This window comes from Microplitis mediator, chromosome 3, assembly GCF_029852145.1.
Source record: "Microplitis mediator isolate UGA2020A chromosome 3, iyMicMedi2.1, whole genome shotgun sequence".
NCBI lineage: Eukaryota > Metazoa > Arthropoda > Insecta > Hymenoptera > Braconidae > Microplitis > Microplitis mediator.
In genome coordinates this window covers 24,995,087-25,053,974 of record NC_079971.1, presented here as the reverse complement: position 1 = coordinate 25,053,974, position 58,888 = coordinate 24,995,087, and the positions used below count along the sequence as shown (strand labels likewise).

The following is a 58,888-nucleotide window of genomic DNA, read 5'->3' as shown; positions in this document are numbered from 1 at the left end:
CCGCGAATAATTTTGTATTTTAAAATAAAAAATAATAATGAGAAATTTTCCGAGTCCCATCAGAGAAGAGATGAATTTAGATGATTGTAATGATGATAACTTTGTCTCAGATCTCATCTTGAGAGTAAATCCCCCGTAAACAGCTGGACCAAGGCGTAACAAGTGTTTGTTTGACGTCACCGCGCTCTGGAGGCGGAGCTTGTTTGTAGGTTGGACTCGGAACAAACGCCCGCGACTATATTCACTCAGAGTCCCTCCCCCTCCCCCCTTTATTCTCATAAATTTCAACATCTTTCAGTTATAATCTTCATCATCATCATCATCATTATTTACATCTAGACACTTGGCCCGATTACAAACACTCAGTTTTTAATTTAAATTTTTTTTTTTTTTTTTACATCAAAACTGAAAAAAATTACGATTTCAAATTCCAGTTTTCGAGGAGTCGAATGTGCAAAAAAAATTTCCTTCATTTCTTGGGTTCTGAGCCTAAAAAAATTCAAAGCTAAAAAGGGCGCGAAAAATTCAAAAATTCAAAATTTGAATTTGGCGGTTAATGGAATTTATTCAAAATTGGAGATTAGTTTAAAATTTTGAATTTTTTTCGGATTCTTGTGTATTTATATAAATGTGGATTTGGACGGGGGCATTGTGGTCAAGCATAATGTGAGCAATTGAGAATTCATGTGGTTTGAACATTAATTTTAAAAACCGATAACGTCTGTTATTAACCCGAAAGTTATAAAAGGGTTTAATAAGTCAACTTTTTTTGAAAAGTTTAAATATATATAATATATATAAAGGAAGAAGGGAAGGGGTAGAGGAAGACGTGCGACAGAATGGGGTTCCTTAATAACTATGAATTTTATTTTTCAGAGTTCAAAATGTCATGTTTATTAAATATATAAACGTACTGGATGTAATAAGAGTTAATTTGAACGTGTTAATGTTTTAATTTTCAATTGATTAAATAAAGTTTTATCAAATTTACAGCGAAAATGAGTCATTAATTTTGGGTGTGTAATATATTTGGGTAAAACCAAAGTCATGAGTTGATGAGTAACATTCAAAATAATAGAACACAGTCTGTTCTAATTCAATTTCATATATATATATAAATACATATATATTAGGGTGGTCGTTGAAAATTAAATTTTCTCAGGCGCCCCATAAAAAGCTTCTTTTCAGTAAAAAAATACGTGGGGAATTTGGTTTTTTCATTTCAAGTAAAAAGAACACGTGCCTCAGGACGATCAGTTCATTTTTCGATACAATCGCGGTTTTTTTTAAATATCTCATGAAATATGCAGATTAAAGGAAAAAGTCATAAGAACAGTTTTGTAGGAAATTAAATTCTTGATAAAAAAGGTCTGGTTCATTTTTTCAATAAAACGTGTATTTATGAAGATATTTTAAAAAAAAATTTTTTAGATCTGATGAATTGAGCGTTTTGATAAGATCTAGAAAAGTTTTTTTAAAATATCTTCATAAATACACGTTTTATAAAAAAAATGAACATGACCTTTTTTGTCAAGAATTTAATTTCCTACAAAACTGTTCTTATGACTTTTTCCTTTAATCTGCATATTTCATGAGATATTTAAAAAAAACCGCGATTGTATCGAAAAATGAACTTTGATTCTGCGGCACGTGTTCTTTTTACTTAAAACGAAAAAACCAAATTTCCCACGTATTTTTTCACTAAAAAGAAGCTTTTTATGGGGCGCCTGAGAAAATTTAATTTTCAACTACCACCCTAATATATATATATATATATATTTATAGAGGAAAGTGTTAGGAAGGAGGAGAGGGGGGAAAGTGAGAAATTACATCTTAAGAAAAGTGTTCATAAGTTTAAAAAATAGTGTTCCATTTTACCCCACTTTCTTTTATACAGACAAAATGCGAGAAAAATGAGTCAAAATTTATTGAAATCGTATGAAGTTTCATAAATTATAGAAATTTTTTTTAATAGTGTGAAATTTTGTAAAATTTTATAAAAAGACTTAAATTTTGATTTTCTTTATTTCTTCCTAAAAAGTATTTTCTATTGATCGTGAAGTCAAATTTATGAAATTTTAATAATTTCATATTTCATAAATTTAAGAAAAATTTCGGGAAAATAAAAAAAAATGTAGAAATTAATTCTGGACTAATTTTTAAAAATCCAATTGTTAGGCTTTCAGGATATATATATACATATAAGGGAATAGCGGGCATAACGGACCACCTTAAAAAAAATTTTCTCCGAAATTGTTACTAATCGTCAGTACTGACTTATCATCAACTTTGTACAGCTTTGAGAGTTCAAAATTGTCTTTTACGAATTTTTCAATACGCCCGGGAAAAATTTTCTCTACGGCAACTGGAAATTTGGATAAAAAAAACTTTAAATGGCAGTAAAAGAAAAAAAAAATACCCGTTTTCCCATCCACAAAAATTCATTAATTTCTTAGCGGTCCGCCCTACCCCTTATATACAGAGTCCTGTAGTACTGACCCATAATCCTTGACCCTTCTAATTAAAATCCTGTCTTAAGCTTCTAGGGTAAAGGACTAAAGACCTTTTAATTAACTCCCTTCAGTTCATTAAGAAAATTAATGAACTAATTTTTTTAAAATTCAAAAAAAAAATTATCCCGCCAATAAATAATTAGAGAAATTTTTAAATTAATGGTAACAATAATAATTGTAATAATGACCGTTGCGAAAGACGATATATATATATATATATATATGTATTTATAAAATATTTTTGTTTTCGTGCCGCATGGCATCGTGGCGAGTAATCCGAAGTCAAAAGAGAAATAGAAGAACATAAAAAATAAAAAAATTAATAAATAGGGAAAGAGATGAAAGGAAGTGAAAAAATAATAAATATGAGGGAGAGGTAAAAGTAAAAAATAAAATAAATATTTCCGTCGATTTGGCATTATACTTCCGTTAATCCTCGTTGGTTATTCCGCGTGCAGTTAATAATCCGTGGGGGTTGAAAAAAGAGGGTACGGGACACGCGATTCAAGAGGGAAGTTTTGTAAAACCTCCAAACCTCTAAATATATATATATAGAGTATATATTTGTATAAGTATGAACAGAAATAAATAAATAAAATTATTAAGATAATTAATGATATTTTAATTATTATTATTATTCATAAAAATAACTTCTACTTACCCTGTAAATATATACAATATATATACTCATATATATTATATATAATCAGGACATTTGTATACTTTTTTTAAAAAATGTTTTTTTATAAATTTTTATCTCTAAGAATTTTTTTTTTTTTTTTTTATTTACCTTTGAGTTGCGATAACTCGTAAACTATTGAGAATATGGAAAAATATAAGGGAACATTTTTTGTAGGAAATTTAATTCTCTACAAATTTGTACTAATTTATTTTTTTCGTATCTGTTATAGTTTAGCTGAAATATAATTTTGAAGACGAAATATTTAAAATGGGAAAAAAAATTAGGTGAAAAAATTTTTTGAACTTCAACTGCAGATTCTGGACAAACTATCAAAGATATGAGAAAAATGGTGAGATGTAATTTTGTAGGAAATTAAATTTCCTACGAAAAAGATTTCATTTAATTTTTTGATAAGTCTAGTAGTTGAGGCACAATTTTAATTTTAAGTCAACTTGGAGTTTTCAATATTTTTTTGTGACTCAAAATTAATGTGAATTATATAAAAATATATGAATACAAGCTCATTAGGGAAATATATAAAACAAAATAATATAAAATTATAAAATAAGAGTTTATCCCTTGATGTAGAAATCGCTCTGAACTAAATATATTTACGTGTGGGTTGGAAATGCGGGAACTTAAGCTCCGGTACTCAGTTAAGGATCGGCTTTAGTGAGTTAACATCAAAAGGATTATGATCCGAAACTAAAAGCACTAAAATTCATGTCCTTTATTAAATACATACCATATATAGACATTAATAAACTCTGTTTAGTAAGAGAGATTTTCTATAAATACGAATTTGTCGTATATTTAAGCGACATTGAATTATAAATTTTAAAACGGCTTAAAATTTTTGAAAATCTAAAAATAATGAACTTGAGGGAAAACCAAATAAAAATTGCTGTCAAAATTACCCATAAATTATTGGCAATTTTTTTTTTTTGCGTAATTTGAAAAAAAATTTTTTCCAGTTCGAATTTAAAATTTTCATTTCTGCCCTGGTAACCAAATTGACGGTAACTTGGCGTCAATTTGCTGCCGCATTTCATCGCCGTTAGTGTAACGTAAAAAGTAGATAATTGACATCCTGATAGTAATTTTAGCAGCAAATTGTCATCAACTTAAAAACTCAACTTGACTGACATCTGCGGGCAGAATCGGATGCTAAATTGCCAGCAAAAGGTTAAAAGCAATTTTCGCGGTGTACCTTCGGTCAACTTGCACTCATATCATAGTCAGAAAAGTGAACGACAGTAGTCGATGTATATTTGCTGTCTTATTGGAGGGACAGCCGATGCAACCTTAAAATTCAATTCGCTCGAAATCTACGACCACTATCGGATGGTGAAGTGAATAAAGTAAAGTGTCTATGAGCTTCAAAAATATCTATGAGATTTAAAAAAATTCTCATATGAATTTTCATGAGAATCTATGAGTCAAAGCTTTTGATGTTTTCCTATCATGATTTCCGTACTAGATTTTTAAAAGAATGAGTAAGATTTTTCAATTTATGAGATTTTGTGACTCGAATTCCGCCAACGATTATGAGATTGAATAAGTACTTTCACTTCTATAAGATTGTTACAGTTTATTCTAATGTATTTTCAATAAGAATTGATCAGGCGAATTCCGATGTTATAATACTTACAAAATCTCAATAGGATTATTTTTTTATACGAAATTTTCAGAATTTATAAGTTTTAGTAAGAGTTATCCTAGGAGATAATATCTTATTGAATATCATAAAATATTTGTCATATTTTATGAGAAAATATTTAACATGTATTTCTTCGAAATTTTATGAGACTGAATCAGGAATCACTTGGACAAATGCAGACCTTTTTCTCATAAAAATTTTATGAGAATTAGTAAGAAAATCTATAATCGAATTAACTTGTAAAAACTTAAAAGATTTAATTTTAATTTAAAAGCTATGTGATTTCTGAGTTTTTGTAAGTTTTAGTTAGAAGGCTATTACTTATAAAATATTATGGAGTACTTATGAGATTTTATAAATAATTTCCATTCACATAAAATATTAATTTTATCAGATTCATTCAAAAATAATTGCTTAACTTCATTTTTTTTTTTATAAGAATTTACACCAAAAATACTAATATTATCACTTTTTCTTGTACTTTGAATATTTTAACTGTTCGGAGATGAGTGAAAATATAAGTTTTTATGTGATTTTTTACAAACCCAGTAATGTATCTTGCCCCATTTTTTTTTTTTTTTTTGGTGCAAGATACATTATTTTTTTGTAGCGATATTGCATTTTTTTGGTTAAACAGAATAAAATTTCTCGGAACAAGTACTATTCTTTTCACGCAAGTATTTTTGTATTCTCCGACCAAAATAACAAAAGTTGCTTAAGCCAAGAGAAAAAATTTCTCGGGAGAAAAGATCGATATGGAGAAGGGGAAAGTCACCGGTGCTAGGCAGCAGCAGCGGGAGTAGTTCGGTGCTCGCCACGAGATCGCGCCTACGATTTGTAGTGTCCCTGGTAAGACATTTATTTCAGAAGTGTTATATTCCAAATTTCAATACGATTTTATTCGAATACTTCTCTGTCATTTAACAGATCAACAAGTACCTGTTTATAAATACTCATACAAATATTCTTGAGTATACATAATAAAAACTTTTTGAATTCATGCTAAAAAATTCAATAATTAAGCATATAAACCTCAATCAATCTCATAAATTTTTTCGTTACTATATGGAAAATTACTGTAATCACATTGATTATTCAGTATCAAATCTTGTATGATTACTTCCGAAATCGTCTCATACAATCTTATTCATTTCCAAAATCTACTCAATTGTAAACTTTACATTTTTCGAAAACTCATAGCCAATTTTATTTATGAGATTTTATAAGACCTTTTCCACAGGGGTGACACTTATTAACTTCTTACATTTACTAATCCCGGTTCTCATTACGCCATGGGCTAATTTCTCTTCTGTCCCGTCAAATAATACGACTAATACTTTGTAATCGGTCGTAACGCCGATATGTCTTTCGTTGAATTGGGGTGCAATTTTAAACTGCACCCACTCGCAATCGATTTTCTGTAGACTTCCTATGTAACTTCTTTTTAAATTATCATGGGATAAATTCGTTTCCCAGTGATAATTTGGATCCATGAATTTTTCTCTAAAGTTCTTTATCTCAAAATCGAACGTGGCCATTTATTGAAACAGTTAAACCGGTGGTCTGCCGAGAACTGGATAATATTTTATTATTGCATTATATATATTATCATTCATTAAATATAATTCCTAGAAAAGGGGATTTAATTTTAAAGGTGAAAAGGATATTCTTATGATGTGTTCGGATTAACTACACCGTAGCCCGGGGCGCTATCGCCATTTTAATTTTTTAGTATGGCGCGAGTTTTAAATACAATATTTCAAAAAAATTATTTGAATTTACCGCCAAAATTTGAGTGTTGAAAAACACCCGAGTGTCCTCTAGTGTCAATTTTAAGACGAAGGATTGAGGCAATTGCTGGATGACATCCAGTCCAGGATAGATATTATTACTAATGGACACTGCAGAAAATTTTTGGGCCGAGTAAGTTACAAAGAGTTTACACACACACACACACACACACACACACACACACACACACACACACACACACACACACACACACACACACACACACACACACACACACACACACACACACACACATACACATACATACATACACTCGGACATCATTCTAAAAATAGTCAGAATAGCTTCCTAGGACCTCAAAACGTCGACATCTGATGGAAACTCGACTTTCGAAAATCGGGGTGAAAACAATAATTTCCCAATTTTTCGAAAATCGTCGATTTTCTTAGCGGGAAGTTAAAAAAAAAAAAAAAAACTGGTCTTTGGAAGATACAATAGAAATTCGTTTCCGAAAAAATGCTGACGACTAGTGATATCTACATTTTGTCAATTTTTTTTTTTTATTGTCTTTTATTTTTAATGTAAAAGACTTAAGAGGAAAATTTGTTGGGAGAAGATGTATATAGAAGAAGAAAAAGTCACCGGTGCCAAGCAGCAGCGGAAGTAGTTCAGTGCTCGCCGCTAGATGGTCGACCAACTTATGTGCTGTCCCTGGTTAGATAGGTATTTCAGAGTTTTTATATTCGATACTTGAAGACACTTCTGGTGTAGATATTCTTCTGTTATTTGACAGAGTGACAAGCACCTGTTTTGGTAGTCATATAGTATATTCTTAAATACATATTGACATTAATAATTCCTTGAATAATTTTTCTTAAGAAAAAAAAAAAAAAAAATACTCTCCAGTTAACAAAAAAAAAAAAAAATGGTTTATGAATCAAAATAAAATTCCGAAAGACAATATATACACATAATCTGAATGACTATGTTCAATTGGTTGATATGACTTGATTACTTTTTCGACTACTTTATTGTAGTACTGTTTACTATTACACTTTAGTTACAGATACTACAAACCTATAGCTGAGGTGTTTTTTCACTTCGTTTTCTTAGTTCCGAAAACCTGTTTTTTCTATCAGTGCAATTTTCATTTATTATAACACGAAAATTGAATAAATCTCCTCTAAGGTATACATTTTGAAATGAATTAAGGACACTGATTAATTTTTTGCACTTACTAATTCCGGTTCTCATTTCACCGTCGGCTAAGTGTTCTTCTGTTCCGTCGAATAATACGATAATTACTTCGTATTTCGTTGTAACGCCGATGCCTCTTTGATTATAGTGGTGTTTGAATTGCACTCACTCGCGGTCGATCTTTTGTAGACTTGCTATATAACTTCTTTTTAAGTTTTCATGGACTAAATTCGTTTCCCAGTGATAATTCATGTCACCGAATTTTGTTCTGAATTCGTCTATGCAATAATCGAAAGTGGCCATTTTTCGGCTTGTTTAACTCGGTGGTCTGCCGAGGACTGGATATATAATAGAAGTTGGCCATGAAAGTCACATATGTGCTTTATATACGCTCGTATGGATTGTATATGAATCACATATCTAACATACATACAGCATGTTTGGAGCATATATAAGTCACATATGGACAATGTATGATATAAATATATATGTTTTATATATGGGCATACATTAATCATTTTTCACGAGTGATAACTTATTGATGGAAATAGGAAGTGATGTGATTTTGTAAATAATTAAAAACAATTATCTAGTAACCAGGTTCTATTATTATTATTATTATTATTATTATTATTATTATTATTATTATTATTATTATTATTATTATTATTATTATTATTATTATTATTATTATTATTATTATTATTATTATTATTATTATTATTATTATTATTATTATTATTATTATTATTATTATTATTATTATTATTATTATTATTATTATTATTATTATTATTATTATTATTATTATTATTATTATTATTATTATTATTATTATTATTATTATTATTATTATTGGTTTATTTATTAATGACTTAACTAAATAACACATTATTGACTTTGTCCATTCATATTGACTTAATAAACATAATTTTACATGTAATATTATAAAACAATAAAACTTTACACTACCAGAATGGCCCTCGTGCAAAAGGACTTTGAGCATTAGTAACAACACTGTAAGTACCAGTCGAACTTTTATCAACATATTCGCCGGCAAGAATTATTGGATCGCTAGTCGAACATTTTCCGGATTCGTAGCTGCTTAGGTCATCCAGATTGCATGGATGGGCCCAAAAACCTTCATCCGAAATTATAGATTCCGAAAAGTAATGCACAGCTCTCCTATGATAGCAAGCGAAATTCAAATCGCCACATCCGGGTTGGCTCCTTCCGCCATTGAAGTAGAAATCAACATCCCCACAAGTGACATACTCGCCTGCAAGCTTTGCATTGGTATGATAGACGTCGACGAAATCAGCGTCTTCAGCGTTCAATACTGCGTCTTTTCCCACTGCCTCAAATAATGGCTTAGCTGGATCCAATCCCGTGATTCTTGAAACTCTATAATAAGACAAGTAATCGGCAGCAACTGCGGCTATTTGAGCACCTAAACTGTGTCCAATTAGATGGATATTTTCCGCCCCCTCTAGTTTCATAGCGACAATAAATCTCGCCAAAAATACCCCAACTACTCTAGCATTGGCTACCGCCGATAGATAAAAACGATCAGCAAGAACTCTCCAATCCACGAAGAAAATATTATAATCACCTACGCTTAAATATCGATCTCTCATAGTCACGAAATGAGGCTTCCATGGCTCCGATTTGTAACCGTGGATTATTACTTTCGTTGGTTTATTCGGATCAAAATCCGACGATGCCAAATTATTGTAATTTTTACTGACGGTTACTTTCTGCAAGTAGGGACCAAGAGATCGCGTCGACAAAAAAAAATGTATATTATCCTGATAATTTTCATCACAAAATACATGAGAAAATGATTCAGACAGTATCAAAAAGTATGAAATATATGTAAAAATATTTTTAAAATACATTGTGGCCACGTACTTTTTTTTTTATTTTCACTAATAAAAATTTTCGTTGAATTGTCGACTTGCGCACTAGTTATGGCTAGTAGAACTAATTGCAAATACTGACTGATGCAAGTATTTATATAATACTAGTGAGGAAAGTGTGAGTTTAGTTGTTCAATTGCTGACCAGAAGTGGGGGTACAGGAATTCTTAGAATTATATTCCCCTATATCCCTATAGGCGGACTTATAACGCGATTTGACTGTATTTCAATAATTGCACAGATACAATGATACAATTAACGTCATCGACAGCCTGCGGTTCAATTAAATGCATTAGCGCATTAATTACTTTAATTTTTTGTAATTAGTAGAAGACGAAAATTTATTTTTGTCCTACATACGTAATTAATTAGACTACTTACGTCAATTATAATACTGCAGGCAAATTTTCTTCGAACTTGACGTCTTCCGTTTTTTGTTTTTTTATTTTATGGAGATAAAGATTTCCTTAAAATACCGAACACGATTAAGTATTTTATTAAACTCCGCTCTGTTCCCCGACAGCTTCGTAAATTAGGTAAGTAATTGACAGCATTTAAATATATGAGTAAGTGGGAGCTTATATTGAATATTCAGATTACAAAGTATATAAATTTATATAATTTAAATAGAATAGAATTGAAAGCAACAGTTGGGATTAAAAATGTCGAAAATACTTGTCGCAGTATTTGGAATTATGGTGATCGTTACTTTGATGGACTCTTGCGTTCTCGCATCAGACGAAGGATTGAGGCAATTGCTGGATCACATCCAGTCCAGGATAGATATTATTACTAATGGACACTGCAAAAAATTTTTGGGCCGAGTAAGTGTACAAAGTTATAATAATATTTGGGTAGATGGAATCCTGGCGGGTTTGAATTACGGTAAATTAAGGTATTTTACGGTAAATGTACATTTTTGTCGTAAATTTGCGGTAAAAGAACGATAATTTACTGTCAAATTATGGCAAGCCTGCGGTATTTTGCCGCATGGTAAAGTATCGCACTGTAAAAACGAGACTAAATCAAAAAGCACACGGTAGTTATCCTGTCGGATCCAAGTTACGGTAATTTATTGCGTTTTTGCCGAAATTTACCGCAATTTATAGAAAAGACGGTATTTTTATGGCAATCACCTTATAATTTTTTATTCTACAGATTTTACAGTATAATACTTCACTTTACGGTAAAATACCACAGGCTTGTCACAATTTACGGTAAATTACCGTTCTCTCACTGCAAATTTGCGGTAAAAATTACTTACTTTGGCTGTGAAATACCGTAATTTTTCCCTAAAATTTCGTATGTTTACCGTAAACTACCCTATTGTTACCGTAAATTACAGCATTTGCCCGTAAAATACCGTAATTCTTCCGAATATAGCGTAAATCACAGTAAATTACGGTAATCAACGTAATTTGGATCGGCCAGGAAACGGTAAAAATGCTGCAAATTACAGTAAATTACTGTATTTTACCATAATCTGAGGTATATTACTGTAAATTGCCGTGAAATTCGGAAAATTTGCCATAGAGTTGCCGCAGTTTACGGTAAAATGCGGGGACTTTAGACTCCAATATATTTTTTTTTAAACTCGAAGTAGCTAAAAAATTCCGATTAGAAAATTCAAATCGGATTTAATCGAAAAGTTCCGAATGAATCCGATCGGAAGTTAATCAGTAATCGGAGAGTTACTCGGAAAAAAATTATTATTTGCTGATTGTCTACTTCTAATATCGGCTTGTCAAAATAATACTCAATAATTAATTTTGCAGTGTACACTACATGAGGATTGCTGCAGTATGTGGTGCGCTAAGTCAGGTATTTGGGGGCATTATTGCAGTGTTCCTGCGTGATAGAATGTTAACTTTGTAAAAATTAAAATGTATTCTGTATAAAATAAAATAAATGTATATAGTTAAATAATGAGCTGTCGTTACAAGGATTTTATCTAAACATTAATTGCACACATAAAGCGCGAAGCGTTTAAAAGTTTAAATCTTGACCAGATGCCTATAGGAAACCATATGGAAGTCTATCTGATTTCGTTATGAGAAATTCACATAGAAATCTGGACAAGGTTCCCATACGGATTTTTGCATGGTGTGGATACCCATGGAAATCGATGTAAGAATCTACACTGGATTGATAGAGGAAATCATATGGGAATCTTCATGAGAATCTAAGATCGATCCCCACTTTAATTTTTTTGATAAGGTGACTTTAATTATTGTTAACTTACTCTCTAAACATGAATTAGTGGAAATTACATTAATTACGTTAGTGAAGCAGTATTTACTTCATAATCAGTGTATTTAAATAACAAATTAGTGAATTCTCACTAATAAATTTAGTACTATAATTTCCACTAGAAAATTAGTGATTTTCACTACTGAACTAGCGATATTTTCATAATTTCTACAAGTGAAACTGTTATTCACTTCTTAATTTATGAATTTCACAATTTCACTAGTAACTTTAACTAGCAAATAATTAAATATTTTACTAGATATAAATATAATTAATAATTATGGTGCTATTTTTAAAAATTTTGATAAAAAACTTTCAAAATAAAAAAAATAGAAGTACAGAACAATAATATATTTAAATGAAGAGTACGTCAATCATAACATCACGGATTTTTTATTTCTTCATCAGTTATTGTTTGGTATCATAACGAATTTACTATTTACACTCACGCGATCACATGCGTAGGCCAGCGCAGTGGATAGCATCAAAGACTTTGAATCGGAAGGATGCAGGTTCGAGCCCAGCAGTTACCGGGATTTTTTCATCAATCAAAATCATGTATACTCCCTCTAAGTAATGATTCTAATACATTAATCACATTTTGGATCTAATTACAAGTGTCTTATATTTTTTTTCGCAATATAATATTTATTTCCACCGATGAAATCAGTGGATTCCCATATTCACTTTTCAATTTAGTGGATTCTCATATTCACTTATCAAATCAGTGAATTCCAATATTCACATATTCATTTAGTGAATATTCACTAATTCTGCGTGGTACGATTGTAGCATTGACAATTAGTGAATATTCACTTAAAAATAGTGAAAAATCACGAATTCATATTTAGAGAGTATAATTGGACTGAAAAAATTACAAATAAGCTACAATTTAACGCTGGATTTTAATTTTTGAAACTCCCGCTTTTTATTTTGAATATTAAATTATTAGCTAATAGATTTTTACATGTAATATTATATATATAATACAATAAAATTTTCATATGATCAGTAACGTCCTTTTGCAAAAGGACTTTGAGAATTAGTAACAACACTATAAGAACCAGTTGAATTTTTATCAACATATTCCCCGGCAAGAATCATTGGATAGCTAGATGAACATTTTCCGGATTTGTAGCTGCTTAGGTCTTCCAGATTGCATGGGCGGCCCCAAAAACCTTCGGTCGAAATTATAGATTCCGCGAAATAAGTCGCGGCTCTGCTATGATAGCAGTTAAAGTCCATATCTTTACATCCGGGTTGGCTCGTCCCTTGATTAAAGTAGAAATCGACGTGTCCACTCCTACGATACATCCCTTGGACCTTAGCGTTGGTATGGAAGACGTCCACAAATTCGGCGTCTTCAGGATCCAATACCGCATCCGATCCCACGAATGTAAAAAACGGCCCTGCTGGATCCAATCCCGTAATCCTCGAAATTTTATATTTGCCCAAGTAATTGGCAGCTACTGCTGGCACATGGGCTCCCAAACTGAACCCAATCGCGTGGATGTCTTTGAAACCCTGCATCTGCAAGTGGACAATCATCCTCGCCAAATAAACCCCGACAATTCGCGAATTTGCTATCGCTGTTAAATATGAACCTCCAGAAAGATTTTCCCAATCAACTGCGATTACATTTAAGTCACTTTTCAACAAATAATTATCTTTTATATCAACAAGAACATTTAGATCCATTCCCGAATTGAAACCGTGCACTATTATTTTCGTTGGATTACTGGGATTCAGATTCGTTTCGTTGAAATTATTGTAATTTTTATCAATTATTAGTTTTTGTGGATCCCAAGTATTATTTTGCGTGAATAAATAAAAATTTATATCATCGCTATAAGATATCGCATTGCGTTTAACGCGAATTTCTTTTTCAAACGAGTCATTGCAAAATACGTAAGACAATGACACAAATAGTATTAAATAATAGTATATATATGTGGAAATATTAAAAAAATTTTTTTTACAATACATTTTGGCCGCGTATTATTTTTTCTTTTTCTTCACCAATACGTTATTTATTTTTAACGTTTTTTGTTGAGATATTGACTTTCTGCGCACTAGATGTTTTTATTACCACTGATAATAACGGACTGAAGCCGGTGTTTATATACATGATTTTACTTACTACGTAGATAAAGATATCATTGACGATATCGTCAGCCTGACGTATATTTTAAATTGCCCGCAGGGTTTATTACTTGAAATTTTACTGATTAGAAAAAAAAAAAAAAAAAACAAGACTAGTGAATAAAAATGGACACGTTTATTTGTATAATTTAGCCTAAGGTAAATTTTCTCAAACATAATGCATTCATTTTCATCATAGACTGAGAAAAAATTTTCTCCTGACAACTAAATTTTAGTGATGACAAGAAAATGATTTGATTGCCTATTGCCAATCATATCTTTGGTTGTTTTAACTAAATATTTTATAATCCACCAACAGAACAAATTATTAGAAACTATAAAATATTCAGTAAAGATAATTACGTGTTTAGTAGCAAGCATAAAATCAAATTGATTACCTGTAGAGCTAACAAAGTAGTCATAATGAAATATAGGAGTGATCCTTAGAGAATGAGTTATTAATAATAATTAAATATTATTTTAAAATGACAGTATATTTATTTAACACTTAAATAAATGCATGTTTAGAAAAATAATTTATTTCCTTGACACGGACTTTTTTTTATACTATGACAAAAATTAGTCAGGAAAACATTAATGTAATGTAATGTGTTTCTTTATTAGCGTTAGCTACTTTATATACATATATATTAATTTCTTCAAGATCAAAATAAGGTAAAATTAACATAAGATAATAATAAAATAATTTACTTTCTGATACAATCATGACTACAATTAGGTTAAAAAATTTAATTTAATATAGATTAAATCTCCGTGTTATTCCTTATGTAGTATTTTAATAGACATTTGAAATTTGCCAGCTTTGTTTCCATTCTAATATTTTTAGGCAGATAATTGTACCACGTGTATCCTCGATAAACAATAGTTTTTTCTGCAGTTGACGTTTTTGTATTTTTAATATCGATTAAGTTGTTGTTACGTCATAGTGTAATACAGGATACCTCTATATTACTATCAAAAGAAGGTTATCGTCACTCTGCTAATTTTCAGCCGATAACTCGTCCCATAAATGCTTCAAGCTCGGAATATAAAAACTCTGAAACAAGTATCTTACCAGGGACACCACAAATGGTGGGCGCGATCTAGTGGCGAGCACCGAACTACTCCCGCTGCTGCTGCCTAACACCATAACTTTTAAATTAATAATCATTAGGTTCAAATATATATTTATTAACCTCGAACAAATATATATATTTATTCTAAATGAATATATTTTTTTGTGTCTAAGTAATATTTATTAGAGTTAATATAATAATATTTTGCTTTAATATTTGGATTCGTTGGCACTATAAAATAGTTGAGGTGTCCATTAAATAAATATTTTCTTAACTTTACCAAATGATTTTATTATCATTTGGTAAAGGGTATATATGGAAGACATAAATTACTACACATGGTTACATATAATAGAAATTAGCCATGAATGTCACATCCCTGATTAAACAACTAAATTCGATCGAATTAAACAGAATTAAATTTTTAACTCTATTTAATTCAGATAAATTCTGTTAATTCGGTACCTAACTTAAAAATGAATTCTGTCTAATTCGGCAGGAAAACCAGAATTTTTCCAAATTAAAACGAATTTGAATAATTCTATTCGGTTTGATTCTGATTAATTCGAAAATAATTATCCAATTTATGGTTCTGAATCCGAATTAAACTGAATTAAAACGAATTTGAATAATTCGGTTTGATTCTGATTAATTCGAAAATAATTCTCCAATTTCTGGTTCTGAATCCGAATTAAACTGAATCAAAACGAATTTGAAATTTTTAAATCGGTTTTATTCTGTTTAATTCAAATTCAAATTTTCAATTCTGTTTTGCAGAATTCGACAGAAAATAACAGAATTAAAATTTTTAATTCGGTCAAATTCAGTTGTTTAATCAGGGATACACGCAGATAATTTTACGGTATTTATTGCATCAAAAATTTATAGAAAAATTACTATGTCATAGTAACATGAGGACAGTATGGAACTATTGTACAAATTACCGATACTGTAAAAAATTTTTGAAATACATCCAACAGAATTTACAAGGTGCAATGTAATTTTGACGAAGCAACAGATAAAATTTATACCAACTGCATACTAAATATTCTGATTTGACTTAACAATTTTTCTAGGTTTTTATTTACTACTTTATTATTATTATTATTATTATTATTATTATTATTATTATTAGTTTATTTATTAATGACTTAACTAAATAACAGATTATTGACTTTATCCATTCATATTGACTCAATAAACATAATTTTACATGTAATATTATAAAACAATAAAACTTTACACTACCAGAATGGTTCTCGTACAAAAGGACTTTGCGCATTAGTAACAACACTGTAAGTACCAGTCGACTCTCTATCAGCATATTCGCCGGCAAGAATCATTGGTTGGCTAGACGAACATTTTCCGGATTTGTAGCTGCTTAGGTCTTCTAGATTGCATGGATGGGCCCCAAAACCATGATACGAAATTATAGATTCCGCAAAATAATGCACAGCTCTTCTATGATAGCAAGCGAAATTCAAATCGCCACATCCGGGTTGGCTTTTTCCGCCATTGAAGTAGAAATCAACGTGCCCGCAAGTAACAAACTTGCCTGCAATCTTTGCGTTGGTATGATAGACGTCGACAAACTCAGCATCTTCTGCGCTCAATATTGCGTCTTCTCCCACTGAATCAAATAATGGCCCGGCTGGATCCAATCCCGTGATTCTCGAAACTTTTTGATCTTCCAAGTAATGGGCAGCAACTGCGGCTACATGAGCACCTAAACTGTGTCCAATCAGATGGATATCGTCCATGCCCTCTTCCTTCAAAGTGACAATAAATCGCGCCAAAAATACCCCAACTACTCTAGCATTGGCTACCGCCGATAGATAAAAACGATCAGCGAGAACTTTCCAATCCACCAAGAAAACATTGTAATCTTCTTCACTTAAATAATTATCTTTCATAGTCATGAAATGATCCTCCTCCGGTCCCGATTTGTAACCGTGGATTATTACTTTCGTTCGTATCCTTGGATCATACTTCGACGTTTTGAAATCATTGTGATCGCTAGTGACGTTTATTTCCTGAAACTCGCCGGAAGGAATCGATCGCGAGTACAAGTAAAAATGTATATTATCCTGATAATTTTCAACACAAAATACATGAGAAAATGATTCGGACAGTATCAAAAAGTATGAAATATATGTAAAAATATTTTTGAAATACATTATGGCCACGTACTTTTTTTTTTTATCTTCACTAATGACAATTTTTGTTGAGATGTCGACTTGCGCACTAGTTATCTTATGTAAAACTAATAGTAATTACTCTCTAAAGCAAGTATTTATATAATACTTTATCAATTATTCCATAGATATAATGATACCATCAACGTCATCGACCGCCTGAGGTTCAATTCCATGCATCAGCATATTAATTACTTTCATTTTTTTTAATTAGGATAAAACGAAAATTTATTTTTGTCACGTATATACGTAATTAATTATACAACTTGCGTCACTTATAATACTGCAGGCAAATTTTCTTCGAACTTGACGTCTTTCGTTTTTTGTCTTTTTTTTTATGGAGATAAAGATTTCCTTAAAATACCGAACACGATTACGTATTTTATTAAACTCCGCTCTGTTTCCCGACAGCTTCGTAAATTAGGTAAGTAATTGACAGCATTTAAATATATGAGTAATTGAGAGCTGATATTTAATATTCGGTTTACAAAGTATATAAATTTATATAATTTAAATAGAATAGAATTGAAAGCAACAGTTGGGATTTAAAATGTCGAAAATAATTGTCGCATTATTTGGAATTATGGTGATCGTTGCTTTGATGGACTCCTGCGTTCTTGCATCATACGAAGACGAAGACTTGAGGCGATTGAAGGTTCGAATCCAGTCCCGCATAGATCTCATTACTAATGGACGATGCAAAAAATTTTTGGGCGAAGTAAGTGTACAAAGTTATAATAATATTTGGGTAGATGGAATCCTGGCGGTTCCGAATTACGGTAAATTAAGGTATTTTACGGTAAACATAGGGGAGGGTGGGACAGAGCGCCCCCCTGGGGCAGAGTAGCCTCCCTGAAATTTTGATAAAAAAAAAATTTTTTTTTTTTCGACTAATTACTATACACTGAAAAAAATAAATATTTGTCCCAAATAAATCTGTTTATTTGTGGCTTTTTTTTTAATATTTCTTAATGACAAATAAATATATTTGATACAACAAAATATGACAGTTGATTCAAATAATTTTATAATTTGACGGAAATATATAATTTATTTGTGGTAAGTAATTGATATATTTATGGTAAAGATATTAAATTTGTGACAAATAACCTAAAATTTGGCGATACTATACATATATTTGAAGCCCTTATTTATTTGTAGCAATTGGATCATTTCTTTACCACAAATAAATCACTTATTTCACGCAATTAAACTACTCAAATATATTATATCTTTTTCACAATTAAATATTTATTTGGCCATATCCAAATATACGATATCTTTGGCTCAAATAAATCTTAGTTGGCTCAAATAAATCTTTTTTTCAGTGTATAAATCCGATATGTTCCTACGCATGACATTTGGGGCAAAAATAAAAAGCCCAAAATTTTGAAATAGTGATTTTTTCATATTTTTATCGTCAAATTAAAAAAAAATTATTATAATTCCACATTTATAGCCCTACGCATAACACCTCGGGCAAAATGGTCCAGCCGAAACTTCCGAAAAAATTATTTTTTCATATTTTTCGGCCGCTTCTCAATGTAAGAGGCAAATTTGGTCACTAAAATTTATAAAAATAAAATATTTTTTTTTGGTTGATATATTTTTGAAACAAAGTAAAACTATAGAATTGTTTTTTTTTTTATTAAATAAAAATTAGTAATTAAGGTAATCGAGAGTGAACGATTTATTGCACCTAAAAAAATTTTTTTTGAGTAATATAAAACCAAAAATAGTTGTCAAGAGAAAGAAATACATTCTTAATGATGATAACAATTTAAAAAAAAAAAAAAACGAAAAAAAAAATTTTTTTATCATTTTTTGTAGGGGGGCTGCTCTGCCCCACAAAAAATTTATTTTTTTAAGGATTTTGGCAAAATGTCCATAAATTTGTTCGAAATAGGACAAAAGTAAAGTGATCTTATGGTTGAAAGCCACAAAAAATAATTGGCTTAGGGGGGCCGCTCTGCCCGACCCTACCGTACGGCATTTTCGCCGTAAATTTGAGGTAAAAGAACGATAATTTACCATAAAATTATGGCAAGCCTGCGGTATTTTGCCGCATGGTAAAGTATCGCACTGTTAAAACATGACTAATAAATCAAAAAGCACACAGTACTTACCCTGGCAAATCCGAATAGCGGTAACTTATCGCATTTCGCCGCAATTTATAGAACAGTACGGTATTTTTACGGCAAATTTACCATGGTTTACGGCATTTTTACCATAATCACCGTGTGCTTTTTATTTCTATAGTTTTACAGTGCAATACTTCACTTTATGGTAAAATACCACAGACTTGCTACAATTTGATGGTAAATTACCGTTCTCTTACTGCAAATTTGCGGTGAAAATGCCTCACTTTTGCTGTGAAATAACGCAATTTTTCCGTAAAATTTCGTAACTTTACCGTAAAATACCCTATTTTTTAAAGTAATTAAAGCATTTTACCGTAAAATACCGTAATTCTTTCGAACATAGCGTAAATCACGGGAAATTACGGTGATTACCGCAAGTTAGATCCGCCGAGGAACTTTAAATTCCATTGTAGTTTTTATTAAACTTGAAGTAGCTAGGAAATTCCGATTGATAAATTTCAATCGAAAGGTTCTGAATGAATCTGATTGAAAGTTAATCAGTAATCGGAAAAAAAATTTTATTTGCTGATTGTCTACTTTTAATACCGTCTTGTATCAATAATACTCAATAATTAATTTTTCAGTGTACACTACATGAGCATTGCTGCAGTATGTGGTGCGCTAATTCAGATTTTTGGGGGCAGTATTGCAGTGTTCCTGCGTGATAGAATGTTAATTCTGTAAAAATTAATATGTATTCTGTAAAAAATAAAATAAATGTATATAGTTGAATAATGAGCTGTCATTACAAGTATTTTATTTTAATGTTAATTCCACACATAAAGCGCGAAGCGTTTGAAAGTTCAAATTTCTATATCTAGTAAATGTCAAACTTTAGCAACTTTACCAATTCCATTCAAAGTCACCGAGCTTAGAAATTTTCCCATAGATCGGCCGATGGCTGGCTTGCAATGGTTGGCCAATAAATGGCTAACTATATTGGCCGGTGCATGGTGAATCATTGGCAGCCGTCTTTTTGCTTACAAAAACGGCGCATAATTAACCGCCGTCCGTTGGCCAACGGTTTGATCGAGTGCTCTTGATACCAAGCTTTCGCCGATGATTGATTGCTACGATCGGCCAATGCTTGCGACTGCCATGCTTGGTATACCGTTATCATCCGATATTTAGCCGATCTTCGGCCGATGCTTGAAAATTGGCAGCCATTCACAACCCAGTAATGGACCGATTCTTTTTTTTTTGTATGGGATGAAACCTTTTTCGTATGGACTAATTTTTCGAGCTCAGACAATTTCTAACCAACCCTGACCAGTCGATCAAGAGTTCGATTCCATCGTTGGTCATTTAAATTTTCTGATTTTATTTTTTGCTGATGAAATGCAATTCTGTGGTAATCAATGATTTTTTATTTTTTTTCGAAAGATATGGGCTTAGAAAAAAAATCAAAATTTTGTTTTCTGAGCTTTCACCCTGATATTAAAAAATTTACAGAATCTTCCTTACCGTCTTGACGACAAGTTGCGACAGTAAATTGACGCCAATTTTTTAGAAAAGTTTAAGTCAAATTGTAGCCACAAAATTGCCGTCAAGTTGATGGCAACTGACACCAACTTTTCAAACGTGTACTTGGCGCGAGACACGACCGTGTCTCTGGATTTTATAAAATTATTTAAAATAATTTAAACATAATCTATTTAAAAGTTATATTTATTTGAATTCTTCATTACATGTAATTTTTAATCAATAAAATTCAATTATCTCTAAAATTATTTAATACTGTTAATTATTATGTAGAACCACATAGTTACAAATTTGTAGAACCTGAATTATTATTTGATATTTTTTATTTAATAAAAATTTTATTATTTTTCACTTAATTTAAATAAATCTTTATCACTTAAATATAAGGTAACAATATCTCTTATAGAATCATACGCAAGTTGATATCTGAAAATATTCAAAAGAATATTTTCAGCATTAATTATTAATTTTTTTATTCTTAATGCTTTTTCCAAGCGATAAAATACCATTCCTCTATATAATGGAAAATTATCATGGAATTCAACTCTAGAAATTTCACTTTCTTCAACTCTCATTATTTCTATTGCCAACTTGCGTGTAGATGTATGCAAGATGCTGTAATAATTAAAGTTCGTATCAGCAAATTTTGATTTTTTCAAAAGTTCTATTTCTTTACTACACATTTCACGCAGTTTGTTAAATTCACTACCACTTATACTTTTTAAATTTATTTCGGAAACGGCATAATTGCAAGCAATCATTTTAACAAGATGTTCTTTTATCATCGGGACAACTCTATTCGGGGCGTCCCGATACATTCTGTCGATGCATTCAACTGCTGGTGTTCCGGGTCCAATATTGACATCAATACCAGCATCCAGAAGATATTTAACCATCGTTTCATTACTATTGTCTTCTACTGCAGTATGGAGCATAGAATGATTATAAAAACAAGGATTAGATGCATTCCATACTGCTATGTATCTAACGGTTGAAATGTTTATATTAAAATCATAATTGTCCAAGAAATATTTAAGTAATTCAGTACTGTTTTTTTCAACTACTATTCTTGGGATTTGGCTCACATAATCAATCCAGAGGGCCGATCCACGAGGGTAATATGGCCAGATAATCTTCACAATTTCATCAGTTCCATTCTTGATTGCATGATAAATATATGAGGTCAAAAATTCCTTTTCTTCTTTGGATTCAATCTCGACTTCATTTTTTAGCAACAACTTAACCATTCGTTCATTTTGACGAAATATGGCAACAGTCAATGCCGTCCATGCAGGCTCTGTTTTAGGCACCATATAAAATTTTGCTCCAGAATCAATCAATAGTTCGGCTGTACAAAAATCATCGTTTTCAACAGCGATAGCTAATGGAGTAATTCTGGGAACGGTGTAACGAGTTATTGCTGGTATCTCCACAACATTTACATTGGCACCACCATTTATTAATTTTTTAACAATATCGAATTTTTTTTCACGGACTGCTACCATAAGAGCTGTACCCTTGAGAAAACCTATCTGAGCGTCGATATCCACTTTGTTCACTAGAAGATAATCGATGAATTCTTCGTCGGACATCAATACCGCCCAATGCAACATCATTATACACATGTCATCATTTTTTAGAGGTATTTGTTCGTTAATGTCAATAATTCCGCGTTTCACTTTATCACGATAATCTTCATAGATCAATTGATCTTCTAAACATTCACTGGATAGTTTGTTATTTTGTAAGTTCTCCATTCTTGTTATCAAAACAAATTAACGAAATAAATTTTCTTTTTTTTTAAAGTAAGTAGAATATGTATATTAATAAAATTTATTTTTTAACTCACTGTAACTTTGTGTAACTTTAATGGATACTTTTAAATTGCTAGTGATCGTCTAGCTCTGACTAGAGACTGAAGTCGACTGTGCTAATGATCGGAGCCTTGTTAAACTTTTCGGTTTCATACTCCTCCTTTTCATATTCATATAATAGATTGCTATCTGTGTGTCATTAGAGACTGTCTACGTATTATATTGCCTAGACTAAAATTTATCTTATGCTCGAGGTATATTTATCGTACTATAGAGACATTATTGAAAAAAGGACTGCAAGCTTACGTACTTATAAGAAATGTAATTATCTAAACACTTTTAAATTTTGAAGATGACTCATCGGTCGGACTTCGAGATGTTTTAAATGTATTTTAAATGTTTATAAATTAGGGGGGTGAGGGTGGGGTACTTAAGGAAATACTAAGTTTTCGGGGCCTCAAATACGTTGAATTTTTTTCGGTTAGAAAAAAGTAGTAGTGTTACTTAGAATCATTAGTCCTTAAGATCTCCATCATAGTTTGGGTATTTAAGTATCCGTCTTGTGAAAAACTCATCAGTTTACTTACGGTGCAGTCAGTGAATAGTAACTATTAAATAAAAAAAAGTGCAATTGTTGAAATGACACAAAAACGTGACACGTATACATATGCCCACAAGTTTTCTATTGAAAACTTTAGTTCTTATAAGTACGTGAATCTTGAAGACGATGAAGAAAGTGAATTCAAGTATTTCCCGTTTTCATCAGCACCCGGAATCAATGATAATTGGAGCTTGAGAATGGAGATCAGTCATGGTGATGATGATAACTGGTTAGAACTGAGACTCGCTTGTATGAGCTCAGAACATTCGGATGTTCGGACTACAGTAAAATTTTATGTGGAAGATCGCAACAAGGGGCGCATTCTTATTGGAAGTCACAACTTGCATTTTCGTGAGATCGATATAAGATACAAGTCTTTTAAACTCCTCTGTGGAATGTTTCGCAAATTCGAGCCTTCCCCCTTAAAAGTGGAATTACCCAATGATACTTTAACAATTTGGTTGGAAGTAACTGTTTACATCGGTAAAGTTCCACAAGCATCAAGAGTACATCTTTGGGTTTAATGAATAACATGTTTGAGTATACAGTGACGAAAAAAAAATCTAAAACGGCCCTTTTCAGGGCCACAAAATTTTTTAAAACGTAAATTACTTTTCAAGAAAATACTAGCTTATCAAAAGAATCCAGCTCGGATTCTCATGGACATTCCCCCATGGTGTTTTCCGATGAGTTTCCATGTGGTTCAACATAATAACTAAAAATATTAATTAATTTTTGAGATAATTGAATTTTATTGATTAAAAATTACATTTAATAAAGAATTAAAATATATAAATTTTAAATGGATTATTAGGTAGATTTTTCTAAAATCTAGCTACGCGGAAAAAAATGAACTATATAAATTGAGAATGACAAGTAATATAATGATAAAGTGGTCAGTAAATACCATCATTCTAAATAGTAATTTTTTCATTTATGATTAAAACGTGAATAATTACAGGATAAGTATGAAAATTTATTGTCTATGTAAGATAAATTAATATTTGAACTTTAAAAATCGTAACTGATACTTAGAAAATAGACGACACGTATTACAAAATTTACTATTTAAATGATAAAATTCCCCATATTGACAACTGGGTTCCGGGTTATAATTTCAAATAGTAATTTTTAAAGTTTATTTTTTTCCGTGTATGGTTTTTGTCCTCATGGTCGATTTTTCAAGGAATTTTAACCTTGATTGGTTGAGTAGGGTTCAAAAATACCATTCGTTAAAACATTTATATATGTAAGTATGTGTATATATATATTTGGATGGTCCTTATTTTGGGTATTTAGGAATTTTTTTTCACGATAATCCTAATTCAGTTCCAAATAATTAAAAAAAAATTCCTGTAAATTCAGAGCTCTCAATTTTAATATTAACATCACGGAAAAAAAGCAGTAGAAAAATTGAACTCATATCTGAATATATATAACAGTTTCGTATATATATTCATAAAACAAAAAAAATATATGTAGGGGAGACCGGGGTGCTAAGGCCCCCTGGAGTATGGTGGCCCCCCTCAAAAATTTGGTAAAAAATTTTTTTTTTATTTTCCGTCAAGTTATGATCTCTATAATGTTTTTATTATATTTTAGGTCAATATGTGATATGTAGGGCAAAATGGATTACTCAAAAAAAAAAATTGTAACGAAAAAATTATATTTTTTTATTTTCCATCAAGTTAATTTTTTCGTTACAATTTTTTATATTTGAGTGGTCCATTTTACTTCATATATCACATATTGGCCTAAAATGTGATAAAAACATAGAGATCATAACTTGACGGAAAATAAAAAAAAAAATTTTTTATAATTTTTTGGAGAGGGGACCTTCGTTCCTGCAGAAAAAAAAAATTTTTTTCCGATTTTTTGTAAAATTTTGACTGATTCTTCCGAAATAGACGAAAAATAAACGGATTTGATGGTTAAAGGCCACAAAAAAGAAAAAACCGGCTTAAGGGGGACTTCGTGCCCCGGTCTCCCCTATATTTTTTTAAATTAATTATTTAAAAGTCGAATTTTATTAACTATAAGCAATAAAAAAGGGCGGTTTTGTTTAAAAATATTAAAATTTTTATTTTTACATGTTACCATTCTTCGAAATATGTATTTATTTATGAAAAAATTATTGTAATTATATACAGTTTTTTTTTTTTTTAATTATAAACAAAAAGAAAGTAAGATTACAATTTTAGTCATTTTTTTAAAGCGATTAAACTGGATGTAAAATGAATAGCGCGCTACTGGTACATCAGTCATCAGGGCGTACACTGATAGAAGGATTTCTTAGTATTTAAAAAATATTTCTTACCGTTGTCATCCGATATTTAGCCGATCTTCGGCCGATGCTTGAAAATTGGCAGTCATTCACGACCCAGTAATGGGCCGATTCTTTTTTTTTGTATGGGATAAAACTTTTTTCGTATGGACATTTAAATTTTCTGATTTTATTTTTTTCTGATGAAATCTATTTCTGTGGTAATCGATGATTTTTTATTTTGTTTCGAAGGGTATGAAGTATGAAAACTTTGTTTTCTGAGCTCTCATCCCGATATTAAGAAATTTACAGAATCTTCCTTACCGTCAATGTGAAGAACAAAAATCTATTTTATCTCAAGCCGACAAGGCAGTAACAACAAATATATGAACACAAAATACCTAGAGTAGATACATCCTGTGTATATATATTTTTTCTACACTTACCATAAATTTACAGAGTAAATAATTCCAATAAATCACGCGAGATGGAAGCACTAGTTTTTCTTGAAATAAAAAAAAAATCAAAAAACATTTTCTCCCTGAAATTAAGAATTTTTTTTTTATTTTCAAACAAAACAAATTTTTTTTCTACTTGAGAATAATACGCGATAGTTATCAGGAAGTTGGAAACAAGAGTGCGTAAGTTTGTAAGACGAGGGCGCAGGGAAAAAAAGTTACAGATATGAGATCGAATGGGAACGAGGGAAGCGGAAGAAAGTGAGAAGTGCAACAACTAGAAGGGATGTTTAAAAAAACCGAGGAAACAAAATATAAAAAAAAAAAAGTTGGAATAAGGGAGATAGAGAAGCTGGCGGAATGGAGGGCTGAAGACATGTATGGGAACCGCGCGCATTTATATACAACTCGCGAGATAAAATCTCAGTTATGTCTGTCAATGAAAGTGAGCCGGCGGTGTATCTCGATGGTAATGCGATCCCAGAAATATAATGGCTTTAAAAAATACGTGGTATTGTGCGTACCGCCGATCCCCGTGTTACTACGCCGGATACACTTCTTTTCTTTATGCTCTTTGCTCTTACTCTCATCTAACCAGGATTTGCCTGATACTTGACATATATACATGCACATATATTATATACACAGTTGCAACATATTTGACCATTTTATTTTATAGAGCAGTTTATTCTAGTTTTTTTATTCCCATGAAAAATAAACTATATGGTATATATGAACCATATATATCATATATGAAAATTCGACATATATGATCCATATATAGGCACATATAATTTTCATTATATCACAAAAGTTTCATGTATGCACATATATGAATCATATATGACTCTATATGGAGCACATATGAACATTAGTAATATATGAAGCATACAAGGATTATAGATGCTCAATATATGAGCATATATGACTCATAGTAGATCACATATGTTCCATGTATGAACATATATGAATCATATGTGGTTCATATATGTCTGGACATACTCTATATGCAGACATATATAATTCATATGACATCACGGATGTAACATATATGAGCATTTATAGATATATATGAAAATATATGAAAATTGGACATACATGCTTCCCCGTATGACAATAACATATATGGTCTAAATATATGATAAATATCAGAAAATATATGTGGCCAATTTAACTATATTTTCTTTTATATATTTTCTTTTGTATTAAAAAATATAATATTCATCATATACGAGTCCGTATATGTTTAGCATATATAAAATATATATGTCAATCATATACAAAAAATATATTTTTATCATATATGAAAATATATATTTCTATCATATACGAAAAATATATTCTGATGATATATAAAAACATATATTTACATTATGTATGGAAAAAAAATGTTTCTTATTCGTATGACCAACTCCGATTAAATTAGATATAAATTTTAATATACTCTTTAAATTAATTGCAGTTAAAATTTTCAAAATTAGTTAATTTGGTGCGAATATATATACCCATATACATATACATACACATAAAGAAAATATATGCTGCCATTTATAATATAAATTATATGCTACCATATATTCCATTTCATATAAAAATTGTATATGTTTTGAACATAAAAGGAAATATATCAATACAATATATTATAAGGTAAATGTAAATGTATGTTAATACAAAAAACATATAAGTTACATATATGAAATACATATATTTACTACTGTATATAATTTACATTAAATCGGCCAAAATTTCTATATGATTTTTTTTATATGCAATATAATATATCATATATTTTTTTTTTGCAAACATATATGATTTTATATATTTTAACCATATATTGTTTTTCCATACGGATCATATATAGACACATAATTTTCATTAGATCACAAATGTTCTATGTGTGGGCATATATAAATCATATAATGGCATATATGCAAATATATGAATCATATATGCTCTTATGTACGCCGATATATATAATTTACAATACATCAAATGTTTCATATATAAGCATATATAGACATATATGACCGTATATGAAAATTTGCATACATGGATTGTACATATATGAACATACACGAGGCATATATGGATCATATATATACATATGATCCAGAGTTGAGCTTATGTTTGATGTCTGTGACTATACTTTAAAACTATTGACTTCACACCAAAATTTACTGCGACTTTTTTTGTAGGAAATTTGATTCTGTACAAAAAATTTCATTTCATCTCAAATTTCGCAGCGTAACTAAAATTTGGAAGTTAAAAAATTTGTTGAATTGGATTTCAGTTTTTATGTTTATATTTTTAAGAAACGCCTAATAATAAATTATTGTGATTTATTTGTGACATTTTTTAAAAAATTTATGATATTTTTTTTTATGCAATTCGAGCAAAAAAAAAAGGGTTGGTTGTATTTAAAAAATATCCGAGCCTTTTTTAAACCCGGAAAAAAATATTTCTTATAATTTTTTTCATATAGAGTTTGAGTATTAAAAAAAAAAGGGTTGACATGGATGGCAATTTAGACAATGAGCTGAGTGCGGTAAGCACTCGTCAATTTTATGGATTTATATTTTTAAAAAAGTTTATTTAAGTATTTTCCAGAGAGTCTATTATATTTTTTAGTCTCTACACTATTTTTTGTATTTGTGTACTTTTACTTTTACTTTTACTTGATTTTATTGTCGCCGGCCTCCTGCGTGGTCAACTAAGCGAGCAAACTTTTTATTGGGCTTGTAAAAAGTCCCTTTGATTTTTTACTTTTACTTGGTATTTTTTACAACCTTTTTAGTTTTCATACTTTTACATTAGACCCTTATTTAGTTAACGGTATTTAATTTTAAATTATTCACGATAAGGAATTTGGAAAAAATAAAAGATCTTAAAACTTATAAATATTCAACAGTTTAAATAATTGTATTGTTGTTGTTGTTGTTGTTATTATTATTTTCATTGTTTTTGTTGTTGTTATTGTTGATCATTTTAATGTTCTTGTTGCTGTTCTAGTTTTTGTTGTTGTTGATAATATTTTCATCGTTGTTATTGTTTTAGTTGCTGTCATTGTTCCTAATTTTTATGTTGTTGTTGCTTTTCTTGTTCTTATTGTAGTTCTTGTTCTCATTGTTGTTCTTGTACTCATTGTTGTTATTGTTCACATTGTCGTTATTGTTTCTGTTGCTGTCATTATTGCTAATTTTAATGTAGTTGTTGCTTTTCTTGTTCTCATTGTTGTTATTGTTCACATTGTTGCTATTGTTTCTGTTATTGTTTTTGTTGCTATTTTTAATGTTGTTGTTCTGTTCTTGTTCTCATTGTTGTTTTTGTTGTTGTTGTTATTGTTGCTAATTGTAATGTTCTTCGTTCTGTTAGTGTCGTTTGCTTTGTTGTTGTTGTTGTTGTTGTTGTTGTTGTTGCTGCTGTTGTTGTTGTTGTTGTTGTTGTTGTTGTTGTTGTTGTTGTTGTTGTTGTTGTTGTTGTTGTTGTTGTTGTTGTTGTTGTTGTTGTTGTTGTTGTTGTTGTTGTTGTTGTTGTTGTTGTTGTTGTTGTTGTTGCTGTTGTTGTTGTTGGTGTTGCAGTTTTCATTGCTGCTGTAGTAGGATTTTTTTCTTGTTCTTAGTTATTGTTTTTTTTGTTGTTGTTACATTTCTTGTCCCTGTTGTTTCGGTTGTTATTATTATTTTCTTTGCCCAAAAAAATAATTTTTCATCAGATAAAAGGAAAAATAATTCTATCTCCAATCTACTAAAATCTGTATCATCCTTACAAAGTGATCATTTACACTTAAAAATAATCTTGATCATGATTTTTATCACAAATAATCCCTTAAAATTTATAATATTTTCTTTTACCTGTCAAAGAGTACTTAAGAGTGTTTTAATAAATCGATAGCTCTATTTTACACATGTGTGTATTGTACTCATGTATCGATATTGAAGTGAAAACAAATTTATTTACTGCTACAGTGTGCTATATATACACATACTTTTTTGTATATATATGTATATAGCAGTGATGCGAATGAGTGGAGAACATTATGGCAGAGAGCTCATGTGTTCGGACGTTAAGAACTTGGAAAGAGGTTTTAGTTGGTCGGTAATCCATCAAGCGCATACGCCAGAGGTCATGTTTACGCGGTACTATATAACAGTGAATATGTCAAGGGGTAAACGCAGGAAAAAAGTATTTTAAAAAAATAAATAGAAATAAAAAAAATTTTCGAGGGAGTAAACGCTCCCAGCGACAGCTGTTCGTGTCGTTCAATGACATGAGCGTGGATTTAAATTGTTTGTATGTATAACATATACCTTTACTGGTAGAAAAATCTCTTTAATAATAATAAATATATTTGGATCTTAAGAAATAGCATTTTGTATAAAATCTACGGCTGGTTAATTTAAAGTTTAAATAAATATCTATTAAAGTATGACAGATATCGAAAATATCAATCGGATCAATTTTGTAGCCTATGAAATTCTGAAGAAAATGAGTCTAGAGCCTTTGTTTTCTTACCAATAGTTCTTAAGATACAAATTTTTAAGTATTAGTACCTAATTTTGATCGTTGATCAAAAATTTCAAATTTCCAAAGTCTTTAATGACAAATATCTCCGTAACTGTTACGAATATCAAAAATATCAATCAGACAAATTTTGTAGCTGGAAAAATTCTGAAGAAAATGAGCCCAAACTGATCTAATTACAACAATTAGTTCAAAAGTTATAATTATTTAAATATTAATATATACAAACTGATTATTAATAAAAATTTGATCATGATGAATCTTCTAACCCCAATATCTCAGTAACTGTTAAGAATATCAAAAAAATCAATCAGATCATTTTTGTAGCTCGTAAAATTCTGAAAAAGAATGACCTAATTAACAAATTTTTCAACCAATAGCTGCCAAGGTTTAAATCTTTAAATATTCATAAGTTCCAAAATTTCAAATTTTTTTTTTTCAATTATTTAAATCTTTGTCAAAATAAAATTTAACGATGACATTTTAAATGAATTATATTTGTAGGGGGTCATAATTTCCGGTTGTCGCACGTGCCCACTTATTGACGCAACTGTCGCCACTGGACTAAGTGAAAAGAGGACAGAGCTGAGTAGTCAGACGAGTCGACAGTTGGTCATTGGTACACTAAATTTTTGACATCGGATACACATATATCCGACGGTCTTTCTATACATATATACATATATAAATTTGGTCTTTGGATGGTAGTCCGCTCAGAGGCCTAACAATCAGGATCAAGGGTCCACTTTTATTTAGAGTTTTAGTGGACACTTATAATAGCAGGACGTTTCATTTGTAACCAGGGATATAGATATAGGTGTAGGTATAGATAAAGGCTCTTTCATGCATTTCAGACATTAAGTATTAGACCCAATGTCAACGTGTACAGGCGTTAAAAGTTAAGCTGTTAAGCCGACTAATAAGACCGACTGTTTATTTTATTTTGTGTGCTTAGAGGTTTTGTCGGAGTCGGAAATCGAAATTAGGTTTTATTTAAACATAATTGGACGGGGTTTGTAATTCATTATCAATAAATTTATTGTATTATTTTTTTTATTGTCATTAATTGACTCGAGTTTCCCAAGTTAACATTTTGAAGTTCAAAATTCGGCGGTAAAAATTTCGTTAGTCTCCAAAATTTGTTTTGATTTTTTGCTAACAGGAAATAAAAATGTCTTTGCTACCGAAAAAAAAGTTCATTCAAAAATTCCATTAACAAAAATATTTTTATTAAGAATTTGACAAAATTCGTTACAGAGATGACTCGAAGATTCGTAATACCTCACAATAAAAAATCATATTGTATAAAACACAACTAAAGAATCAAAAGTGAAAAAAAGTATATAAGGAAAAGCAAAAAATGAGAACCAAAAAGCAACGTAGGGGGCGCTCTTGAATGTTTACCATAAAGTAAACGTGCCCCCGACCGTGCCCTTTTATTTCCTTACTCACTCGCTCACTCAGTTACTCACTTACTATTTATCCAATAGGCCATTGAAATATATTTTTTCTTAAAATGTAACATCTCACTCTCAGTGGCAGTCTCTAGTTGACGCTTTGGGTGACAACATAAATATAATGTCACGGTTGTACGAGCGCGAATGTCACCCTCTCACCCGAATAAATAGAGGATACGTGCCCCCGTGGTGAAAGCTGAGATGGCTCATTCAACTTCACCTGGTCTCTGTGTACCGAATAAAAAAAGGAATATATATAATGTAATATAATATAATATAATAAAATAAAATAAAAAGAGATGCTCAGATCCCTGAGAGGGGACTGAGTAAGAGAGGAAGCAAGTAATCTCATGTGATATATATGTTGGAGATATATAGTAATAAAAGAAGATGAAAAATGAGGTTAGCCGTATCGGCCACTGCACCGCCCGGTACACAATATTTTGGTACTTGAAAAGATCCCTTTTATTTTCTCTTTTGTACTTTGTACCTACTTCTTATTATACTAGATATAAATCATTATAAATGCCTAATGGATTATTTTGTACTTATAAAATGTGTCTCAACATCCATTTTACACAGTTGACATTTTTTTTAACGAGTATTTATTTAGAAGAGGTAAAAGGAACTCGACGATACGGATTTTTGATAATGGATCAAAATTTTGGGATTTCAAAATATATAATGACAAATATCTCTGCAACGGTTGTGAATAGCGGAAATATTAATCGGAGCAATTTTGTAGCTTGTGAAATTTCGAAGAAAATGAGTCCGGTCCCATCTGATTACAGCAATTGGTTCAAAAGTTATGAATATTTTAATGTTAATATAGATGAAGTGATTATTAATAAAAATTTGATCATTATGAATCTATATACACAAATATCTTTGTAATGGTTCCAAATTTCGAAAATATCAATCAGACCAATTTTGTAGCTCGTAAAATTCTGAAGAGAATGAGTCCAGTTACATTTTATTACAGCAATTGGTTCAAAAGTTATGAATATTTTAATATTAATATAGATGAAGTGATTATTAATAAAAATTTGATCATTATGAATCTATATACGCAAATATCTTTGTAATGGTTACGAATTTCGAAAATATCAATCAGAGTAATTTTGTAGCTCGTAAAATTTTGAAGAGAATGAGTCCAGTCCCATTTTACTACAACAGTTGATTTCAAAGTTATAAATATTTGAATATTAATATACACTAAAAATTTTAAATTTTGGCCTGCCGAAACTGATCAACTCACCCCATCTTCTTCTGCGAACCGTAACAAAAATTTTTAAACAAAAAAAAATGTTTTTTCTCAAAAGTAACGTCTCACTTTGCCCCGCTTCCATACAACAAAAAAATTTCAAAAGCAAAACGAAACGTCATTTAGATATTTTTCTTGTTACCACATCTCGTCAACTAACGCTTTATTCATATATATATGTATATGTATATATGTTGAATAGGGAGCCCTATTATAAAAGCTAGTATGCTCTTGTCTGCAATTTGAATCGGTTCTAAAAGGTAACAATACGAGCGTGACATCGTTTACGTAGGAACCCCGCGGTTTGCCACGGCACGGTACCGCACACCAATTCATCTATTGCATCCCGTTAAAAAAATAACCCAGAACACCCGTGACGATACGTCTTCATTAATGAAACTTAACCTCTCAAATGTTACAGTTTTCACCATTTATTATTATAATTACCATAAATTACCTTTTTAATTCCTGCGGTGACATTCGGGTAGTCTGTGGGTAAAATCGATTAGCAAGTTCACAAGAAATATTTTTACCTTTTTTTTTTTTCCAAGAATCGAATATTTAAAAATTTGAAATTCTTCAAGAAGGTTCCAAATTTTTTGAATTCTTTGGAAGCGATTTCGCATATTTTTGAATTTCCGTACACAGGAAAAAATAGTTTCTAGTCGCAAAAAATTTTTACTGACCCCAAGAAAATTTTCAAAAATGTGCAAAGAAATTCTTTGCATCATAAATTGGAAACAAAAATTTTTTTGGATATTTATTGCAATAATTAGATGCCAGAGAACTAGTTTGGTTGCAGAAAGTGTCCTTGCGATAATTCAGAACAAAATTTGTTGAATAAGTATCATGAGGGAAAGAAAAAAAGGGTTAAAGAGAATCCGAGGAGGGGTCAGGTCAGTGAGCTGGTTAAACTGGGCAAGAATGGCAAAGGGGTGCGGTACCTTAGTGGCCACGGGTGTGGTACTGAGTTTCTAAACGATCTGGAACCTTTATGGACCGTAAAGATACGCGTCGTCCAGTTTATGTCCACTCGGAAAGCTATTCCACGCCCCTGTACCAGTAAAAGAGCTCATACACGTCTACCCACGTATACTTTAATGAATACACGGTTTATATTCTTCCCAGTGTGTAGATTTTAGGAGGTTATTTTTGATAGTGGGGATTGCAAGTATTTTGAGGGTCACTACCCTTAAACTTACTCTCTCTCTCTCTCGCTCGAGAAATCCTACGACGAAAAATCTTCATCTTGTTCCCCAAAGGGTACTTTTATACGTGATTTAAGATTCTTGACCATTTATTCACGTACAATTTTACTTAAGGGTTTATAGCTGAGGTCATTTAAGATTTATATGAAATTGAATACAGAAATTTCTAATAGAGAATTTTTAATAAAATTCCTGATTGATTTTTAGGACAGAATTCCTTATCAGAATTTTTTATGAACTTTCTGATTGGAATTTTTTATAAAATTTCTGTTAAATTTCCGATTTATATTTTTTTCTAATATTTCCAATGAAAAGTTTTATACATTGAGTTTATTTTCAAAAATACTTTTAAAAACGGACATTCCAACTTTGAAAATGAATTTTTCATCATAAATTTGATTCACTTAAAAGTGAATTCTCAAGAAAGTAAAAAAAATTTCTAAAATACCGAAAATTTGATTTTTTTGGTTCTAAGGCATTTTTTTTGAAAATACCATAAAAAAATAATCAAAAATTCATTTCCCGAGTTCACATCTAACCTCTAGAAAAATTTTCCATCAGTCATTTCATTAGAAATTCCAAAACTTGATCATTATTAATCCCATCATAGGTTTTTTCATTTTTGGTTACCGAAATTTCGATTAAAATCGTCATAACTTTTTTTCAAATCACCCAATTAAAAAAAACCCTAAATACTTTTCTCAGAGCAACTTTTCAGCTTTCAGAAAAAATTTTGACCGCCTCAATAGACCAAAAAACAAAAAAGTTACAGCAATTTTAAGTGCGGAACTTTTGACGTAACCAAAAAAAATTCTTTCAAAAATGAAAACCCATTATATTATAATGAGCAGCATTATCCTCATTATGAAATTTGAATATCTGAATATTAAATAGATGAGCAGCTACAAGTAACATTAAGTTTTTTTTTTTTTTTTTTTTTTTTTTTCAGGTAACTTTTAAATAACAGCGTATTTATGATCCATTGGTAGTTTATTATCTAACAAGTACTTCCGGCGACCTCATAATGACCCAGTTCTTTTTACAGAAAAACCAAATACTGAACAACACATTTCATAATAATGTAGACCCAAAAAATTTTTATGTTTTTATTGACTTTTCCATATTGGCGAGCTAGTGCCCCAGAAAAATTTAAAACGAGATCCCACTTTTGGGATCTTGTTTTTTTTTTTTTTACTTTTTCAATGCATTTTTTTATTTTTCTCTACCTAACGGTGGTGATTTAAATAACGGTCGTATATTTTTATTGACCTCTATATTATCTTATTCTCAGATATGCTCTAAAAAACATTTCGTTAAAAACATCACAATGAAATTATGACCTGACTCGCATAAAAATAGTACGAAATTTTTTATTTTTTACGACTCAGCACTAATTTTTGACCAAAACAGGCCACTTTTTTGTCCGTTTTATTTACCATAAAAAAATTTTCAAACTATTTTTTAAGATTTCTGCTGAATATTTTTACCTTAAAAATGTAATAAATATAAAAAAATAAAAATTAGATTTAAAGCTTATAAACGTGTTGACATTTTTTTACATTTTAATTTTTTGAGCGACATTACGGTCGGAAGAAAATGACCTCCGGCTTTAGAAAGAGAAAGTTTTTTTTTTTATGTGAAAAAAAAAATTTTTGATTAAGACGTCAATTGACGGGAGTAACAATAGGATTTTTTTTGGGGGTGAATTAAATGGGGGAAGGAACGGGGGTATTGTGGTTAATTGGTAAGACCCCCGTTGATTTTTTTCTGTAGACGAAAGAGAAAAGGACGAAGGAAAAAAAGGATTTAATATTTTAATTGATTATTATTTTTAACAAAAAAAAACATTTTTTTTTATGGGGTCGGATCTGAAATTTTTTTTAACAAAAAATGTTCAGAGGTCAAAGGGGTCAATTAAATTTTTTTTGACGAAATTACAAGGAATCAAAACACATTGGGGTAAAATGGACCAGCTAAAGGACCCAAAATTCTATTTCCCATAGAAATTTTTTTCTCGCAATTCTTAAAATAAATTAATAAATTCTCATATATATAAAAAATCTGATAAATAAATAAATAAATAATTTGAACGTTAGTTGAGCTCTGGATCCCCAGTATCCTGGATAGGAAGAGGAACTAAATAGGAAATATATAAAACAGGAAAAAATAAAAAATCTAAAGTGAAGGGAATATGGGAAGTAAAAAGTATATGAGGAAGTGAATATAGTATTAAAAGAGAAAGAGGGTTGAATATTTAGCTTGTGAAAGGGCCAGCTTACAAAGAGATCGAGTGACTCTTCACTCTTTTCATTCTCATCCTCATCCTCTTCCTCTCCCTCTTCCTCTTCACTCTATCTAGTGTAACTGTAGATAGTCTAGTATATACATATATATGAGTGACTTAATTCGATGTGAATGTATGCAGGTTAAACCCTCCCATGAAATTTATTTTGTCTTTTTAACCCGACATTTAACTGTATCGTGTCCTTTTTCCACACTTTTACCTACTCGTCATCGCGGACTGATCTCCATCCTCGACAGTTGAATATCACAGAGTGAGCTGACTTTTTTACCCCTTTAGCTGTACGGTTGTCGATGTTGATGTCGATGTCAATGTGAGTGTGAGAGTGGGTGTGGGTGTGGGTACAGACAGAGATGGAAGAAGAAGAGGGAAAGAGGAGAAAAGGGAGGAAGGACGTCAGGGAGGGAGAGCTTACACTTGGTGGTTGTACTCATACTCGAGTACTCACGTGCACCCTCACTTTACACTCGTACTTTCTACTCGCTTTAGTTAACTGGCTAATTTCAATACTGAGTACTTATTCTACTCAGTATTAAATTTGGAAATTTTTTATTTTGGATTTAATGGAATTTTTTTTTTATTTCATTAATGATATTGATAAATATTAAATTTGACTACTAATGCAAATCCATAAATGGATTACTTTTACTATTTATTGCAAAATGTATAGTAAAAATCCCGAAATTCTAATTATTACTGTATGTTTATCTGAAAAATTGATATATTATTACTTTTATTACTAATTCATTCGTATTCTTTATTAACAGAACAGCAATTTTTATAAAGAGTATATTAAATTATTACTAAACGTTGAGTCATACATTTCATTATACGATTCAACGATTTTTATTCTGCAAAAATATAAAAATTAACTAAAAATATGCATTGAATACTCTACAGTATGCAAAAGTTACAATCTGTTTAGTAACTTCTGTAAATCAGATTAATAGCGTAGTATTAAATATTATGCAGCAACTGACAAATTACTAAACGGTTTGTAATTTTTCTAAAGCAGATCGATAAAATTAACAATTGGCAGAGATTGCGTGTGCGAATATGCATTACAAGTTCAGATGCCTTCGGTCAAAGGAGACTTCGGACCGGCAGACTGAGGACAGGATTCGCACGCGGGAGATCAGGGTTCGAATCTCGGTCAAGTCGAGTGATTTTTAAATATTAAAATTCACCCAACACTAATTCACATGCCATAAATAATATCAATAATAATAATAAAAAGTTTAAAAAATAATAAAAATTTAATTTTATTTAATTACATTCTAATATAGTAAAATTTACTAAACTGGGTGGTAAAATTTACTATATTGGATAGCAAATTTCACTAAACATATAGTCAAGTTTTCTAATGCAGTTTATATTTATTTCCATACTCAAATAATAAAAACTACTAAAAATAAATATAAATTTAATTCTCGATTAGTAAAAATTACACGAGAAATACGGATTTAGTAATTTCAACTCATATTTTTAAGTAAAATTCCCTGTAATTTTTTCTCCGTGTGCACTAATGATTTATTAATCAATAAAAATAAATTTAAAAGGGTCAACTAACGGTGAAAGTGTGCAATAAATATATAAATAATGTAATAACGGTACGTCGACCCAAATTGAAGGATTTATAAAACGGTAAAAATTTTATTTTAAAACACCAATTTTAACCCCTCATTTATTATATGGCTGCCGGAAACAAGTAAAGTCTGAAAATTTTTTCTCATATCGGATAAGATTCTGAAGAAGTAGCAGCAGAAGAAGAAGAAGTTTGGAAAAAGTTTTAGGGTTGACTTTATACCACTAAGCCTTTGCCGGTCTCTTTTTTATTGCGGGAGTCTTGTGGGTTAAAGAAAGCTGGCAATATATATATTTATATATATTTGAAAATAGTATATATATATAGTGAAGAAAATATGCGAGGTAGACGGTAGTGAAGAAGCGAAGGGTTTTAAAAAGAGGTAGTGCAGTAAAAAAATAAATAATAAATATAAAAGAGTTTTTTTTAACGGACTCACTGAAGGGTCAAGTTGAATTGTAAAATAACCCTAAAGTCAATTGAGAAAAAAAACGGATTGTGGAAAATTTTTTGCTCTTTAAAGTCATAAACACTTCATCATAAACCGTTAGCGAGTTAAGGGTTCGGGAGAAAGGTTTTTTTTTATTTTGTTTAAAAAAAAAAAAAAAAAAATTTACTTGTAAAAATAAATCGAAAAAACAAAATTTTTATTACATTCCAATTAAATCTATTTTTTTAACTTAATGTGTTTTAATTAAAAAAAAAAAAGTATCACGTTAACGCAATTGGTATTTAAGTGCGTCACCCGCCCCCTTCATAATTGTCGTCGCTGTTATCGATAGTAATTAATAAAGTCGATATCTCACGGTTATTATTTAAAGATTAATAGGTTTTTTAGATTATTGAGGGACACACCTACAAAAGATTAGGAATATCTATACTATATATAACTCATATTTTTAATTGATACCACGATAAATTACCTGACGATTTACACAATTACTGGGTAATACGTAAGTAATTGTGGTAAAATTAAATTTTTGATAAATGAAATATCCATAAAATTTTTTCTCTAATTGATTTTGAGGTAAATGTTTTTTTTTAAATGGCATCTAAAATTTTAATTTCGATTGGAATAGGAGAGGGGGGGAGCAAAAGGGGCTAGGGTACCCCAAAATTTTATAAAAAAAAAAATTGATATTTTAAATGGTTTTGAAACATTCCAAAATCTTTTTTGTAAATATAAGGGAAGGGGGGCAAAAGGGGATAGGGTAGGCAAAACGGGGTACTCCCAAAATTTGATAAAGAAAAATTTTATATTTTAAATGGTTTTTAAACATTCCAAAATCACTTCTGTAAATATAATTAAGCGTTACTTTGAATTTTTTTTGGTAAACTTTTTCAAAAATCAATTGTCAGTTGAAAAATATTAATGACTTTTGTTTTATGATAAAAACTATTAAAAATTTTTTTTCTTCTTTTGTATCCAATAAACATGTAAAATATTATTTTTCTTCATGTAAATTACTCAAAAAAAAAATTAAACTTAATCAAATTCGTTTAAAATCCAGAAATTTTTTTTTTTTACCTTTTTTAGGGGGTACTCCACTTTGTCTGCAGAAATGAAAAATTTTTTTTTTCAACGGTAACTGAAATTTTTGTTTATTTTATTTGAATATTATTGAAAAAAAAAAAAGATTTAGTGTATCTGCGTCCCCGAACACTTAGTATTTCTTTAAGTACTCTTTTTGGCCCCTCCCTCCCCTATATACACTCATCCATTTAATTATTTTTATGAAGAAAATCAAAGCTGTGTTCCACCTAGTGATGTGAAGCAAAGCGTGCTCGTCATTTGACGTCAATTGACCAACTAAAAAAAATGATCGCCGGTCATTTTTGGAATTTAATGGCGATTCCCGCGAAATGAGTGTAAAAAATTGACCAAGAAATGACCGGAAAATTTTGACGGTCATTTTTCATCTAAGTAGTTGAGCAAGCCAAATTTGTTTATTAGCGTCAGAATTTTTAGATCAATTTTGTTTTGAATATTTAAAATATGTAGGGGAAGGGGGGGCAAAACGGGATACTTAACGAAAAATTTAGTTTTTAGGGACATAAATATCGTAAATTGGCTTCATTTTAATTCTATTTGAAATAAATATAACGAATTTTAGACTGCCATCAGAAAAAAAATTTTTATTTTCTGCGGGCAAAATGGGATACCCCAAAAAAAAGTAAATTTTTTTTTTTTTTTTTCAAGTGAATAAAATAGATGTAATAATGTCTTTCTAAATTGATGTAAGTAATAAAATTTACTCTCAACATATTTTTAAAGAAGTTTTTCCTTGTTATTTCTTTTCAAAATTTGAAATTGGCGCCAATATTATACTTTTCGCAAAAAATATAAAAATGTTTTTTTTTAGCTTTTAATAGTGTAAGATGATACTAGATGTCATTTTTGACCATTTTCGAAAGTTTTTCGAGAAAAAAAAATTTTGACGAAATTTTGAGGGTATCCCATTTTGCCGGCCTATCCCGTTTTGCCCCCCCCCCCCCCCTTTCCCTAGGTTGCATATGAAATAGGTTGGTTTGTTTTTTTTTTTTAGAGGAATTTTCGTAAAGAGTAAAAAATATGCTCATAAATTTTTGTGACCAAAAAAAAAATGACGTCAATTGCTCGTGATTTGACCAAAGTTAAAAATGACCGTCATTTCGCATCACTAGTTCCACCTTTGGAAATCGTATGACTGATTTTTTCCAAGCACTTGAAAAAAAAATGCTGCTCTGAAATTACCCACCCTCATATATAATTTTCGAACCAATGATAGTTTTGGGATCTACTCGACTAATTATGATAGATTATGACAAAATTTTTTGAAAAATCCGCCACAAGGACAAATTTGACAGCTAGATTTACATGAAATTTACCTAAAAAACATTATTTAGCAGTAGCGTGAAAAATAGTCACGGTTACATCAGATTTTAATTAAATATATTTCGAAACGAATGCGTTCTTATAAGAAACATATGATAAGTAAAACGTACACGGAAAAAATTAATTAAGTGCGTCATCCCCTTACCAACCTTCGATATGAATAATTATAATTAAAGAAATAGATATTTCCACATATGTAATTCTAAGTAGTATTTATATAAAAATCTTAAGCTGACGTTTCATAGATAACATAGTCACGTCGTCAATAGATTAGGAACCTCTCGACTATATATAAGCTCATTTTTTTCACCGAGTGTCACAACAAAATCACCTGTCGATTCACACAATCAGCTACTGGGTATGTATAAAATAATTATAAAATTAAATTTTTAATTATTAAAATAAATTTTTTTTTCTCTAGTGAATTTAAAAAAAAATGGCATCCAAAATTTTAATTTCACTTGGAATATTTCTAACTATTTATGTTAGTTGTATATCCGCTCATCCATTCAATTTTTCTGACGAAAGTCAAAGCTGTGTTCCGGTTTCAGGAATCGTAAGTATTTATTATTATTATTATTATTATTATTATTCTTGGTGTAAGCAAATATACTAGTAGGGGATGGTGGGGCAGAGCAGCCCCCCTAAGCCAATTATTACTTTTTGTGGCTTTCAACCATAAAATCACTTTACTTTTGTCCTATTCCGAACGAATTTATGGGAATATTGCCAAAATTCTGAAAAAAAAAATTTTTTTTGTAGGGGGGCCGCCCCTACAAAAAATGATAAAACATTTTTTTTTTTCGTTTTTTTTTTTTTTTAAATTGTTTTCATCATTAAGAATGTATTTCTTTCTCTTGACAACTATTTTTGGTTTTATATTACTCGAAAAAATTTTTTTAAGGTGTAATAAATCGTTCACTCTCGATTACCTTAATTAATAATTGTTATTTAATAAAAAAAAAAAAAACAATTCTATAGTTTTACTTTATTTCAAAAATTTATCAACTAAAAAAAAAAATTTATTTTTATAAATTTTTAGTGAGCAAATTTGCCTCTTACATAGAGAAACGGCCGAAAAATATGAAAAAATAATTTTTTCGGAAGTTTCGGCTGGTCCATTTTGCCCCAGGTGTTATGCGTAGGGCTAAAAATGTGGAATTATAATCATTTTTTTTTAATTTGACGATAAAAATATGAAAAAATCATTTTTTCAAAATTTTGGGCTTGTTCATTTTGCCCCAAATGTCATGCATAGGGGTAAAAATGCGCAAACATATTAGTCGAAAAAAAAAAAAATATTTTTTTGATCAAAATTTGAGGGGGGCCGCTCTGCCCTACCCTCCCCTATACGAGATATGTTAGATGCCTTAGGTTGGACGTCAATTGTATTAATGTAAAACATACGAGACCTAATACAGCTCAGAAAAGTATACTGTATATAGGGTGCAATTGGTATAATAGTCGTCCTGAGAACGTTAAACAAGAGAAAAATTTATTAAGTTTTAGAAGAACATTGAAACAATATGTAAAAGCTCATTTTTAAAACTATGTTATTCAAATGTCTCTATAGTTGTAAAAAATTAATGTATTTAACTAGCAATACGCTAAATGAACACGATTATTATTATTATTATTATTATCATTATTATTATTATTACTATTATTATTATTATTATTATTATTCTTCTTATTATTATTATTATTATTATTATTATTATTATTATTATTATTATTATTATTATTATTATTATTATTATTATTATTATTATTATTATTATTATTATTATTATTATTATTATTATTATTATTATTATTATTATTATTATTATTATCATTATTATTATTACTATTATTATTATTATTATTATTATTATTATTATTATTATTATTATTATTATTATTATTATTATTAATATTATTAATTGTTACTTATTATTTTTTTTTGTTAATAGTGCCATCGAATAGGATCAGAAGTTATTAAGCCATGTTGTAATAAATTCGATCGCTGTTTTGCTTCAGTATCTGAACCCTTGTCTCGTTGTGGTGGTGACGGTAATTATTCCCTTTTACGAATTAAAAATTTTTTTCAAGTTATATTTCATTTACTTACTCGTTTATTTTTCTGTAAATTAAAGGATTACTCGGCAGCAGTTGTAACGATTCTTTCCAATGTTCGAAAGTTCAGGGTGCAACTTGTGAAAACGGAGTATGTACTTGCGGAAAAGATGCTACTGAGTACACAAGACATAGATGTAAACCAAGTAAGTAATTAATACGTCGTTAAATATTTACGCTCTGCTTATTTTACCCTTTGGAATTTAAATTACGGAAATTCTATGGGATCTATTTCATAGAAAAAAAAAAAAAAAAATAAAAAATTATCGATAATTGAGAAAAATAAATTTTATTGTTACAGATCACATGTCCCCGAAAGTTACATGGATTAGCAAGAAATAATTTATAACTGCTTAAAAATTAATTCGCATACTTACGATATATATTTTGAGTATATATAATGATATATAAATTGTATTCCAACAAAACAATTCAATAAAAAATATACTTCAATAAATTTTGAAAATATTCTTATTTATAATTTTATATTTTTAACCTTTGACTCAAAATTGTATCTAAACTATCAAAGATCCGCAAAAACGTTTCCTTAAAAATTTGTTGCAAATTTTATCCTCTACAAAAAAGCTCTCTTACAATTTTTCCCTAAACCCAATAGTTTATCAAAAATTTCTAATTTAAAGTCTCCAATAAAATTCAAAAAATTCAGATCTCAAAATAAAAAACTTGAAATCCAAATTCCGACTAAACTATCAAAGATACAATAAAATTATATCAGTGCATTTTTCTAGGAAATTAAATTCTCTACAAAAAAGCTTTCATTCCTTTTTTACCAAAACTCGATAGTTCACCCGCAATTTAAATTTCAAGTGATAAAAATTTTCAAATTATTTAAATTTCCCAAAAACTCTTGTTAATTTTCCATAATAAATTTCTCTGCAAACATAAAGACCATAAATAATCATTTAACCATGGGCTGGATGTCAGTAGATCGTCAAAGAATAATCCCAGTACACATATATACAAGAAATATGTAAAAGTCGAAGAGTTATTGTGTAAAATATGTCCGCAATATTTAAAATATTACCGCTTACTGCTGCGTGCTCGTAAATTGCAGGCAAGGGTTGAAAAGGTTTGAAAAGTTATCGGTATAATACTGAGTAACACAATAATAAATGGCGTCCGGCTGCAAGACCTCAAAGTCCCAGTCAACTCTCGAGTCTTCAGTCCCAGTCTCGTTTGAGGCCCAGGTCTCAAGCCTCCGGTCTAGTAAAATATATGTATATATAAGTGTCCTAAAATTAACAAAATATAACTCTTCATTGGTCTATAATTACCCGTAGCTCGGGCACACGACCCACGTGCAATACGTCAACAAAAGTATTTCTAACCTATACCTAACCCTATTGTATTTATCTTCTGCCCACTTGGAAGTCAAATTTTACAACTTACAGCTTAACTATACAGTCATCTTTTGTATTTTATCTACAGTATAACAAATATGTATATATATAACCCAGCTTTGACTTATTACGGGTTAATGGTCGAAAACTAGACTACCGTAAGGTGTCCTCTGAATTTTCTTAAGCATAACTTTTCAAAAGTTAAACCCCTTTTGCTTAATAACAATGATATTTTAAAATGTATTGTCAGGAAATGGAAAACTGGGAGCTAGGCTGGGAAATGGGAACTTAGGAAAATTTAAGACTGTGTCACTATAATAAATTCAACAAGGTCACGTACATAATGTCTATGGACATGTTAAATTATTGCTTTTAAATTTGTTGTTTTTATAAAACGTATGTTGGGTAAAAGGAAAATGAATGAAAATGGCCAGATTTTGGGAAACGAATAGATCGAGGAAATGGAGTTGAGGTAAACGGGGGCTGATAGTGGGAAAATTATTGAAAATAGGAAAAAATGGTAAGAGAGGTTTTTTGTAGCTGGTGGAAAAAGGAGTAATTTTAGTGGTTGGCGGAAAATGTGGGGTAATTAGGGTAGGAGATATGAGGAATTTCGTGGGAGTGAAAAAGGAGGAAAGGTATGAAGGGGTTGGATTGGAAAATTGGATTTTCTAGGAAAACTAAGGAAAATTTGGGAAAATTGTAAGAGAGGTTTTTTGTAGCTGGTGGAAAAAGGAGTAATTTTAGTGGTTGGCGGAAAATGTGGGGTAATTAGGGTCGGAGATATGAGGAATTTTGTGGGAGTGAAAAAGGAGGAAATGTTTGAAGGGGTTGGATTGGAAAATTGGATTTTTTGGGAAAACTAAGAAAAATTTGGGAAAATTGTAAGAGGTTTTTCGTAGCTGGTGGAAAAAGGAGTAATTTGAGTGGTTGGTGGAAAATGTGGGGTAATTAGGGTAGGAGATATGAGGAATTTTGTGGGAGTGAAAAAGGAGGAAATGTTTGAAGGGGTTGGATTGGAAAATTGGATTTTTCGGGAAAACTAAGGAAAATTTGGGAAAATTGTAAGACAGGTTTTTTGTAGCTGGTGGAAAAAGGAGTAATTTGAGTGGTTGGTGGAAAATGTGGAGTAATTAGGGTAGGAGATATGAGGAATTTTGTGGGAGTGTAAAAAGAGGAAAGGTTTGAAGGGGTTGGGCTGGAAAATTGGGTTTTATTGGGAAAACTAAGAAAAATAGAGGAAAATTTAAAGAAAGAGAAATTGTAGCTAAGGAAATTCTGAATAAAATGAGCTATTAAAATGCTATGGGTAGTTTATGGTTACAGAGATACAGTAGATTTAGTAAAAAGAAAAAAAGACACAAGGGGAAAAATGGGAAATTTGTGATTTACTTTGGAAAAATGTATTTATTTTGAAAACTATCAACAGTAGGAGAAAAATTAATCAGATTAAATTTGTAGCTTATTAAATTTTGAATATAAAAAATTATCTATGAAATTTTAATTATAAATATTTACGGAGTTTAAATAAATTTTGTACGAAAACAATCAAGAACTGATCCAAGAACAAATTTCGAAATTAGGTTTTTATAAAAATGGATTTATTTCAAAAAGTATTAACGATATGACAAAAAGTAATTAGATCAATTTTGTAGCCTATAAAATTTCCTAAAAAACCAGCCTTCAAAATAATTTTTACTCCGAATTTTCATTGCGATCAAGCGGAAGTCGTAAAAATTTAATTTCTACTGAAATTTATCTCGCACTAAATTTGCCGCCAATGTGAAAAAAGATCATTTTTTTTTAATTATTAAAAAACTATTAAAGCCCTGTAATTTTATAAATTTTTATCTTTATTAAGCTGCATAAAAACTATAGTAGAGTAAATTACTAAGTACAAAGGCCGAGTCTGCTGTACCGCACAATATTTCATTTAACGCCGGGTTTGTTTAGAGATTACATCATGCGAGAGTACATATATACACATATATATATGTGTATAGATAAAATGACATTGAGTATATAGGAGCTCAACAGCAGTAGCAACAGCAGCAGCATCACCGAGCAGATTTAATACGATCAACGTCATCATCCTACTCATCCTGCACTCACTCGCATGATAGCTTTATCATATATATAGTTAACAATATCATCATACATTGAACACTTTTCAACAGCACGCGTTCGTTTGTGGGAGCTATTTTACCCGGATTTTTTTTTTTTAACTTCATCATTGACTAAAAATAATAATAAAAAGTATCACAAAATTTTAGATGAAATTTTAAAAATTCGCGGGCTTAGTAAAAATGAAATAAAGAAAAAATTTTCTACTAAATTTCGAATTGAAAAATTTTTCCTTGGGATCTATTATAAATTTAGTGAATGAATGAGTGAGTGAGTAAGAGATGAAGATGATATAGATGTAGCGGCATCTCTTGTGCCAGCAATGATGCGTTTATTACCGAGGCCGGAAATCCCCGAGGCACAGGCCTCCCGCGTGGGAGGATGCCGCTAGGATCTAAATGTGTTCCTTTGTCGGACTATTGTGTATTATGCTAAAGTACCATATTTTTTTTTTCTCATTTTTTAACATCTTTACACACTAGGACATTACTGTTACCGAAGAACTGCATAAATCATCAGTGGTGGCAGAATTTTACGATTTGTGGGTAAAATATCAGAGATACGGTAAAAATGAAAGAGTCGACTTTTGTAGAGCATTAAATTCTCCATAAAAAATGTCTCAGGCGCGAGCATGCACGAGTTCAACTTACGAAGTTATGAACGAAAATAAAAACATGCACACCGCAGATCAAAGGGTGTGCATTTTTTTAAATTCAGAATTGTATAGGAATTAAAAATTTAAGTAAAAAAAATTGACTATTGTGTATTATGCTAAAGTACCATATTTTTTTTTTTCATTTTTTAACATCTTTACACACTAGGACGTTACTGTTACCGAAGAACTGCATAAATCATCAGTGGTGGCAGAATTTTACGATTTGTGGGTAAAATATCAGAGATACGGTAAAAATGAAAGAGTCAACTTTTGTAGAGCATTAAATTCTCCATAAAAAATGTCTCAGGCGCGAGCATGCATGAGTTCAACTTACGAAGTTATGGACGAAAATAAAAACATGCACACCGCAGATCGAAGGGTGTGCATTTTTTTAAAATTCAGAATTGTGTGGGAATTAAAAATTAAAGTAAAAAAAATTGAATAGTGGATTTATGGGTATCAAAAGTAGTTTTTGTAGATAGGGTTTAAAAGAGATATAATAAAAAGTTGAGAAAGAGATCGGGTGTGTGGTAAAAATAAAAGGCTTTATAAGCGGGAAAAATAAAGTTAAATAATAAGAAAAGAAATAGTTATATAGAAGTACATAGAAAGAATATCATCCCGGGGGATAGGTACGAGATTCGATCCAGGAGTGAACGTGCCTGCGCGTATAACCACGGATTGGCCCCGTTCTTTATGGGCAATCTATGGTGATGGAGATGATAGGCAAAGAGATATACGTAAACTTGATTCTAAGAGGATCCTTATTCGATATATCCCTATCCTCTTTTTTTTAACCGTCTTATATATGTATATATGTACAGTCTCAAGTCTTACCCCTTGAAAATAAGTGTACGATAAAAAAAAAGAGCACAAGGGCAAGATTTCGAAGCGTGGCTTCCAAACGCCTCGATCCCCAATAGTTTAACTTACGACCGGATTTACTGCCGGAGATAGCAAAAATACTGTGCACCAGAATTCGCTCTGATAGACGCTCGCGACACATCTGATCCAGGGATTCTCAATACGCCTCACAACATTTTTTAACCCCTTATCTTACACAATTTTTTTTTTATACAAATTTATACACCATGAGAATTTAATTCTTACGATGATCATCAGTTTGTACGAGACACAGAAATTAAGAATATTTTCAACACTTGATAATTTTTTTTAAAATGCCTCTAAACTGTGAAAAAAAAGGTGTTAAAATGAACTTACACCAGTGTTGTGGTGTTATTAAACTGGTGTTAAAATGGTGTACATACCAGTCGACTTCGAATACTTCAAAGATAAAATGCATTTTTTTAACACCACTCAACACCACACTGTAAAAAATCACCGGGGTAAGTCCAAGCGGTGTAGGTGTAAAAATTGGCGGTGTTAAATTTTAACCCCGAAAACGATGTGAAAATAATGCCGCCGTCGGTGTAAATATTCTTTACCGGTGTTAAAAAAAATTTTACTTTGGAAATGTGTGCATATGTGTGTGCGTGTGTGTTTGAGTGTATGAGCACACTCGTGTGTGCGTGTGTGTCACAATATTTTGTGCGTTTTATAAGCTTCCTAATACTCTGAGCGGACATAGTTTAACCCGCTTTACACCGGTATTTTAACACCGCCGACTTATGCCTCCTACACCGGTGTAATTGGATTTTAACACCGGACAGGAAAATCTTTAACACCATTTCTGGATTATTTTAACACCCAAAGGGTGTTATTATAACACTGTTTGATGTTATTTTAACACCATTTGGTGTTATTTTAACACCCTTTGGTGTTATTTTAACACCCTTTGGTGTTATTTTAACACCATTTGGTGTTAAATTTAAATCCACAAACGGCGTTAAAATAACACCGTTTGGTGTTATTTTAACGCCGTTTGTGGATCTAAATTTAACACCTATAGCGTAGACTTACACCATTTTTTTAGTCTAGAAAAAATGAGGGGTGTTGGTCACCCCAATTAGTCGACCATTCGAAATTTTGACCAAAAAAAATTTTTGCCGCGTTTACTATTCAAATTATTTTTTTACCCATCAGCAAAAAGTCTGACAGGTAAAAAGAAGTAAAAAATGTTTTTTTCATTAATTTTCAAATTAAATATTCCATAACTATCAGCTATCGTCTGACAATTAATTTTTTCATTTAATTTAAATTGTAGTACACACCAGAAATTTTTCCCGTCGAAATTAGAACATTTTTAGAAAACGTTCACTAGTCGGACTGACCCTATACTTTTTCCAAAGCCTACACCTAAAAATTTTCTCAAAAAACGGTGTCTGATTTCACTCTACTATTTCCCTTAAAAAAAATATTTTTCTACCAATAGAGAGAAAACCAATCACTGATAGAAATTCGTTATTTTCTGAGCAGACCAAAACGAGTTCTATATAACAGAGTGTCTGTATCTCTAGAGCAACCGATGCACAGGTGAGGGTGTGAGGTAAAGGCTTCTTTTTTTTCCTCCATTATTTTAAAACAGGATATAGAGTATTGTATCTCCCGCCCGGTGGATTTTCTTCTCCATAAAACGGTCCCCTTTCTCTCGGGTGTTAGTTCGGATCCGCGGTATCCTTGTGTTGTGTTGTGTGGATGTCTGTGACTGGGTTTTTGTTACGGTTCTCTGTACATGCATACATTCGATCCATATATTTAAAACAAATGCTATCTGATGTGGCGCCACGTTGTGCAAGATGAGACTCTGGCTATAGACGATATTCCGACACTTTTTCATCCCCCGTCGAGATTTTTAGTTAAATCTACTCTGGTTTTTATTTAACGACCTCTGTGCGGACGTGTGTGCATGGCTTTACTTATGGACACGGGTCACAGCGGAAGTGGTGAAAAAAACCAGGATTTGACAGAACATGTTATATAAGAAATCTGATACTTAGTTTCAGTAGCCGCTGCCGTACTCCCAGTACTGGCTCCTGTTACTTCAAACAGATTATTTTTAAATTTCATTTTTTTATTTCTATTTATTTACTAAGTGGTGATTTTAAACTCGAGTGTTTACGATCACTGGTATTAATTTATACTCGGTTGTGTTGCCGGAACTGGAGACAAATTTATTACAGGAAATGTTCTGGGACTATTTTGTGACGAAAAATGTCAGGGCTCTGCAAATAGTGTTCGATTTTGGGTGTTAAATTTTTGAAAATTTTTAAGTTTTTGAATTATTTGAAAAGTTCGGAGTATTTGAATTATTTGGCGGGTTTTTAATTATTGATGAGTGGTTGCATCATTCGATGGAATTTCGAATATTCAACACAGATGATGATCATGATTTTTTATGTAGTAATTTTAAAAATTACGAATACTGAGGGAATTAATGGGTAATTGGAAAATTAAGGAATAGTTCGAATACTTACGAATCATACGAATACTTACGAATAATTCGAGTACTAGCGAATAAATCGAATTCTTACGAGTAATTCAATAATTAATTAATTCATCTAATACTTCGAACACTTGCAAATAATTCGGATATTTACGAATACTTACGAATGATTCGAATACTTACAAACGACTCAAAATGAATGAAGAGTTCGAATACTTGCTAATAATTGGAATAATTCGAACGATCCGAAAATTAAGGAATTATTCGAATAAATCGAATACTTAAGAATAATTCAAAAATTAATGAATAGTTCGAATACTTGCGAATAATTCGAATACTTACGAATGATTCGAATAAATCAAATACTTACAAACGACTCAAAAATGAATGAAGAGTTCGAATATTTGCGAATAATTCGAACGATCCGAAAATTAAGGAATTATTCGAATAAATCGAATACTTAAGAATAATTCAAAAATTAATGAATAGTTCGAATACTTGCGAATAATTCGAATACTTACGAATGATTCGAATAAATCAAATACTTACAAACGACTCAAAAATGAATGAAGAGTTCGAATATTTGCGAATAATTCGAACGATCCGAAAATTAAGGAATTATTCGAATAAATCAAATACTTAAGAATAATTCAAAAATTTATTAATAGTTCGAATACTTGCGAATAATTCGAATACTTACGAATGATTCGAATAAATCGAATACTAAAAAACGACTCAAAAATGAATGAACAGTTCGAATACTTGCGAATAATTCGAACACTTGCGAATAATTCGAACACTTGCGAATAATTCGATACTTACGAATGATTCGAATAAATCGAATACTCAAAAACGACTCAAAAATGAATGAACAGTTCGAATACTTGCGAATAATTCGAATACTTACGAATAATGCAAGTACTTACAAAAAATTCGAATACTAGCGAATAAATCGAATACTTACAAACAATTCAAAAATTAATGAACAGTTCCAATAATTAAAACATTAGCAAATAGTTGGAATAATTCGACAATTGAAATAATTCGACTCCAATTTAAAATCGAATATAACTATTCGATTCGACAAAAATAATTAAAAAGTTTCAATTGTTTGCACATCCTTCAAAAACATCTCAACTTTCAAGATCAATATTAGAATAGTTATAGAGGAGACTTGGGTAAAATGGGCCCCTGGGGGCAAAATGGGCTGACAATTACATTACACATAAGCCCTCATTTTTTAAGGGGCCCATTTTGCCCCTCTCTCCTAAATAAAAAAAAAACAAATAATTTAATTAATGACATAAAAAAAATTCATTCCAACCTCCCGTAATCAAAATATTTAAAGAAAAAGAAAAAAAAGAAAAAAATGTGTTTTTAACATAAAAAACCATAAAAGCCATAAATGCCGTATCTAATGTGGCCTGAGTACAATAATGTAAAGACTCGTAACTATAACCTAGGTCGCGTGACTTGTGACAGAATCCCAGATCAGTTCGGAGTTACTGAGTAACAGAGTAACAGAACAACTCAACATCCCAGCGTGCTTCAAGTTCCGCATTGTTGGGCGTCTGTGGACGTAAAAATTGCGAGTCTTTTCATAAAGAAAAAATATACAGCATTTTTCGGCTGCACAGGAGGGCCCAAGTTAAAAAAAAAAATATATGGTCGGCGCTCCGCGGGAGGTCTCAGTGACATCGTGTCATATGATGACTCGGGCAGGTGACTCCAGACAAATTTTTTTTCATGATCAGCAAAATCCGCCGAGTATCAAAATTTTGTCTTCAGTTGATGATTTAAATTTTGGATGAATCTTCGGCAATAAGTCGGGATTGTAAGAAGAATTTCTTGTAGAATATGTAGGGAGTAGAAGTAGGGGTAGAAGTCTACCCCCTGTGATTCTGTAGGTCGAAAATCCCAGGGGGTTGGCAATCGTAATAAGCCAACACGTTCGTCACGTCGTGTCCTTCCTTCCTGTGTCTGCTGTATCTATAGGACGTCTCCCACTTTTTTTACGAATGACGACAAATTTTTTTAAACTTTATCTTGATATTCTGTGTTGGTTTACAACCTAAATGTGTCTTGCTTCGGACCGCTCTAATGTCCACACTCGGTTTCAGCTGAATTGCTGTTTAGTTGCTGGACCAAGTCACCTCCTGCGGCGAAGATAACGCACGCTTTTGTTACATCTATTCTTCTAGACACGTTTTTAAGTATTAGTTCAACTATTCTATGGTTTGCGGTACTAGTCTTAGTTAATTTTTACCATTTAAGTGAATCGTTGATTGATTTTTTCAGATTAGGTCTTTTTGGAAAATCGGCGGTTTTGGGTTTTTTTAAGATATCTGGGAAACTGGGGAGAATTTGAGAAAATGTGGGAGATTTAAGGTGTAGTTGGGTTTATTCTGAAGACAATCGATGCTTGGTGAGCTGTGTGGGGTAAATAGATCCTGAGATATTGATGATTTAGTAAAGAGATGATATTGTTTCGGGAATTTCGGGAAGGGAAATTTGGAAAATGGATTTAGTTCGGAAACTATTGAAAATATGGGAAAAGTCAATCAGATCAAAGTTGTAGCTGATTAAATTCTGATTAAAATGAGCTATAATTGAGCTCAATTTGATCTATTAGTTCTGAGTATTGCTGATTTAGTCAAAATTTCGAAATGAATGATTTCGAAGGTGGTTTGGAAAAATGACTTTATCAGGAAAACTATCAAAAATATAAGAAAAATCAATGAGATCATTTTTGTAGCTGATAAAATTTGGATTAAAATGAATTATAATTGAGCTCAATTTGATCTATTAGTTTTAAGTATTGCTGATTAAGTCAAAATTTCGAAATGACTAATTTCGAAAAGGAGTTTGGAAAAATGACTTTATCAGGAAAACTATCAAAAATATAAAAAAAATCAATGAGATCATTTTTGTAGCTGATAAAATTTGGATTAAAATGAACTATAATTGAGCTCAATTTGATCTATTAGTTCTGAGTATTGCTGATTTAGTCAAAATTTCGAAATGACTGATTTCGAAGGTAGTTTTGAAAAATGAATTTATCAGGAAAATTATCAAAAATATGAGAAAAATCAATGAAATCATTTTTGTAGCTGATAAAATTTGGATTAAAATGAACTATAACTAAACTCAATTTGATCTATTAGTTCTGAGTATTGCTGATTTAGTCAAAATATCGAAAAGACTAATTTTGAAAAGGAGTTTTGAAAAATGAATTTATCAGGAAAATTATCAAAAATATGAGAAAAACTAATCAGATCATTTTTGTAGCTGATGAAATTCTAAATAATACGAGTCATTAACAAACCGGCTATAAGCACCCGTTCATAGAACCTCAAATGAAATAAAAACCAGAGACAACTTTACAAGAAAATTCTAAAAAAAGTCAGTTGTTATTTTTTGTCCGTCTTTTTTTAACCTTCTTCATATCACCCCATGACATATTTCTCAGCTCAATTTGTTTGTCAGCCTCTTAATTAAACACTTATTTAAAGCCTAAAAAAATAAACACTAAATAAATTTGTCGCGTTTTAAAAATTTTAAATTTATTTATCTAAAACAAAGTGATCCGACTTAAATTAATATCCGGTTAATTTAGACCCTCACCCTCACAAAATTCAAATTTTCATCTCAAGACATTCGCTCATTCATTCATATATTTTTACAACCAAGCAGCCTTCAATGGAAAAAAAATAACAATATTTATAATAATAAATTTAAAGAGGATTTTTATTTCGAATTTATCGATAAATTTTTCTCACGATTTATCACGTGAATTGTCAGGTAACGAATAATATGTTATATATATATGACGTAATGTATATAAAGAGCCAATAAAATATCACAGTGGGAGTCCACTTTGAATCTGTCAAACGATTTTAAAAATTGTGCACACATCGATTGACCAATCACTTCCTCTTTGAATTCTTCGGACGACTTTTCCTTCATCTCCACCTTCTTATTTATTTATTTCAATAAACTTTTTTACCCTGAATGGTGGAGCCTCGGCCTCTACTATTCTGCTGGCTCTCGGACGCCTTCTGTATGCACCCACATATGTATTATAAAGCGTACAAGCATCCCGACAGAGAACTGATCGAGTAATTTGTTCGGTTTCCGTGCGAACTCGGACTTACAATATCACACACGTCTTTCATGATGCGTAACGACAGGAAGACTCGTACGCCCACCAGGGGTCTATTGACAAATTTATAAAACGCGTCGGCAGGTTACGGAAAATATCATTTTTTTTTTTTTGAAAATTTTTTTTTATTTTTTAAGATGAATTTTTGGATTTTGGAAATTTTTTAGATATATTTCAGTAGTGGAAGTGGAAAATTCATGGAAAATTAGGGATAAGAAAATTTTTTGGAAACTGCACTGAAAAATTTTGTTTTTCTCTGAAAATTGTCGTTTAATTTTTTTGAAAATTGTTTAAAAATATTTCAATGATGAAAATGGAAAATTAAGAAAAGAAAATTTACTTGGTTAAAATTTGAATTTTTTGGAAACTGCTCTGAAAAATTTTGTTTTCCATTGAAAATTGTCACGTTTAATTTTTTTGAAAAATATTTCAATGACGAAAATGGAAAATTCATGGAAAATTATGGAAAAGTAAATTTTCTTGGATAAAATTAGAATTCTTTCGGAAACTGCACTGAAAAATTTTGTTTTCCATTGAAAATTGTCACGTTTGATTTTTAAAAAAAATATTTCAATGATGAAAATGGAAAATTCATGGAAAATTAAGGAAAAGAAAATTTTCTTGTATAAAATTTGAATTTTTTGGAAACAGTTCTAAAAAATTTGGTTTTCCTGTGAAAATTGTCAAGTTTAATTTTTTTGAAAAATATTTCAATGATGAAAATGGAAAATTCATGGAAAATTAGGGGTAAGAAAAATTTCTTGGATAAAATTTGAATTTTTTGGAAACTGCACTGGAAAATTTCATTTTCTACCGAAAATTATAAATTTGAATTTATTTTTTATGGAAATTTCGATTTGAAGTGAAGCAGAAGCACCGAATGTATGAAAAAACTCGAAAATTAAGTGAATGTTTTGAATTTCATAATGAAGGATAAAATTTGGTATTTTTCGACGCTGGTATTTCGAGTGCAGTGAAATGTGCCATCAAAAATTTGAAGCCAGTCTACGACTTACTAATTTTTTAGGGAACAGGGAAAGGGAAACATAGAATGTGAAGATTTCGAGACAAAATAAATCGATTTCCGATCCAAAAACGTGAAAATTGTAATGAAAAATTCTAAATTATTTCAAAAAATTTACAGAACTATCAATTTAAAAAATCACCCCCAAAATTTCAAAAACTAACCTGCCAAAAATTGATCCCATTTTGGAAAATTTTTATTTCCAAAAAATTTAATTGACATTTCGAGCTTCTTATAATTTATGACCACATAGAAGTGAATGACACGATTTTATATAAATGAAACATAAAAAAATAACACAGGTACGAGTGTACTTTTATTGAAATATAAAGACAGACATCCATATATTTTTATATACATATATATCAGCTCATCCCTCGCGACAAGAGTTATTAATCTTATTCGCGAGACGGTCGAATGCCCTCATAGCTCATATATAACCGACTATAAATACTATATTCAAAAACGCCTTCGATACTCAGAAATAAAAAAAAATCCCTTATTTACTGTTGAGCTTTCCAGGACATTGCGCATCGCTTGATACCTGAATCGAAAATGGTGAAGAAATTTCTGAATAAAATACAAAAGTGAGGGTTAGATATTATATATATATGTATATATATATGAAAAAAAAAGTATAATGTCTTGATTGTTAAAGAAAGCCGATGCGGGGAGGCGGGTAAACCCCGTGTTTGCCGTTTCAAATAAATGAAAATGTCTCTTACCTCTGATTTATGTCAACTAAAGTCATTCGATGAAAACTTTTTCAGTTCAAAATTCTAAGGATATAGATATAGATACATATACTTTATATTTATTTAAAACGCGTGGGTTTTCATTCATAATCCGAACCGCTCAATGACTTTAAATGAAAGCTGTTATGAAAATAGTGAATAAAATGGTAAGCCGCGGATTTTCTTTGCTCTATTTCACTTCTGACTTTTTATTTCCGTGACATGTTTGTCAACGGATTAGTCACGGATTTTATTTTATATACAAACGATCATCGATTATTGGCTATTTTGTAAGAAAATTACGACTATTTTTTTTCAATGAGTTACCATTTTTTTTTTTCGGGTAATTTATGAATTTTTAGTTCGATTTTGGGAGGAAATCGACTAAGATTAAAAAAAAAAATTTATCCACAGATTTGAATGTCTTCTTTTACTGTTTATTTATAATTCAGACCAAAAAAAATTTTTTTTGACTTTTTCTTAGAAGTGAATTTGGAAAAAAATTCAATTTATATTTGGCGCGTTATTTTGGGAGATAAAAAATTTTTTTGCACTAATTTTGATGGTCGCATCTAAAAGCTTAGACTTTTAGCTCAAATTTCCTTTTTTTTTAATTTTTCTACGACAATTCCTCTCCATTTTCCGAAGTGATTAAGTCCAAAAATCGACTACTCAAAAATTTTGATAATTTAATAAAAAAGAAATTTTGTCAATTTTCTAAAATTGTTTTGGCTCTGAAACCAGAAGTTTGCCTTCTACTGTGAGCTCAAAATTTTCTTTCAACCTGAAGGTCAACAACGGAGCCAAAATTGCGGTCGTTTTTTTTGTCTTTTTTCGCTTCGAAAACGTCCGAAAAATTTTCAAATTCAAAAACGACTAGAATTGTCACCAAATACAAGTTTGGAGGTTTCGAAAAAACTTTCGATGGCTCGAATCCGATGATTCGAACCCAAGTTACCGGAAGTTGAATTTCCAAAACCCGATTTTTGGGTTTTCGGCTGAAAAAATTTGAAAATTAATTTTTTGTGGCCATCTTACCCCATCTGGGCGTCAGTTACTGTGACTTAGAGTTGAGGTGGGTAAAATTAAAGCGTATTGGACATTAATAATAATTGTAACGAATTCAAGTAACAGAAACACCCTGACCGGAATATTTTTGATGAGCATTTAAATTGTTTTGAAAATGGTGTCAACGGGAGACTGTATTTAGTGTAAGAGTAAGTAAATGTGAGTTGACGTTTCTCAAGTAATAAGAGATAGGTTTTTGTTAAATTGTAAATACTAAGCAGTAAATCAAGATAATTTAGCTATAGAATACTATTTTTCTGGAGGTCATTGGTCGTGTGAGCCGCGCACGCTTTTCACGACATTGGTTTTTCTGGTGGTCCGGAATAGAAAAATTTTTTTCAAGGACGTACCCGATTTCGCCGTAAGAAATTTTAACGTTTCCCTTCTTCATTATATTCTTACTTACTATCGTTGAGAAAATGAGGAACGAGGCCTATGCTGCTGCAGCCGAATAACTTCCTCTGGCAGATACAGAGTGGAGGCACGCGTCCAAAATGACAGACTTTCACTTAATGATTAACAGCACGCGCCTTACAGACCCTCATGTATTTTTTAAAAATTATATTTTTTTAACCGTAAAGAGTATTTTGAACTCTTGTATTTTTTTTTTTTCACCCGGTAAAGGAAAAAATTTATTTATTTTTGTTCCTGTCGTCGCTTAAAATGTTTTTATTGAAAAAGTCGAAAATAAAATTTGAAATTTTTTAAAAATAGGGGGTTGAAATATTCTCACGATCACACCTGTGTGACAAGTAATTGAGATGTTTTCCTGTAAACCTCACAGTGAATTGAATGAAATGAAATAAAAATGGAGATAAAGAATGAGGAGTTGGTTTTTTGGGACAATGGCTATTGAAATAAAATCCAGCTTCTGGGCATCGGGAAGATGGTTTATTTTTTAGGAGAGAAGGGGAGGCAGGGTGGAGAAAGTCCCACGATACG

At 30.6% G+C, this 58,888-nt stretch overlaps 4 protein-coding genes across 4 annotated transcripts; 1 reads left to right on the top strand and 3 right to left on the bottom strand.

Moving 5' to 3' along the window:
- Positions 1-8,772: 8,772 nt before the first annotated feature.
- Positions 8,773-10,016, bottom strand: LOC130666004 (pancreatic lipase-related protein 2-like). Its single transcript, XM_057466635.1, has 2 exons — positions 9,969-10,016; positions 8,773-9,612 (listed from the first exon to the last, which is right to left on the bottom strand). The coding sequence occupies exons 1-2, from the start codon at positions 10,014-10,016 to the stop codon at positions 8,773-8,775; spliced, it is 888 nt and encodes a 295-aa protein (XP_057322618.1).
- Positions 10,017-12,897: 2,881 nt separating this feature from the next.
- On the bottom strand, positions 12,898-14,059 carry LOC130665370 (pancreatic lipase-related protein 2-like). Its single transcript, XM_057465707.1, has one exon. The coding sequence runs from the start codon at positions 13,957-13,959 to the stop codon at positions 12,982-12,984; it is 978 nt and encodes a 325-aa protein (XP_057321690.1). The 5' UTR covers positions 13,960-14,059; the 3' UTR covers positions 12,898-12,981.
- A 2,376-nt stretch (positions 14,060-16,435) lies between these two features.
- LOC130666003 (pancreatic lipase-related protein 3-like) lies at positions 16,436-17,104 on the bottom strand. The gene has a single exon (XM_057466634.1). The coding sequence runs from the start codon at positions 17,102-17,104 to the stop codon at positions 16,436-16,438; it is 669 nt and encodes a 222-aa protein (XP_057322617.1).
- Positions 17,105-41,647: 24,543 nt separating this feature from the next.
- On the top strand, positions 41,648-43,900 carry LOC130665658 (uncharacterized). The gene is made up of 5 exons (XM_057466128.1): positions 41,648-41,715; positions 41,779-41,913; positions 43,313-43,412; positions 43,496-43,621; positions 43,777-43,900. The coding sequence occupies exons 2-5, from the start codon at positions 41,794-41,796 to the stop codon at positions 43,815-43,817; spliced, it is 387 nt and encodes a 128-aa protein (XP_057322111.1). The 5' UTR covers positions 41,648-41,715; positions 41,779-41,793; the 3' UTR covers positions 43,818-43,900.
- Positions 43,901-58,888: the final 14,988 nt, after the last annotated feature.

Bases quoted from the DNA above. Each gene is read 5' to 3' on its own strand.
- LOC130666004 (XM_057466635.1), bottom strand. From the start codon at position 10,016: ATGCATTTAATTGAACCGCAGGCTGTCGATGACGTTAATTGTATCATT. The intron at 9,613-9,968 runs GTATCTGTGCAA...GAAAATTATCAG, and splicing joins ATGACGTTAATTGTATCATT to GATAATATACATTTTTTTTT.
- LOC130665370 (XM_057465707.1), bottom strand. From the start codon at position 13,959: ATGTATTGTAAAAAAAATTTTTTTAATATTTCCACATATATATACTAT.
- LOC130666003 (XM_057466634.1), bottom strand. From the start codon at position 17,104: ATGAAAGATAATTATTTAAGTGAAGAAGATTACAATGTTTTCTTGGTG.
- LOC130665658 (XM_057466128.1), top strand. From the start codon at position 41,794: ATGGCATCCAAAATTTTAATTTCACTTGGAATATTTCTAACTATTTAT. The intron at 43,413-43,495 runs GTAATTATTCCC...TGTAAATTAAAG, and splicing joins GTCTCGTTGTGGTGGTGACG to GATTACTCGGCAGCAGTTGT. The intron at 43,622-43,776 runs GTAAGTAATTAA...TTATTGTTACAG, and splicing joins AAGACATAGATGTAAACCAA to ATCACATGTCCCCGAAAGTT.